The 71,384-nt window shown below is 37.0% G+C and overlaps 6 protein-coding genes and 1 non-coding gene across 12 annotated transcripts; 1 reads left to right on the top strand and 6 right to left on the bottom strand.

The window, feature by feature from the left end:
* Positions 1-5,791: 5,791 nt before the first annotated feature.
* On the bottom strand, positions 5,792-5,899 carry LOC112780671 (small nucleolar RNA R71). Its single transcript, XR_003191492.1, has one exon. It is a non-coding gene; the product is annotated as a small nucleolar RNA R71 (small nucleolar RNA).
* Positions 5,900-30,889: 24,990 nt separating this feature from the next.
* Positions 30,890-34,589, top strand: LOC112775652 (uncharacterized). Its single transcript, XM_025819440.3, has 4 exons — positions 30,890-31,422; positions 31,570-32,766; positions 33,443-33,680; positions 34,097-34,589. The coding sequence occupies exons 1-4, from the start codon at positions 31,359-31,361 to the stop codon at positions 34,302-34,304; spliced, it is 1,707 nt and encodes a 568-aa protein (XP_025675225.1). The 5' UTR covers positions 30,890-31,358; the 3' UTR covers positions 34,305-34,589.
* An 8,565-nt stretch (positions 34,590-43,154) lies between these two features.
* On the bottom strand, positions 43,155-43,676 carry LOC140182224 (uncharacterized). Its single transcript, XM_072228364.1, has one exon. The coding sequence runs from the start codon at positions 43,674-43,676 to the stop codon at positions 43,155-43,157; it is 522 nt and encodes a 173-aa protein (XP_072084465.1).
* Positions 43,677-55,873: 12,197 nt separating this feature from the next.
* Positions 55,874-56,729, bottom strand: LOC140182223 (uncharacterized). Its single transcript, XM_072228363.1, has 2 exons — positions 56,637-56,729; positions 55,874-56,290 (listed from the first exon to the last, which is right to left on the bottom strand). The coding sequence occupies exons 1-2, from the start codon at positions 56,727-56,729 to the stop codon at positions 55,874-55,876; spliced, it is 510 nt and encodes a 169-aa protein (XP_072084464.1).
* A 30-nt stretch (positions 56,730-56,759) lies between these two features.
* On the bottom strand, positions 56,760-58,365 carry LOC112778189 (uncharacterized). The gene is made up of 2 exons (XM_025822541.1): positions 57,766-58,365; positions 56,760-57,509 (listed from the first exon to the last, which is right to left on the bottom strand). The coding sequence occupies exons 1-2, from the start codon at positions 58,363-58,365 to the stop codon at positions 56,760-56,762; spliced, it is 1,350 nt and encodes a 449-aa protein (XP_025678326.1).
* A 557-nt stretch (positions 58,366-58,922) lies between these two features.
* Positions 58,923-60,266, bottom strand: LOC112778188 (uncharacterized). Its single transcript, XM_025822540.1, has one exon. It carries the CDS (start codon positions 60,264-60,266, stop codon positions 58,923-58,925), a length of 1,344 nt encoding a protein of 447 aa, XP_025678325.1.
* A 4,060-nt stretch (positions 60,267-64,326) lies between these two features.
* Positions 64,327-69,997, bottom strand: LOC112776995 (nuclear envelope-associated protein 2). 6 transcript variants are annotated; one of them, XM_025821279.3, is made up of 6 exons: positions 69,728-69,997; positions 68,673-68,919; positions 68,346-68,453; positions 66,188-66,649; positions 65,827-65,928; positions 64,327-64,873 (listed from the first exon to the last, which is right to left on the bottom strand). In XM_025821279.3, the coding sequence occupies exons 2-6, from the start codon at positions 68,880-68,882 to the stop codon at positions 64,694-64,696; spliced, it is 1,062 nt and encodes a 353-aa protein (XP_025677064.1). In that variant the 5' UTR covers positions 68,883-68,919; positions 69,728-69,997; the 3' UTR covers positions 64,327-64,693. The 6 variants fall into 6 exon arrangements, with proteins under 6 accessions (XP_025677064.1, XP_025677065.1, XP_072082918.1 ...); XM_025821280.3 differs by having other exon boundaries at positions 68,673-68,922; positions 69,728-69,963; XM_072226817.1 differs by lacking the exon at positions 69,728-69,997 and adding an exon at positions 69,041-69,432 and having other exon boundaries at positions 68,673-68,922.
* Between the last annotated feature and the right edge of the window lie 1,387 nt (positions 69,998-71,384).

Raw genomic sequence — 71,384 nt, 5'->3', positions numbered from 1 at the left:
CTGGGACTCGGAATGGAATGATGGATCCATGATATATTGAAAAAAATTATTTTTGAAAACCACTGAATCATTGTTTTATACTGAGATTGTTGAGACGCTATGCGCCTGGCAGGGACGGTTTGGTTGGATCCCACCTGTCGAGGTAGCGGCAATATCCTGCTCGCATCCCTTTGGATTTTGGTTCGTCCCGCTTGCGTTGAGATGTGAGGTCCGTGGCAATATCCTGCTCGCATCCCTTCGAATCACTAGAGTGTGCAGGCACAAAATCCTAGACGGTGTTCCGAGCACCATATCTCGGGGGTTCCCATTATGATTCCGAAGGGCGACATCTCCATGGAGATGTGTTGGGTTGGTAGTTGAACCGACAATGTGATATCACAGCCTATAGGACAGTTATTCATAATGTGCATCTTCTATCTGTTTTCTTGCTTTGCCGACTTGTATTGCTTGCCTAATTGTATAACATGCCTAATTTTCTGATTGAATTACTTGACATATATACCTATACTTGTGTTTTACTTGCATTGTATTAATTGTGTATTCTACTGGGATTGAGGAGGTTTGGAAGGCGGTGGCGATGGGATCGCATAGAGGATAGGTTGGCGAAGGCTGTGGGACAGCGGAGAACTGTTAGATTAGAAAATCCCCTAAGTTAGATTACCCTTTTGTCATTATGGTTTTAAGTTATGCTTTAATATTTTAGTTATGCTTTAAGATGAATCTCGTGATGGATATGAAGTTCTAGGATTGCCTCTGGCATCCCGGAGTCTTATATCTTACATCACTGGGCACTGTTACCATACTGAAAACTTTCGGTTCTCATACCATATTCTGTTGTTATTTTTCATATGCAGGTTGCCACCCACCTCGGTGAGTTGCTTTGGTGGTGACAGAGCGGAGGATCTCTATCTTGTTATGGAGTCTTTTGAGTATAAGCTTTAGGATCTCTATCTATATATTTATGTATAAGCTTTAGGATTGTCGTAACCTCTGATTAACCTTTGCTTTATGGCTAGAGGTAAGACTTAGGGTAATTAGGGTAATTAGGGTGTTACATTATTGTTTGGTTTTTGATTTATTAAGAAAAGATTTATGTTTGGGTTTGATTTATTAAGGAAAAACTTTATGTTTTGAATGTGATTTGTTTAGAAAAGATTATGTATTGAATATTTACTCATTAAAGAAGACTTTATGTTTTGTGTTTGATTAAAGAACTACATTTTAAGGAATTATGATTCAAGGAGTTTATTAATTTTAAAGAACGAGTTTGATTGTCGTCCTCCCTAAAGTCTCGAGACTCTGCCGTGATATTTACTTAATAAATGATTCTTTTTAGTCTTTTGAAAGAGGTTTAAATCTGAAATGGTTTTGAAGTTGGTGTTGGTTTTAAATAAAAATGATTTGAGTTCGGTTTGTTAAGAAGAAGAAAGAAAGGGAAAAGAGAACACGACACATGTGATTTATGAAATGATTAAAAGGTCACGAGAGGGTGACGAAAAATAAGTGGTTGATGAGCGGATAATTTATACGCTTTTTGACATTGTTTTTAGTATGCTTTTAGTAGGATCTAGTTACTTTTAGGGATGTTTTCATTAGTTTTTATGTTAAATTTACATTTCTGGACTTTACTATGAGTTTGTGTGTTTTTCTGTGATTTCAGATATTTTCTGGCTGAAATTGAGGGACTTGAGCGAAAATCAGATTCAGAGGTTGAAGAAGGACTGCTGATGCTGTTGGATTCTGACCTCCCTGCACTCAAAGTGGATTCTCTGGAGCTACAGAACTCGAAATGGCGCGCTTCCAATTGTGTTGGAAAGTAGACTTCCAGGGCTTTCCAGAAATATATAATAGTCCATACTTTGGCCAATAATAGACGACGTAATCTGGCGTTCAACGCTAGCTTTCTGCCCAAATCTGGCGTCTAGCGCCAGAAAAGGATCCAAAACTAGAGTTGAATGCCAGAAATGGATCAAAACATGGCGTTCAACTCCACAAATGGCCTCTGCACGTGTAACACTCAAAGCTCAGCCCAAGCACACACCAAGTGGGCCCCGGAAGTGGATTTATACATCAATTACTTACTCATGTAAACCCTAGTAGCTAGTTTACTATAAATAGGACCTTTTACTATTGTATTAGACATCTTTGGGTTATCTTTTGATCTATTGATCACGTTTTGGGGGCTGGCCATCTCGGCCATGCCTGGACCTTTCACTTATGTATTTTCACGGTAGAGTTTCTACACTCCATAGATTAAGGTGTGGAGCTCTGCTGTTCCTCAAAGATTAATGCAAAGTACTACTGTTTTCTATTCAATTCATCTTATTTCGCTTCTAAGATATTCATTCGTACTTCAATCTGAATGTGATGAACATGACAATCATCATCATTCCCTATGAACGCGTGCCTGACAACCACATCCGTTCTACCTTCGACTGAATGAGTATCTCTTAGATCTCTTAATCAGAATCTTCGTGGCGTAAGCTAGAATGATGGCGGCATTCAAGAGAATCCGGAAAGTCTAAACCTTGTCTGTGGTATTCCGAGTAGGATTCAATGAATGAATGACTGTGACGAGCTCCAAACTCGCGATTGCAGGGCGTTAGTGACAGACGCAAAAGGATAGTAAATCCTATTCCAGCATGATCGAGAACCGACAGATGAATAGCCGTGCCGTGACAGGGTGCGTTGACCATTTTCACTGAGAGGATAAGATGAAGCCATTGACAAGGGTGATGCCTCCAGACGATTAGCCGTGCCGTGACAGGGCATTGGATCATTTTCCCGAGAGATGACCGAAAGTAGCCATTGACAGTGGTGATGTATCACATAAAGCCAGCCATGGAAAGGAGTAAGACTGATTGGATGAAGATAGCAGGAAAGCAGAGGTTCAGAGGAACGAAAGCATCTCCATTCGCTTATCTGAAATTCTCACCAATGAATTACATAAGTATTTCTATCCCTATTCTATTATATTATTATTCGAAAACACCATTATCAATTTATATCTGCCTAACTGAGATTTGCAAGGTGACCATAGCTTGCTTCATACCAACAATCTCCGTGGGATTCGACCCTTACTCACGTAAGGTATTACTTGGACGACCCAGTGCACTTGCTGGTTAGTTACACGGAGTTGTGAACCATGGTCTTGGCATCATGTTTTTGGCGCCATTACCAGGGAAAGAAAGAGCAATGAATTTTACATAATTAAAGTGTAATCACGATTTCGCGTACCAAGTTTTTGGCGCCGTTGCCGAGAAAAGAAAGAGCAATGAATTTTACATAATTAAAGTGTAATCACGATTCCGCGTACCAAGTTTTTGGCGCCGTTGCCGGGGATTGTTCGAGTATGGACAACTGACGGTTCATCCTGTTGCTCAGATTAGGTAATTTTCTTTTTGTTTTGTTTTCAAAAATTTTTCAAAAAAAAAATCTTTCAAAAATTTTTCTTTTGTTTTCGAAAAAAAAAATAAAAATATTTTCAAAAATTTATTCAAAATTTTTAAGAATGAATTCTAGTGTTTCATGAAGCATGTGAAGCCTGGCTGGCTGTAAAGCCATGTCTAAATTCTTTTGGACTGAGGTTTCCAACCATCAGCTGTTACACGACTGAAGGGTATGTCAGGCATGTCATGTCTGAATTACATGCTGAAGCTTGGCTGGTCATTGGCCATGTCTAGTGTTTTGGACTGGAGCTTTCATTGAAAGCTTGGCTGGCTAGTGAGCCATGTCTAATTCCTGGACTGAAGCTTTAGACTAACATGGCAAGATTCCTGGAATTCATATTAAAAATTTTGGAATCCTTATTTTTTCTTTTACAAATAATTTTCGAAAAAAAATCCAAAAAAAATTAGAAAATCATAAAAATCAAAAATATTTTTTGTGTTTCTTGTTTGAGTCTTGAGTCATGTTATAAGTTTGGTGTCACTTGCATATGCATCGTGCATTTTTCGAAAATTTCATGCATTCATAGTGTTCTTCATGATTTTCAAGTTGTTCTTGGTAAGTCTTCTTGTTTGATCTTGATGATTTTTTGTTTTGTGTCTTTTATTATTTTTCATATGCATTTTTGAATTCTTAGTGTCTAAGCATTAAAGAATTCTAAGTTTGGTGTCTTGCATGTTTTCCTTGCATAAAAAAATTTTTCAAAAATATGTTCTTGGTGTTCATCATGATCTTCATAGTGTTCTTGGTGTTCATCTTGACATTCATAGCATTCTTGCATGCATCACATGTTTTGATCTAAAAATTTCATGCATTGCATCTTTTTAGTGTTTTTCTCTCTCATCATAAAAATTAAAAAAATAAAAAAAAATATCTTTCCCTTTTTCTCTCATCAAATTCGAAAATTTGTATTGACTTTTTCAAAAATTTTTAAATCAAATTGTTTCTCATGAGTCAAATCAAATTTTCAATTTGAAAATCTTATCTTTTTCAAAATCTTTTTCAAAAATCAAATCTTTTTCAAAATTCTTAGTTATTTTCGAAAATTCCAAAAATATTTTTCAAAAATATTTTTCTTATTTTTATACCAAATTTTCGAAAATAACAATAACAATTAATGTTTTGATTCAAAAATTTCAAGTTTGTTACTTGCTTGTTAAGAAAGATTCAAACTTTGAGTTCTAGAATCATATCTTGTGATTTCTTATGAATCAAGTCATTAATTGTGATTTTAAAAAAATCAAATCTTTTTCAAAAACTAATTTCTATCATATCTTTTCAAAAATATCTTCTCATCTTATCTTTTTCAAAAATCTAATTTCAAAATATCTTCTCTAACTTCCTAACTTCTTATCTTTTCAAAATTGATTTTCAAATTTGTTTCAACTAACTAACTAACTTTTTGTTTGTTTCTTAACTTTTTCAAAACTACCTAACTAACTCTCTCTCTCTCTCATTTTCGAAAATATCTCCCCCCTTTTTCAAAATTTCTTTTTAATTTATTAATTATTTTAATTTTTAAATCTTAATTTTCGAAGATTACTAACATTTTTCAAAAACTATTTTCAAAAATCACTAACTCTTTTTCAAAAATTATTTTCGAAAGTTCCTTCTCTCTCATCTTATTCTATTTATTTATTCATCTACTAACATCTCATCTCACATCTCAACCCTCCTCACAGTTGTGTTTCTTCCATTATATTACATTCTTTGTCTCCCCCTCTTCTTCTACTCACACAGGGATCCCTTTACCGTGGTATAAAGGATCTCTATTATTATTATTATTTTTCTGTGCCCTCTTCTTTGTCATATGAGCAGGAGAAAGGACAAGAATATTCTTGTTGAAGCAGATCCAGAACCTGAAAGGACTCTGAAGAAAAAATTAAGAGAAGCTAAAATACAACAATCCAGAGATAACCTTTCAGAAATTTTCGAACAGGAAGAGGAGATGGTAGCCGAAAATAATAATAATGTAAGGAAGATGCTTGGTGACTTTACTGCACCTAATTCCAATTTACATGGAAGAAGCATCTCCATTCCTGCCATTGGAGCAAACAACTTTGAGCTGAAACCTCAATTAGTTTCTCTGATGCAGCAGAACTGCAAGTTTCATGGACTTCCATCTGAAGATCCTTTTCAGTTCTTAACTAAATTCTTGCAGATATGTGATACTGTTAAGACTAATGGAGTAGATCCTGAAGTATACAGGCTCATGCTTTTCCCTTTTGCTGTAAGAGACAGAGCTAGATTATGGTTGGATTCTCAACCCAAAGACAGCCTGAACTCTTGGGATAAGCTGGTCACGGCTTTCTTAGCCAAGTACTTTCCTCCTCAAAAGCTGAGCAAGCTTAGAGCTGATGTTCAAACCTTCAGACAGAAAGAAGGTGAATCCCTCTATGAAGCTTGGGAAAGATACAAACAGTTGACCAAAAAGTGTCCTTCTGACATGCTTTCAGAATGGACCATCCTGGATATATTCTATGATGGTTTATCTGAGCTATCAAAGATGTCACTGGACACTTCTACAGGTGGATCCATTCACCTAAAGAAAATGCCTGCAGAAGCTCAAGAACTCATTGACATGGTTGCTAATAACCAGTTCATGTACATTTCTGAAAGGAATCTTGTGAGTAATGGGACGCCTATGAAGAAGGGAGTTCTTGAAGTTGATACTCTGAATGCCATATTGGCTCAGAATAAAATATTGACTCAGCAAGTCAATATGATCTCTCAGAGTCTGCATGGAATGCAAGCTGCATCCAACAGTACTCAAGAGGCTTCTCTTGAAGAAGAAGCTTATGATCCTCAGAACCCTGCAATAGCAGAGGTGAATTACTTAGGTGAACCTTATGGAAATACCTATAACTCATCATGGAGAAATCATCCAAATTTCTCATGGAAGGATCAAAAGCCTCAACAAGGCTTTAATAATGGTGGAAGAAACAAGTTTAGCAACAGCAAGCCTTTTCCATCATCCACTCAGCAACAGACAGAGAACTCTGAACAAAATACTTCTAATCTGGCAAACTTAGTCTCTGATCTGTCTAAGGCCACTGTAAGTTTCATGAATAAAACAAGATCTTCCATTAGAAATTTGGAAGCATAAGTGGGCCAGCTGAGTAAAAGGATCACTGAAATCCCTCCCAGTACTCTCCCAAGCAATACAGAAGAGAACCCAAAAAGGAGAGTGCAAGGCCATTGACATAAGCACCATGGCCGAACCTACAAGGGGAGTGGAGGACGTGAATCCCAAGGAGGAAGACCTCCTGGGACGTCCAGTGATCAATAAGGAGCTTCCCTCTGAGGAACAAAAGGACTCTGAGGCTCATCTAGAGACCATAGAGATTCCATTGAACCTCCTTATGCCCTTCATGAGCTCTGATGAGTATTCCTCTTCTGAAGAAAATGAGGATGTTACTGAAGAGCAAACTGCCAAGTTTCTTGGTGCAATCATGAAGCTGAATGCCAAATTATTTGGCATTGATACTTGGGAAGTTGAACCTCCCTTGTTCATCAATGAACTAAGCGATCTGGATCAACTGACATTGCCTCAGAAGAGACAGGATCCTGGAAAGTTCATAATACCCTGTACCATAGGCACCATGATCTTTAAGGCTCTATGTGACCTTGGTTCAGGAATAAACCTCATGCCCCTCTCTGTAATAGAGAAACTGAGAATCTATGGGGTGCAAGCTGCTAAAATCTCATTAGAGATGGCAGACAGTTCAAGAAAACAGGCTTATGGACAAGTAGAGGACGTGTTAGTAAATGTTGAAGGCCTTTACATCCCTGCTGATTTCATAGTCCTGGATACTGGAAAGGAAGAGGATGAATCCATCATCCTAGGAAGACCTTTCCTGGCCACAGCAAGAGCTGTGATTGATGTTGACAGAGGTAAAATAGTCCTTCAATGGAATGAGAACTCCCTTGTGTTTAAAACTCAAGGATCTCCCTCTGCAACTATGGAGAGGAAGCAGAAAAAGCTTTTCTCAAAGCAGAGTCAACCAGAGCCCTCACAGTCAAGCTCTAAGTTTGGTGTTGGGAGGCCACAACCAAACTCTAAGTTTGGTGTTGAACTCCCATATTCAAACTCAAAGTTTGGTGTTGGAGAGTCTCAACAAAGCTCTGCACATCTGTAAGGCTCCATGAGAGCCCACTATCAAGCTATTGACATTAAAGAAGCGCTTGTTGGGAGGCAACCCAATTTTTATTTATCTAACTATATTTTTCTTAGTTATATGTCTTTGTAGGTTCATGATCATGTGGAGTCACAAAATAAAGATAAAAATTGAAAACGGAATCAAAAACAGCAGAAGAAAAATCACACCCTGGAGGAGCATCTGTCTGGCGTTCAGCGCCAGAACAGAGCATGGTTCTGGCGCTGAACGCCCAAAATAGGCAGCTTCTGGGCACGGAACGCCAGAACAGGCATGGTTCTAGCGTTCAACGCCAGAAATGGCACACAAATGGGCGTTGAACGCCCAAAATGGCCACCAACCTGGCGCTGAACGCCCAGAGTTGTGTGCAAAGGCATTTTTACATGCCTAATGGGTGCAGGGATGTAAATCCTTGAACACCTCAGGATCTGTAGACCCCACAGGATCCACTCAGGATCTGTGGACCCCACAGGATCCCCACATACCTCCACTCACTTCTTCTCACCACTTTCTTTCACACAACCCCATAAACACTCTTCCCAAAAAAAAAAAAAACCCTCCACCAATCACCTCAAACTCTCTTCCCCATCACCTCTTCACCACTCACATCCATCCACTCTTTCCCATAAACCTACCTCATAAACTCCACCTACCTTCAAAAATTCAAAACCAATTTCCCACCCAAACCCACCCATATGGCCGAAATCTTCCCCCCCTTCCCTATATAAAGCCCTCCATTCTTCATCAAATTCACACAACACACCCCTCTACACCCTTCTTGGCCGAAACACTCCCCACTCTCCCTCTCCTCCATTTCTTCTTCTTCTTCATCTATTCTTTCTTTTATTGCTCGAGGGCGAGCAAAATTCTAAGTTTGGTGTGGTAAAAGCATAAGCTTTTTGTTTTTCCATTACCATTGATGGCACCTAAGACCGGAGAATCCTCTAGAAAGGGGAAAGCGAAGACAAAAGCTTCCACATCCGAGTCATGGGAGATGGAAAAGTTCATCTCTAAAGCCCATCAAGACCACTTCTATGATGTTGTGGCCAAGAAGAAGGTGATCCCCGAGGTCCCTTTCAAACTCAAAAGAAATGAGTATCTGGAGATCCGACATGAAATTCAAAGAAGAGGTTGGGAAGTTCTAACAAATTCCATCCAACAAGTCGGCATCCTAATGGTTCAAGAGTTCTATGCCAATGCATGGATCACCAAGAACCATGATCAAAGTAAGAACCCGGATCCAAAGAACTATGTTACAATGGTTCGGGGGAAATACTTAGATTTTAGTCCGGAGAATGTGAGGTTGGCGTTTAACTTGCCCATGATGCAAGGAGATGAACGCCCCTACACTAGAAGGGTCAACTTTAATCAAAGGTTGGACCAAGTCCTTATGGACATATGTGTAGAAGGAGCTCAATGGAAGGTTGACTCCAAAGGCAAGCCGGTTCAACTAAGAAGATTGGACCTCAAGCCTGTAGCTAGAGGATGGTTGGAGTTTATTCAATGCTCAATCATTCCCACTAGCAACCGGTCTGAAGTTACTATAGACCGGGCCATCATGATCCATAGCATCATGATTGGAGAAGAGGTGGAAGTTCATGAGATTATACCTCAAGAACTCTACAAGGTGGCTGACAAGTCCTCCACCATGGCAAGGTTAGCCTTTCCTCACCTCATTTGCCACCTATGCAATTCGGCTGGGATTGACATAGAAGGAGATATCCTCATCAAAGAGGACAAGCCCATCACTAAGAAAAAGATGGAGCAAGCAAGAGAGCCCACTCATGGAGCTCAAGAGGCGTATGAAGCTCATCACCATGAGATCCCGGAGATGCCTCAAATGCACTTTCCTCCACAAAACTATTGGGAGCAAATCAACACCTCCCTAGGAGAATTGAGTTCCAATATGGGACAACTAAGGGTGGAACATCAAGAGCACTCCATCATGCTTCATGAAATAAGAGAAGATCAAAAAGCAACGAGGGAGGAGCAACAAAGACAAGGAAGAGACATAGAAGAGCTCAAGGACATCATTGGTTCCTCAAGAAGGAAACGCCACCATCACTAAGGTGGATTCATTCCTTGTTCTTATTTCTTCTGTTTTTTCGTTTTCTATGTTATATGCCTATCTATGTTTGTGTCTTCATTACATGATCATTAGTAGTAGTAATTATGTCTTAAAGTTATGAATGTCCTATGAATCCATCACCTCTCTTAAATGAAAAATGTTTTAATTCAAAAGAACAAGAAGTACATGAGTTTCGAATTTATCCTTGAACTTAGTTTAATTATATTGATGTGGTGACAATACTTCTTGTTTTCTGAATGAATGCTTCAACAGTGCATATGTCTTTTGAAGTTGTTGTTTAAGAATGTTAAATATGTTGGCTCTTGAAAGAATGATGACTAGGAGACATGTTATTTGATAATCTGAAAAATCATAAAAATGATTCTTGAAGCAAGAAAAAGCAGCAAAGAACAAAGCTTGCAGAAAAAAAAATAGGCGAAAAAAATATAGAAAAAAAAGAAGAAAAAGCAAACAGAAAAAGCCAATAACCCTTAAAACCAAAAGGCAAGGGCAAATAAAAAGGATCCCAAGGCTTTGAGCATCAGTGGATAGGAGGGCCTAATTGAATAAAATCCTGGTCTAAGCGGCTAAACCAAGCTGTCCCTAACCATGTGCTTGTGGCGTGTAGGTGTCAAGTGAAAACTTGAGACTGAACGGTTAAAGTCAAGGTTCTAAGCAAAAAAGAGTGTGCTTAAGAACCCTGGACACCTCTAATTGGGGACTTTAGCAAAGCTGAGTCACAATCTGAAAAGGTTCACCCAATTATGTGTCTGTGGCATTTATGTATCTGGTGGTAATACTGGAAAACAAAGTGCTTAGGCCCACGGCCAAGACTCATAAAGAAGCTGTGTTCAAGAATCATCATACTGAACTAGGAGAATCAATAACACTATCTGAACTCTGAGTTCCTATAGATGCCAATCATTCTGAACCTCAATGGATAAAGTGAGATGCCAAAACTATTCAAGAGGCAAAAAGCTATAAGTCCCGCTCATTTGATTGAAGCTATGTTTCATTGATAGTATGGAATTTATAGTATATTCTCTTCTTTTTATCCTAATTGATTTTCAGTTGCTTGGGGACAAACAACAATTTAAGTTTGGTGTTGTGATGAGTGGATAATTTATACGCTTTTTGACATTGTTTTTAGTATGTTTTTAGTAGGATCTAGTTACTTTTAGGGATGTTTTCATTAGTTTTTATGTTAAATTCACATTTCTGGACTTTACTATGAGTTTGTGTGTTTTTCTGTGATTTCAGGTATTTTCTGGCTGAAATTGAGGGACTTGAGCAAAAATCAGATTCAGAGGTTGAAGAAGGACTGCTGATGCTGTTGGATTCTGACCTCTCTGCACTCAAAGTGGATTTTCTGGAGTTACAGAACTCGAAATGGCACGCTTCCAATTGCGTTGGAAAGTAGACTTCTAGAGCTTTCCAGCAATATATAATAGTCCATACTTTGGCCAAGAATAGACGACGTAAACTGGCGTTCAACGCCAGCTTTCTGCCCAAATCTAGCGTCTAGCGCCAGAAAAGGATCCAAAACCAGAGTTGAACACCAGAAATTGATCAAAACATGGCGTTCAACTCCACAAATGGCCTCTTCACGTGTAACACTCAAAGCTCAGCCCAAGCACACACCAAGTGGGCCCCGGAATTGGATTTATGCATCAATTACTTACTCATGTAAACCCTAGTAGCTAGTTTATTATAAATAGGACCTTTTACTATTGTATTAGACATCTTTGGATTATCTTTTGATCTATTGATCACGTTTTGGGGGCTGGCCATCTCGGCCATGCCTGGACCTTTCACTTATGTATTTTCACGGTAGAGTTTCTACACTCCATAGATTAAGGTGTGGAGCTCTGCTGTTCCTCAAAGATTAATGCAAAGTACTACTGTTTTCTATTCAATTCATCTTATTTCGCTTCTAAGATATTCATTCGTACTTCAATCTGAATGTGATGAACGTGACAATCATCATCATTCCCTATGAACGCGTGCCTGACAACCACTTCCGTTCTACCTTCGACTGAATGAGTATCTCTTAGATCTCTTAATCAGAATCTTCGTGGCGTAAGCTAGAATGATGGCGGCATTCAAGAGAATCCGGAAAGTCTAAACCTTGTCTGTGGTATTCCGAGTAGGATTCAATGAATGAATGACTGTGACGAGCTCCAAACTCGCGATTGCAGGGCGTTAGTGACAGACGCAAAAGGATAGTAAATCCTATTCCAGCATGATCGAGAACCGACAGATGAATAGCCGTGCCGTGACAGGGTGCGTTGACCATTTTCACTGAGAGGATAAGATGAAGCCATTGACAAGGGTGATGCCTCCAGACGATTAGCCGTGCCGTGACAGGGCATTGGATCATTTTCCCGAGAGATGACCGAAAGTAGCCATTGACAGTGGTGATGTATCACATAAAGCCAGCCATGGAAAGGAGTAAGACTGATTGGATGAAGATAGCAGGAAAGCAGAGGTTCAGAGGAACGAAAGCATCTCCATTCGCTTATCTGAAATTCTCACCAATGAATTACATAAGTATTTCTATCCCTATTCTATTATATTATTATTCGAAAACACCATTATCAATTTATATCTGCCTAACTGAGATTTGCAAGGTGACCATAGCTTGCTTCATACCAACAATCTCCGTGGGATTCGACCCTTACTCACGTAAGGTATTACTTGGACGACCCAGTGCACTTGCTGGTTAGTTACACGGAGTTGTGAACCATGGTCTTGGCATCATGTTTTTGGCGCCATTACCAGGGAAAGAAAGAGCAATGAATTTTACATAATTAAAGTGTAATCACGATTCCGCGTACCAGTGGTTAAGGTGCTAATGTGAAATTGTTAAGCTGTGGGCTTTATGTGTGAATAATTATGCGGGGTTGTCCGTGTATATGGAATGGCTTCCAGGAGAAAAGGGCACATGCTTTAGCTGGAGAATTAGCGTCTGCAAGTACTTGCAGAGGTCATGTTTGGCATACTTCAGCTGGAGAATCAGTGCCTGCAAAGGTTTGGGACCTTGCAAAGGTTATGCCGCTGGAATGCCTTATCTGACTTGCGAGTTGGATTACGTCGGGTGCGGGTCAAAACCGACAAATGAGCTCATTACCTAGGTTAGGGATAGACATGCATCATGTTGCATTTGTGTGCTTAAGTGTTTTAGTTTGCTTGTTTGATAAATTCTGTTTAACTGGTAATTGTTCTGTGTATGTGTTTGCCTTGAATTTGATTGTGTTTGTGATTGATTATGTTGAGATTGAGTTTCGATGGTGAATTATTTTGATTTGGGTCAGAGGCCAAGATTTGGTTATGTTTGGGATGGAGGTCATGATTGACTGGATTAGAGATAAGTTTTGATTAAAATGTTATTTTACTTGGAATTTTTGTAAGAGAAATATGAATTTTAGATTTGAATAATAAATTGATAATCACTATGTTTTGAAAATAGTTTTAATTACAATATCTTCTTATGACAATTCTTAAAAATTCTCTATTGAGAACCCTTTCGAGGATGATGTTCTCACTCCTCTACAGACTTTCTTTTCAGGAAACGGACGAAGACGCTTATGAAGAGTTTTTTGAGTTTAACTTATGCGATATGGATGTATTAGTTTAGTTATTATTATTTTTTCCTTGCCGTTAATATTATAATTTTTGTAAGAGGGATAGGAGTTGTATGATTTGTATGTATCTAATATGTATAAGTTACTTGAATAAGAAGTTTTGTTTATGTATATGCTTGTTTATTTTATTGTAAAAGTATTTTTCCGGTTTTTCAAATAAAATAGCAACAAGATTTCGAGTCAAAGGGTCATATTTTATTATTAAGTACATGAAGTCGTCGTAATACCTCTTGCTATCAGAATGGCGCAATTGGAAGCGTGACATTCAGATAGTGAGGGTGTTACAGTAGCATCCATGTTGAGTTCCCAAAGTTTGACGATTCTAATATTTTTCATTGATTATTTCGTGCGGAGCAATTTTTTGAGTTCTACCAAATCCCTGAAGATCAGAAGGTAAACTTGGTAGCTATACATTTTGATAAAGAGGTAGTCCCCTGGTTCCAAATGATGCACAAGACATACCTATTTCATTTTTGGCAATTATTGGCTAGAGCTATTGAATCACAGTTCGGTCCCTCACCATTTGATTCTCCAAGGTCTAATTTACTCAAACTCACTCAAGTTGGATATGTTCATCAACATTATATAGAATTTTCCGCTTTAACACATCGTTCTTACGGTTTGAGCCCTGATGCTATTTTGGATTGTTTTATTGGTGGATTAAAACCGGAAATTTGAAGAGAGGTGATAGCACAAGCCCTGGATAATTTGATTCATGCCAATTTCCTCGCCAAATTGTATGAAGATAAAGTTGAGACCAAACCAAGAAATATCAATTGGTCAAACAAAAATTATACACAATCTTGATACGCAACTCCCACCCACTCAATCAAACACTACTCCTCTCACAAACCTCCCTCCTTTATTAAATTCACCAATTGCTAAGACACCCGTCAATTAAAGAAATTTTTCCATTAAGAAGATATCCCTAGCAAAAGTACAAAGGCGTAGGGAGAATGGACTTTGTTTCACATGTGATGAGAAATATAGCTTCAGCCATAAATGCCCTTATAAACAACTTTTACTCTTGCAAATTGAGGATGAAGTTAATGAAGAAGTGCGACTGGCAGACACTATTACAACTGAAGCTGCTGCTTTACCTGTTGATTCTTTAACAAAAAATGTTAAACATCCTGAAGCATACAAACCTTACCTCTCTGTGAATGCATTACATGGGAGTATAGGAAAGTAAACTATGAAATTTGAAGGAAGAGTAAATGGCATGAAGATACATATACTACTTGATAGTGGGAGTATAAATTGCTTTATGCCCCCCACGAATTGCACAATTTCTTAAGTTACCAAATTGGCATCAACCTACATACTAAGTGATGGTGGATAATGGCCATACCATAGCTACAGAGGGCTTCATAGCTAATGTGCTAGTGAAAATTCAGGGGAATGATCTTAATATTCATGTATTCTTACTACTTGTGGCTTCATTTGATTTTATGTTAGGTGTCTCCTAGCTCAAGCAATTACGAACACATGCAGCAAACTATGTTCATGTATTATTTCATTATTATGACTAAGGAAAGTTGATTACTTTAAGAGGGTTGCAAACCTTCAAATCAATAACTACACAATTACACCATTATTATGACAAATACAATTGAAGAAATGTATACATTGGAAGATACTCCAATTATTGAGGACCCAAAATTTCTAAATTTTTTAGAGGAGATGGAACCAGAGATGCAATCATTGTTGCAATCTTATAACTCTGTCTTTACTAAGCCAACCAGATTTTCCCCGAAGAGAGCATTCAATCACCGCATCCCATTGATTAATGGTTCAAAACCTGTCAAGTCTAGACCATACAGACAATCACATAGTCAAAAAACACAGAAAGAGATGATGGTAAAAGAAATGCTGCAAGAAGGGATTATACAGCCTAGTAATAGTCCTTTTGCATCACCAATTATTTTGGTGAAGAAAAAGGACGGTACATGACGATTTTGTATAGATTACAGAGCTCTAAATGCAATCATAGTGAAAGATAAATTTCCTATGTCAACAGTTGATGAATTCCTTGATGAACTCCATAGCTCTAAATTCTTTTCAAAGTTGGATTTAAGATCTGGGTACCATCAGATTTTAGTGCAACCAGAAGATAGACACAAAACAGCTTCCAAGACTCACCAAGGGCTATATGAATGGCTGGTAATGACATTTGGGTTAACAAACGTGCCAACAACCTTTTAAGCACTAATGAACTCAGTCTTTGAACAGGTTATGCGGAAATTTGTGTTAGTTTTTTTTTTTATGATATATTAGTTTATAGCCCAACATGGACAACTCACTTAGGCAACTTAAAAATTGTGTTACAATTACTTAAAGAAAACCAATTGTTTACCAAATTGTCGAAATTCTCTTTTGGTATGGAGAGTATTGATTACCTTGGACACATCATATTTGGTAATTGCGTAGCCGTACATTGGAATAAAGTTCAAGCAGTGATGGAATGGCCAATTCCTAACAATTTGAAGCAGTTGTGAGCCTTCCTGGGACTTACAAGATATTATAGAAGATTCATTCAGCAGTATATATCTTTGGCAGCTCCTTTGACAGATTTATTGAAGAAAGACAATTTTAATTAGTCCAATGCAGCAAAAAAAGCTTTTGACAGGTTAAAAAAAATATTGTCCCAATGGCCAGTGCTAGCATTACCAGATTTTTTACAGCTTTTTCTGTTGGAAACTGATACTTCTGGACTTGGTATAGGGGTTGTTCTAAGTCAAGCGGGTCACACAATTGCATATTTTTCAAAGAAACTATCTCCTCACATGCAGAAACAAGGTGCTTGTGCTCGAGAATTATTTGCAGTTACAGAGGCACTAGCAAAATTTAGACATTACCTGATGGGGGCATAAATTCACAATTAAAATAGATCAACAAAGCTTGAAGTATTTATTAGACCAATCACTCCAAACGTCGAAACAACAAGCTTGGTTACATAAATTCTTGGGCTATGATTTCAAAATAGAGTATAAAGTAGGAAAGGACAATATTCATGTAGATGCATTGTCTCGAACTTGTTATATGGCATGGAGCCAACCAACGTGCCAGTTCCTTGAGGAGATTAAGAAGGCTCAAGCTACAGAACAACAATTACAAGAAATTATTATGGAAAATGAAGATGCAAGGGACATGTCAGTGAGAGGAGGTATGGTATACAAGGGTGATAGATTGGTAGTTCCTACAAAACTTGAATTGATTCATCAAATTTTATATGAATTTTATTCATCTCTGATTGGGGGTCACGTGGGTATTACGAGAATAGCAGCTCGAATTGCTAGCAGCTTTTATTGAGATCATATGATGCAAGATATTAAGAAATTTATAACAAATTGTCATATTTTTCAAAAGGCTAAGTCACTAAACACCTCTCCTGTCGGTTTATTACAACCATTGCCAATACCAGAGAGGGTGTGGAAAGATATAAGTGTGGACTTTATCACAGGTCTACCGAATCCTTTAGGCTATACAGTAATTCTTATGGTAGTTGATAGACTATCAAAGTATGCTCACTTCATCCTTATGAGAGAGGATTTTAATGCGAAATAAGTGGTTGAATTATTCTTCAATCAGGTGGTGAAGTTATATGGCATACCCCAAACGATAGTTTCTGATAGAGACAAAATTTTTACCACCAATCTATGACAGCAATTATTCAAGTTACAAGGGACAACCTTATCAATGTCTTCTGCATATCACCCACAATCTGATGACCAAATGAATGTTGTTAACAAAATTTTAGAGATGTTCCTCAGATGTTAACACATATGAGAGCCCAAACCACTGGTCCAAAGATCTTGCTTGGGCTGATTGTGGTATAATTTTGCTTACCAAACAAGTGCAGATATGTTACCGTTTGAAGCAGTTTATGGATGAAAAGTTCCGACTATTACCAAATATGCTATGGAGGCAATTGATCCGCCACAAGTACAAGAGATGCTATTAGATAGAGACCACATTCTGTAACAATTGAAAATAAACTTGGAAAAAGCTCAAAATAAAATAAAAATGTTAGTAGATAAATAGAGAACCGATAAGGAATTTGTAGAAGGAGAGAGTTTATCTTAGTTAAGTTTCAACCTTATAAACAACACTCGGTGCAGTTGAGAAAAATAAAAAATTGAGCCTAAGGTATCTTGAACCATTTCAAATTTTTAAAAGGTTTGGCAAAATTTCTTACAAAGTAGAACTACCACCAGGATCTAAGATACATCTAGTTTTTCATGTTTTCATGTTGAAGAAATTTCAGAAGACCCTTCAGTCCAATATATTTTCTTACCAATTCTCTCTACAACACAAGGACCGTTATTGCAGCCAATTGCTATATTAGATAAGAGAATTGTTAGAAATGGTTCAAATGAGGTTATACAATTACTAATTCAATGGGAAGGCATATTTGAATCTGAAGCCACATGGGAGAACTATGATTTGCTGGCAACTCACTATCCTCAACTCAACCTTGAGGACAAGGTTATTTTCAAAGAGTGGAGTAATGTTGTGATACCAAGGGCTATTGGAGTCATTTCACCCATAGACATAGGTGAAGAAAAAGAGAAATGGGCTGAAAATTCAGACTATGTAGCAAAAAGTGATGCAAATGAAAAAAGTGAAAAGGGCTACGACAAAAGAGGGCGAGTTTTCAATTGAGGAATTATATGATTGAAACCTATAAGATAAAGAAAAGCACATATTGACATTATGATTGGTATGATTCTTAACTTCTAATTTTGGGAATGCTTCTTCTTCCTCCCTTATAGTAATAACACCAATTTCTTTGTCAATTGCAGGTGTAGCTTGAAAGTCGATGGTGCTTTTGCTTCTTACTTGTTTTTTTCTTTCTATTTGGTTATAAACTCTTGGTTATACCTATCTCTATTCTTGTGAGTATTTTTTGAATTTATGTATTCTTGTTGCTGATTTTTTTTTTTCTTAATACTCAACCAATATTTGTTAAAATACTGGTTTATCAGACTTTATTCTTGTGAATTGATACTATTTAAAAAATTTTTTATAATTATTCAGCTAGTGGGTGCTATAGTTAAATTTTATTGTATGTGATAAACCGAAAATGTATAACTTAAAAATGAATGAATCAATAAATAAACTAGCCATTTTTTTAAAATGAACCCAACCAATTTTTTAAAAATAAATTTAAATTGTTAATGACCAGAAAACTATAACAATAAAACCACTTCACATATTACATTCTCATTACTCAACCGTACTACTTCATCCAAAGTATTTTCACTCCACTTTATCATAATTTCCACGTACTAATTATGTGAAAAAAGAGTCTAGTATGTACTAGATAACAATAGTATAGGAAAAGGAAATATTGGTCCTAAAATGAGTGTATATAAGTGACAAGTCATGCTACAAATCATTTTCAAAACAAGGAAGCAATAGAAAACGAAAGGCAAGGCACAATTATATGATGTTCTTGGAAACAAGAGACATGCAAAGCTATAGAGAAAAAGAAATGCCTGCTGGCAATTTGGAATTATTGGTGGATCTCATCTCCAACAACTGATCTCAGTTCCTTATATAATGTTTCCGGGTCCACCATCTTTGGATGGGTTGCATCGCATCGTTTAATTAGTTGTTTAAACATTCATAGCTTTCGCCCTATTTGGTAGGCTACTAGTTTTTTCTTACGCCAATTTTGTTGTCTACTTAAGCACTTTTTAAGTAAATTGATGATAAATGAAGAAAAAATAAATAAGTTTGTTTTTTTCTAGAGATATTCTCCAATTTTATGATTTAAGGACTAATTCAGAGTAGATTTAATGAATTTTATTTAAAGATTTGTTATTAATTAATAGATTGTAATATACACAAATCGAAATTCTAATTTTGACACTTAATTAAGTAGGCGAGTAAATTAATTATTTTACTAATCCAAATTTATTACCATAAAGTTCTTTTTTTTTTTAAATGATATTTGTCCTTCTTTTTACCTTTATTGTATATATTTTTTAATAATCTAAAAAATAAATATTTTATCAATCACTTTATATTCATACTAAAGTGAAAGGTGCACATAAGGGCGATCCATATAGTATTATTCATTCGGGTTATGTTAGGATTTATGATGCTAACTCAAAAATTAATCAAAGAAAGGATAAACTGATCTTATATTGATAAATAAACTCTCTCACTCTCTCTCTCTCTCTCTGTATATATATATATATATGTTGGTTGATTAGAAAGGAAACTAACATCTTATACTACATAGAAGAGATCAGAAGAACAAACTTATAAAAGAGTAGTGTTAATACTTGCTGGACTGGAATGGTTTGTAGTTGCCAATGTTTACACTATATATGGAGGTTTGCAAACAACTTGAATTTCCTAAAATAAAACCATAGGAGAAGAATAAATCTGGATTCATTCGCAAAAAGTTTTATCAATTAAATTAATTTTTTAAAAATTATAAAATTAATCATGTTTGTTCTTTTATCACTTCATGAATAATTTTTGTCAACAATTAATGATATAGAATATTAGATTATTTTGGAATTAGAAGAACAAATTTTTCAGAAACAAAAAATTTAAAGAATGACATATTTTTCAGAAATTAATTTAACCATTAACTTATTTTTATATTATTATCATTTTCTTTAACCACTAAATTATAAATTTTTTTGTTTATTATGGTATAATTTTCTTATTTTAATTGATAAATTATATTTATACTTAAAAAATTAAATAAAAAGCTTCACGTGACTGTTGGGCATGTTAGCTAAGTAGCTATAGCATATGCACAGCATATACTATGATGAACAATTCAAAGCGGTCGTTAGGTTATTAGAATTTTATCAATCAACTACTAATTTCTAATCAATTATCATGTGAGAAATCAAATCACACGATGGATTGTTCACAATGTGGCTTGAATGGTCCAAACTGCCCCACTATGGAAGCTTCATGGTTTATATATATATTAATTAACAATGCAATGATCTATTAATCAAACTTTAAATTTAATTTATTAATTATAATATTTTTTAATAGATTCAAATATTAAATTTGTAAGGAAATAGAAGGCATTATGTAATTTCTTTCTCTACCAATTAAGGTTATCATATTTTTTCTCTCTTTATTCAAAACAACGATTACTTTTATTACTTTCATTTGTTTATGTTTTTTTTTCAACTTATTGTATCTTTTGTTATGTTCATTATCAAAAATAAAATAATCACACACTAAAATTATTTAAAACATATTTTGAAACATGGTTTTTATGTTGAATATGTTTATAATTTATTTCATGTGTAATTATATTATTTTATATGTGTTATAGATATTTGATGCAATATCTTAAATGTGTTCTCATGATTCATCCAAAATTAAAAAAACAAACAAATATAATGCTTTTAAAATACATTCAAAATTCATTCTTTGTTCACACAAATTTTACATAAAAATGTCTAGAAACACAAATACATTCACAATTAAATGAACAACATATAAATACATCTAAAGTTAAATATTAACACATCTAAATTATATTAATATTACAAGTTTCAGATCAAATAGAGTAGTGAAAAAAAAATTTATCAACATAAACACATCCCAAAAAATCCAATATTATGCATAGATTAAAAAGATGAAACATTTTATTGAACAGAAAAAAGAGATAAAAGACCAAAAATTCTAATAACATGGAGAATTTGAATGAGGTAACAAATCCTAAATCAAATAGAGCAATGCAAAAGAAAATTATCAATACAAATACATCCAAAAAAGTACCCGAAACACATCTAAAATTATACATAGATTAAAAAGATAGAATCTTTTATAAAAAAAAAAAAAAAACAAAGGAATGGGAGTTAAAGAACTCTACTAATCCAAAAATTACGAAGGAGGTGATGCTTTACAGACGAGAAGCCGCAGTAAAGAGACACCGAGGAGGCGGGAAAGAAGAAGAGTGCATTGTTGAGACGCGTTTTCGGCACAGAAAAAACGGAAAAGAGGAAGACCGTGTTGATAAAAAGCTAATGGAAGATGCAGCAAAGATGAGAAGCGTGCTGATAGAGGATCGGAGCGCAGCACAGAGAAGGAGCACACGCAAAGTAGGAGCGTGGTGACGGAGGAGGAGCATGGCGACGGAGACTCGTTTCAGGCGATGCAGCTGCTAGGTTTTTACAGGGTTGAAATATGTTTTGGGATATTTAGGGGTTTGTTTTAGGATGTGTTAGGCTGTGTTTGGTTCTAAGAATAGGACAAGACAAGATAAGACACTGAGAACAAAATACAAATAACAGAGACATAAAAATTAACGTTTTTTATTTTGTTTGGTGATAAACTAGAATAAATTATGTAAGTCTAATTTATTCTCATTTTTTTCATTAAAAAAATTTGGAAAAAAAATATAATAATAAAAATATAATTATAAAAAATTAACAAAAAATAATAAAAGAAAAAAATAAGTTATCTCTTGTTAGTGTCTTTATGTCATTCCTGTTAGAATTGATACAAAACACATTAATTCAGTGTCTTTGGACATAATATCTCAATCCATATCTCATCTGTCAAACACGATTTTGTGTCTCTGTGCTCCTGTCTCAGTGTTCCGTGCCTATAAACAAACGTAGCCTTAGTGTTTAGGAAGATTAATAAAACTGATTTGGAGATTTAAAATTGCATTTTTAAATTTTAATTTTACTTAAATTAATTTTTGAATTTGTATTTTAAATTAAAAAATATTAAATCTATTTAAAAGTGTTTGTTTTAATTTTTTTCAAAATTAATGTAATAAAAAACTGACAAAAACTAGTTTAAAGATGGAATACCTATAGTTGAGTTGATATATATTGGGCTATGAAGTACAAAAATTTTGTTAAGTTACCGTGTTAGTATGTCAGATATATTTCAAACACATTTCAGACACGATGCACATAGACTCTCGTTCGATACGCGTGTCTCCCGTTGGTGCACGAAATTGTGATCTCCAGGCTCGAACAAATCCTGGTAATGGCTCCAAAGCTTGGTGCTCTGATCTTAATTCATGATTGTCACAACTTCGATACAACTAACCAGCAAGTGCACTGGGTCGTCCAAGTAATACCTTACGTGAGTAAGGGTCGAATCCCACGGAGATTGTTGGTATGAAGCAAGCTATGGTCACCTTGTAAATCTCAGTCAGGCAGATATAAAGTGATAATGGTGTTTTCGAATATTATATAATAAAATAGGGATAGAGATACTTATGTAATTCATTGGTAGGAGTTTCAGATAAGCGAATGGAGATGCTTTTCGTTCCTCTGAACCTCTGCTTTCCTGCTATCTTCATCCAATCAGTCTTACTCCTTTCCATGGCTGGCTTTATGTGATACATCACCACTGTCAACGGCTACTTTCGGTCATCTCACGGGAAAATGATCAATGCCCTGTCACGGCACGGCTAATCGTCTGGAGGCATCACCCTTGTCAATGGCTTCATCTTATCCTCTCAGTGAATAATATGCTCACGCACCCTGTTACGACACGGCTATTCATCTGTCGGTTCTCGATCATGCTGGAATAGGATTTACTATCCTTTTGCGTCTGTCACTAACGCCCTGCAATCGCGAGTTAGGAGCTCGTCACAGTCATCCAATCATTGAATCCTACTCGGAATACCACAGACAAGGTTTAGACTTTCCGGATTCTCTTGAATGCCGCCATCATTCTAGCTTACGCCACAAAGATTCTGGTTAGGAGATCTAAGAGATACTCATTCTAGCTTAATTCATGTAGAACAGAAGTGTTTGTCAGGCACGCGTTCATAAGGGAGAAGGATGATGAGCGTCACACATAATCATCACCTTCATCACGTTCTTGGGTGCGAATGGATATCTTAGAAGCGAAATAAGAAGAATTGAATAGAAAACAGTAGTACTTTGCATTAATCTTTGAGGAACAGCAGAGCTCCACACCTTAATCTATGGAGTGTAGAAACTCTACCGTTGAAAATACATAAGTGAAGGTTCAGGCATGGCCGTGTGGCCAGCCCCCTCTGATCTAAGAACCAGACGTCCAAAGATTCCTAATACAATAGTAAGAGGTCCTATTTATAATAAACTAGTCACTAGGGTTTACATGAGTAAGTAATTGATGCATAAATCCACTTCCGGGGCCCACTTAGTGTGTGTTTGGGCTGTAGCACGTGCAGAGGCCATTTGTGGAGTTGAACGCCAGTTTGGGCGTTCAACTCTGGTTCTGGATCCTTTTCTGGCGCTGGACGCCAGATTTGGGCAGAAGGCTGGCGTAGAACGCCAGTTTGCGTCGTCAATTCTTGGCCAAAGTATGGACTATTATATATTGCTGGAAAGCCCTGGATGTCTACTTTCCAACGCAATTGGAAGCGCGCCATTTCGAGTTCTGTAGCTCCAGAAAATCCACTTTGAGTGCAGGGAGGTCAGAATCCAACAGCATCAGCAGTCCTTTTTCAACCTCTGAATCTGATTTCTGCTCAAGTCCCTCAATTTCAGCCAGAAAATACCTGAAATCACAGAAAAACACACAAACTCATAGTAAAGTCCAGAAATGTGAATTTAACATAAAAACTAAGGAAAACATCCCTAAAAATAACTAGATCCTACTAAAAACATACTAAAAATAATGCCAAAAAGCGTATAAATTATCCGCTCATCACCCGTATTCATACATGTCCTGTCTAAAAAAACAAAAAAAAATGTCCGGATACGGTCCAGACACGACCAAAAATGAATTTGAAAATTTTAGTGACTTTAGTTTTACAAAAGATACATTATAAAAAGTATAAACTCTAACTTTTTTCCTTCCACCCCAGACCCCTTCTCTAGCTCCACATCCACTCACCCCCTCCTTACTCTCGGTCTGCTGCCACCTCCGGTCGTCACAACCGTGGATGTTCATCGTCCTTCTCCACACTCACTCATTCTCAATCTCAGCATATCCTCTTCACTGCCACTGTTGCATTGCTCGCTGTCGTTCGTCACCTTTCTAGTCGCCACTTCCGCCGTGCTCATCATTGCTGCTCCCATGGTCGCTGCTGTGCTCGTCGCCTCTTCGGTCGCCACTTCCACTGTGCTTGTCGTTGTTGCTCCAGTGTTCGTTGCCGTGTTCGCCGTCTCTCCGGTCGCCACTTCTGCCATGCTCATCGTCGTTGCTCTCGTGTTCTCGTACTCTTCTGCCTCCTCCATTTCAAGTAATGGAGAATGTTTATTTTTTCATTAATTAATTTTTGGTTATGTATTTCAAGTAATGGAGAATGTAACCTAACCCTTTACATTTATAATTTATAATTTTTATTTATAAGTAAAGATAACTAAATTATTACTAATTTCTTTTCAATCACTAATTATATAAGTATTATAGCCATCAATGATTGAGAGAAGACTCTACACGAGTTTCTTCTTATCAAGTTATTGAAATCACTAATGAGTTAAATACTTGAAGAGGTATTTTTCTGATGAATAAGAGAGAAAAAAAAGTAAACATTAAATTTGCAAGTTTTTTTTTATGATAGAAGTGTCTTTGATGATTATGACTCTTTGAATGATAGAGGCATAGTTGATGCAAAATCTTGGTGGCTAATTCATGGTGATAAAGCAAAACTTCTTCAACCAATTATTTTTAGGCTACTAGAACAACCATCATCTTCTTGTTGTGAAAGGAATTAGAGCACTTATTTCTTTATTCATTTTCTAAAAAGAAACAAGTTAAAGCCTAAACATGCAGAAAATTTAGTATTTGTACATACTAATCTTCGTTTTCTTTCAAGAAAAATTCTACGATACAATAAAGAAGAGCTATGATGTAAGATATTGCCAGAGATAATTTTCACCAATTGATAGAGAAAATGGTGTCCTTAAAGTTGTCCACCTTTTTCTTGATGAACCGGAGTTGAAAAGAGTAACTTTTTTTATGGCGAAGATATCAACCATATATGATAGAGAAATAGTATGACTTTAGATAACTTTTTTTTGTATACATATAATATATAAAACTCTTACTAACTCTATTTAAACATAAGAGTTTTATAATTTTATCTTTTGAATACCTATATATTTTTAAAAAATATATATCATATGATTGTTTTTGAAACGATAATGTTAGGGAAATAAAAAAACAATCAAAATTTGTTTTATTTAGTATTTATTAATTGTCGCAACAATTAATAAATGTTAAATAAAATAAATTATGGTTATTTTTGATTAATTTTTTTTAGTTATTAAATATTTATATTCTATGTTTATCATATCTTGTATCTATGTCAGTGTTTATGGTTCATAAATATTGGGTATAACTTGTTCAGGTGTCTTACCAAAGTTCCACAAACAACTAAGCGTGTTACCTGCCTCAGATTAAGCAAAAGCGGTGTTTAAAGCAGCATTAAACAAATTAATGTACCAGCAATATATACGGTTGGTGGTATTTACATCAAATCTATTATTCAATTATTATCAACATCATATATACCGGTTATTTATTTACATCAAATTTATTACTCTATTAAAAGGTATACAAATTTATTAGTGAACTAATTACTAAATAATGTTTTCGGTACATTCGTAGTTTAAACTAAAGTTTAAATAATAATTGATTAAAAAAAGAAAAAGATGATTTTGTATAGTTAACTACAATAACTATTTTTTAATTAACTGTGTTTAAATATTAGTTCACGAAAAAGAAAAAAAATTCAACTCCTAAGCAATTACAATGCATGTTCGATTCCATAAATGAACTAAATTATATTGGAGGACAAAAATGTTGGAAGAACAAAGAGTTAGAGAGAGTAAGAGGAGTTATTTATTTATTTTTTTAAAAAGTATTTATTTTTAAATAATAATTTATTTAAAAAAATATTATGTGTACATAAAAAATTAGCTGTTAAATTATTTATGTATTTATGTATATGTTATTTAACTCATTTTTAATGTATTCTTTATATTTCAATATATATTCTTACGAATAATTACTTTTTATGTACACGTAACAACTATTATTATAACTTATGGATTTGATTAAATTGTTGTTTTGGAAGAGGTTGTGGATCAGACAATAAGTAATGTTACTGGACAAGTAAAAAAGAACGGAAGAATCTGAAGAAGAGATCGATATACTTGCCCCCATTATCTACATAAAGCTAGTCCGAATCAAGATTCGTGGAAGAGGCAATGAGTAAATTGTTGGAGTCTGGGGTAATGTGGTGATTTGCTCCTAAATCGAGAACTAAGAAGCTTCACTAACTGATGATGGTGTAGAAATATAAGCTCTTGGGTGATGAAAGATTGAAAATGGGAATAGTGGTTGGGAATTTCATATGGAATATGAAGCTGATTAGAAGAATTAGCCAAATTTGGTTGAAAAATGTATCAAATCAATGATAATAGTTCCAAACCACTTGGCCAGAACAACTACATAGTTGACATTAGGGTCTTTGATTCGTGAATCCAAACCTGCCACCTCCTTGAAAGCCTCTTCCACTTCTACCTCTTCTTGCTCCTCCTCCTCTGTTAAAGTTGAAGGGTTGAGTGAAGTTGGCCACCGGCATAGCTATTCTAAGATCCTTATATCTATCAAGCATATTTTCAAATGCCAACAAGAAAGATTGAGCCTCTACAACCTTAAAGGAACCCAATCTTGACATTATCGAAGTGCTATAGACTGTATACTCTTCTAGGAGACCATCAAGAATAGCTTGAATGTGGTCATTCTCATGAACTTGATAGCCAACTGCAAATAGAGAATCTACTATATAATTTTTGAATTTGAGCAAGATAATCAGATACGGTGCCCGTCTTCTTTATTGAATTGAGCTGTGATTTGAGGCTCTAAACGCGTGCTGAGAATGCGGCGGTGAAGTAATCATCAATCTTTTCCCAAACCAGATGAAATCTGGTGAGATGTATGACCTTGCTTTTGAAGTTAGTTGTCATGGATGCCACGATCCAAGTAGTGACGGTTAGGTCTGGGAGATGCCATTTCTTAAAGTCCTCCGATTCGGTAACGATTTTCTTTGCCTCATCTGTAACCAAGGTTCTGAAAATCGAACCGGTCATCGAATCGCTCTAGTTACTGGTTCACTGGTTCATAGGTTCAACCGTGGTTAAACCGAAAAAATCGTTTTATAATAAAATAATAAATAAAATATAAATAAACACACTAAAATATAATTACAGTATAATATAAACTTTAAAATATCATCCAAATTAAAAATATTACATAAACCAGAATGTTAATCTGATTCAAATACAAACTCAAAAGTCAAATAACAAAAATAACCAACCAAACATAAAATGCCAACATCCAAATTTATCATCAATCATAAAAATCCGCCATAACTTGCTGCAGATTTGCTTCGTTGATATCATCAACTACTTGGACCAGACAAATCAAGTGGTGCAGCATAACATGTACTACTACCACCACCACCACTTTCATCTAAATCAGCATTAATATCATCTATAAATATCCAATGATTTAATTTTTATTGTGCAAATACGACTACTCCTACTCTACCAGCAACAACATATAACTTGTGAGCAAAGGAAAAAAAGAGATGAAAGTATTTATTATCTCTGAAGTCCTTCTCAAAACCGTTTATTATTAGTACTAGACTTATCAACCAATCCCCTTTGATCTTACTACTCTTCATTCCCTGTATTGTAAGCAAACCCACCACCATCATTATTATCATCATGTAATACATCATCGCTCGCTTCCAAATCAAGTTTCTTTCTAGTACCTCTATATATAAATTAATCCTTTACTTATCTAAATTAATCCCTTACTTATCCAGACATACATTTTAAGAAAGATGTTAGTATACATTTTACCGCATTTAGTAAAAAAATATGAAACGAAATTGGACTATGAAAAGTAAGAAAAATTCTTTCATGAGTAAGGAAGTGGAGAGGAATACTAACATTTAATTTGATTGATCAATAATTAATAATGATGAGGAAGTCTCAAGTATGTGGAAAAGACAATGATGAGAACAAGAACAACAATAGTAAGAGTAAGCTAAGGAAGGGATTATGGTCACCAGAAGAAGATGAGAAGCTCATGAAGTACATGATGAACAATGGACAAGGTTGTTGGAGTGAAGTGGCTAGGAATGCTGGGTTGTAAAGGTGTGGCAATTATTAATCAATTATATAACCATTAGTCAAAATTATTCAACAGCAAGGTTTAGCAATTAGCACCCAATAACTAATCAATGCTTCAACAATTAATCATGCTTCAAGCCTTCAACAGCAAGATTTAGAACAATTAATCAATTCTTCAACGTTTATTATTACAAAGAACAAAAATTATACCTAGGGTTAGAAGCTGAAAGCCTGAAAAAATGCAGAGCTGGCGGGGACGGTGGCTGGCAAGAGGCAAGACAGTGGCTGATGGGTGGAAGGGGGAAACAGACCTGGTGCCGGCGGGAAGACACTGCGCGACGGAAAGCGGCACTGGCCCGAGCTCACTGCGCGACGGAAAGTGGCTGCGCGAACAGAGGTGACTGACGTTAGCTTCACGGACTGCGCGGCGGCGGCGGTTGCTGATAGAAGTTGCGCCAGAAGCTCCAACTGCTGCACTACTGCACTGCTGCTTCGCGTTCTACACTTCTGCTTCTGCGTGCTGGAGAGGAGAGGCCGAGAGGGGTGCTTACAAATGTTAGGAATTAGGGTTCACAAGTCACAAACAAGCTTCAACGCACCATTTTTGAATTTTCATTTTTGACCCATTTCAAAAATTGGCCGGTTCACGGTTCGGTTCGACCGACCGGTTCCCGGCCGGTTCAGCTGTCTAACGTCGGTTTTCGAATTTGGCAGTTTTTGCTTCTAACCGAATCGCGTTTGGCATCAGTTCGCGGTTCGATCGGTTCGACTGGCCGATTCAAACCGATTTTCAGAACCTTGTATGTAACAAATTGAGAAGGAATCTTCGCTGGGTTTAAGTGTTCTTCCAAATCGAGACTCTGGATGGTGAGTAACGCGAGATACCTCCTGGTTAAATAGTCGTCTTCATTCAATTTGTCAGCTATGACAGTGAGGAGTTTTTTAGTGGTGGAATCATTGAGTTCGATTTCCATGATGAAACGAAAAAAAAAAAATAAGAACCTAAACTTTTGAAACCATAATAGAATATTGAGTAGCAAGATTGAATAGGTAGCATAATAAGAGCGTGGAAATGAATAGTCCAAAAAAAGAGAGAAGAAAATGAACTAGATAAATTGAATATTAAAAAATGATATTACACTCTATTTTCTAAAGAGCATATATATATATATATATATATATATATATATATATATATATATATATATATAAAAGTCAGGCCTAATTATGTTAGAAAGACTCCTCTACCCTCTAACTAATCATAATAGAATAGAAAATAGATTCACTAACTTAGCTATACTCTAACAAACACCCCTAAGTAAGAGAGCAAGACTGTTTAAAAGGAAAAAAATTATTCTCAAATTTGCTTTCAACTCTTTTTTTTTTTGTTTCTGTCATTTTTCACAATGTTTTTTTATGTCGAAATTGAACATATATAAGGCCAACAAAATAGCAATTCAATACAAACGGACCGGAACCAATATAAGGCTTCAATGCGGTAGCTCTATCCCTTTATAACCCAAAGAAAATCTGTGGTACCTTGGATTGGGCTGACAAAAACAAAACCCAAAAAAAAAATAAAAATAAAAAAATAGAAAATAGAGAAGAACATTCTGCATCAGACCAAAATGAAAAATAATCTGAAGAATATGCACAAAAGCATCAAGCATGTGAACTTAGTTACACTTAAGAATTTTTAACAGAAAAATAAATCAAGTTATTAGAATTAAGAAGTAATCCTTTTTGCATATACAATGCATCAGCCTTATCAGTTGTGAGTTGTGACTGTGCAGTCACACACACAGTTAACTGTTTCTCCCTAAACTAATTCAAACATGCTTTCGGCTGGAAACCAAGTCGGATATTACTTTAGAATTTTGCTTGAGTTGAAATTTGAAAAAGGAAAGAATGCCCTGCCGAATAAGACTACTGTTTTCCATGTGACTTGTCTCACCCATGTTGTCTATATCTAAATATTTTACGTTCATAAAGCCTCCTCATCTTTGCCTAATTAAATTAAGTATTAAAAAAGAAAGGAAAAAAGTCGGGTATGTGACTAGCTTACCTCATTGCTATGGGAGCACAAACTGAACCAAAATATACTTTTTTGTCCTACTCAGCTTAATAGACCCTTTCTCAATTTACCCATTTTTTGGATAACATTGCAATGAAAAAATTACAAAGAAAACCTCATTTAAACCTCCACACTCACTCTCTAAGTCATATTCCAAGTAGAAGAATAAGACGACCTAGAGAAAACAAATAAAAAAATGTTAAGGCTCACTAAATTTTGTGATTTGTAATTATTAATTAATCATCATTGATATTTTTTAATGGTATAAAATTTTATCCAATAATATAAAATTACTCATTTTTTTTTTGCTGATTAAATGTTAATTTTTAATAAAAGTGCTTCTAAACTTTCTCTTTATAATAATAACAATAATAAGAAAAAAGGTGTGCATGAGACGGCCATTCAGCGGTAATTTCTCCTTCTCAAACCCATCTAATTTCTCTGCTTACTAAAGCAACAACACCACATAAATACATGTGCAATCAAACTTGAGGCCATGTGTAATGAGCGTCCCATTATTTTGCCATGCACATGAATCAAAGGGACCTTTGGCAAAGATATAGAACCCAAAAAGCAAAAAAGCATGGTTGATTCTCTATACTGTCTATCATACACAATAACAATTAGCATTAGATTTTTTATCATTTCCAACCCAATCCTTAGTCATAAAGCAAAATCAAACACATCTTTTTTCTTTTTATCATTACAACTCGGACTCTCTCTTTTTTGACACTTTTTTTCCCACTATCCTCTCACCTTTATCTTCAACACTCCCCCGCCTCTCTCGGCTTTTATTCTTTCTATGCTTTGCTATGTCTTTAAAGCACTTCCTCTGCATGAATCACACTGAAATTTCAACACACTCTCCTAATGGCTAAGGAAACTTCTCTGTGCTTCTTGTTTCTCTCATTTTTCATTACCTCATCGTGTTCTGGTAAGTAGAGTTGAATTCTGAAAGAAAATAAAAAAAAAGTGGTAATAATGATTCTATTCAACTTGTTTATCTTTATTTTTGTGGTGAGAATTGATGTTCTTCAGATTCTTGATCTTCTTGTTTCACCCTTCTATTTTGTTTGTGCAGGAGATTTAGTGGGATTTTCAATCAACGTGCCACAATCGCGTAATCGAATCTTAGTCACAGATCATAGGATCTTGAACTCTCCAACAATCTCCGATTTCTCGATTGATTTCTACCTCAATAAAAGCCTAACTCAAAACTTCATCACTTCAAAACCCTGTTCACTAGTTCCATGGCTAAATTCCCACGTACTGAACTTACTTCCACAACAAAACATCAAAAGCATCAGTTTTTCTTGTGGAAGTGAGTGCTTCACCAAGAATCAGATACCTTCACTGGTATCTTCTCTTAGATCAGTTCATTCAGTTCTAACTAACAAAGTAAAACTCTCTGTAGCGTTTCCTTTGTCATTGTTAGAAAATTTGAAGAGTGCATCGCATGAGAGAGATCTAAGTAACATCCTTTCATTTATAAAGGAAACAAAATCTTATGTGATGATAGAGGACAACATGAACAAATATTTGGATGTTAAGTTTATTCTAGAACGTGCCACGACTGCTGCTTCTACTTTTGGTTGGGAAGACGTTCCTCTGATTCTATCAATCAAGAGTAAAGTAATCCCGATTTCGGCAAAACTATCAATGTCAAACCACATGGAATCAAGAAGCAACAAGATCATGGAAAGAATAGTTGCATTGTATGCACAAGAAGTAGACACAACAGAGGAGGAGGATCTGTTTCCGGAATCCAACAAAAGAAGAACTCTAGATGAAACAACAAACTCAGTAATCACACCACCAGATACACCAACCATAATCACAGTTCCTTCAACGAACCCTGTCACAATTTCACCAACAACAACCAATCCATCCACAATGCCAGTAACAATTCCTTCTTCAACACCGGTTCCTTTAACAACAAATAATCCACCGCCAGCACCGGTAACCAATCCTGGAACATCTTTTGCGCAGCCGCCTCCCACTGCACCTGCCCTGCCGCCTCCGGCCACACAGGGTGGTGGACAGAGCTGGTGTGTGGCGAAGAATGGGGCGGCGGAAACAGCGCTGCAAGCAGCATTGGACTATGCTTGTGGAATGGGGGGTGCTGATTGTTCTCAGATACAGCAAGGTGGGAGTTGTTATAGTCCAGTTACTCTGCAGAATCATGCTTCTTTTGCTTTCAATAGTTACTATCAGAAGCATCCTGGATCAACAAGCTGTGACTTTGGAGGAACTGCTACCTTAGTTAACACCAATCCAAGTAAGATCTTAGTAGTTTAGTAGCTTATGTATGTTTTCTTTTAGATTTTTTTATTCCTATCATGATTCAAGTGCTAAAAGTACCAGTGAAAATTTTAATTCTTAGGTAACAAACTAGAGAAAATTAAAATGATTTACGTGAGTAATTATAAGGAACAAAGTAGAATTAACCCAGAAGAAACCATAACGCGTGCAATATAGAAGGATTAAGATTCAAATCCCTGAAATGAATTACACGTGAAAATTATGTGGCTGACAAAATTACTAATTCTGTGGTAGATTTGTCTAACAGATCAAATCTTTTTGGGTACCTCAGTAAAATTTTTGTTTATGTATTACTAATTTGGTCAGTAACATTATTTTTTTAGGATAATTTTAATACAAGTATGTGTCTAATAATATTTATTATTACATTTGTCAATAAAAATATTTTTATACTAAAATCTGAATGTTAAACTCTAAATGTTAAATCATATTAGTATTTTACCCTTTAAGCATTTGTTAGTTAACCAAAAACGGATCTATAATTTTTGAACTGTGATCAATTTGAATTTCTATACTCAAGATACATATAGTGAGACCTTTTTGTTTTCTTTTCTCTTGTTAATGTTTTATATGATGATTTACAACATTTGTGAGCGTTTTTGTTAATGGGTTCTTCTGCATATTGTGATTAGGCTCCGGGTCTTGCATTTTCCCATCATCGTCGTCATCATTAAATTCACAATCACCAACAACACCTATGCAATCACCCCCAACAACAACAACAACTACACCACCAATGACAACAACTCCACCAAGCACCACAACTTATCCACCATCAACTCCAAAATCACCACCTACACCTTCAACTCTTACAGCGCCACCAACAACACCGTCTTCGTCGTCATCTACTACAGGATCCGGCACATCCGGGTAAGTGAACTTCAATGACAAAATATACGAGGGTAAATATTTAAATTAGTTCTAAGAAAATTCCATATATAATATTTTGGTCTCAACAAATTTTTATTCGCTAAAAGTTCTCTAGATTTTTCTCGGATAAATTGATTTTTTTTTTTTTGTTTTCGGTAAATTCTTAAAAAGTTTTATTATAAAATAATTAAATGTAAAATATACTACTATAAAAAATTATTTTTTCTTTAAAACGATGAAGAAATCTGTCTCAACGAAATTAAATTAGTTAATTTTTGAGAACTTTTCAAAAATAAAAATTTGTTAGGAACAAAAACTGTCCGATTTAAGATTCGTTGAGGATCAATTTTGGTGTTTACTCTATACATGAAGATTGCCGATTGTGGTTTTTATATGGCATGAAATTTCTTTTGCAGCTATGGTACCCCACCTTCAGTGTTGAACTCAAGCAGCCCAACAACATCAACATCAGGTATAATGCCAGGTTTTGGGTCCCAAACTACTCCTCCTGAAGCAAGCACCACCACCACGTCATCATCGTCCTCCTCACTATTACCCATTGTTGGATACATGGTTCAGCTTTTGATATCATTTGTCACTGCAACACTCATTTTGCTCCCTTAATTTTAAGAGAAAGAATGAAACAAACAAGTTTACCATGCGGATCATAGTATTATTGAGTTTGTACTTTGTACAGGTATCTTATATTATATAGGTGCAGAATGAGAGTTTGTAGAGTACCATAGTTAGAAGAGGATTGCATTTCTTCTATGTTGGTATTGTACATATATTTTGAGAGCTTTGGTAGTTTAATTTATGGACTCTTATGATGGAGCATGAACTTTAGTGTATGTAAATCGATTAGACTTGATTTGGAAATTGATTTGCTGGGGTTGTTGTTCGCTAAAATAGTTCAATTCATTATATTATGCAGAGAATCCATTTTGATTTATGTGGTTTTGTGAAGAATTAGGTGAAAGTAAAAGTAGTGTATTTATTGGTTTCACTTTGACATGTGAGGCAGTAACAAATACAAAGCCAAACTAAAAGCATAGTCATCAATCTTATACTCTCAAAAGAAAGAAATGGTGGCGGTGGGTGTCTCCCTTGAGTTGTTGAGTTACCATGGATTGCTAGAAATCATTGCACACGAGTCCAAGAAATGCAATTATATGAAAGGGTTTAAATCGGTTGTACTTGCAGATTTGGTTGCAATTTTGATTGTTAGGACTGTATATACTACAACCATCATAATGCAATGTGATCGTTGTCGCGCTAAATTTTTATGTTTAACAATTTTTTTTAAAAAAAAAATAAAGAAGTTTTAACATAACGAAGTGGAACACACCACATGGAAAAACAAAAGTGTTGAGTTCGAAAAAGATTTTATTATTTATTGTGATAATAAATATTTGGTTGATTGATTGAAGATGAATTTTGTTTCAAGAGTTACCTAAAACGTTAATTTGGGGTTGGATGTGAGGTCCAAATCCCTTTGTGTGGCAGCGTCCGACTTATTGATGCCAAGGTGCTGTCTGTCTGAGTTTCTCGTGAGGAAGTGGGGGGTGGTACTTGCAAGAGACTCTAATATTTAAGTTAGTAAGGGTTTTAGTCAAGTTTTTAGTAGACTAGAACGTGAGTTATACCTGGAGGTTCAAGTGTATTTATAGTAGAGTAGATAACTACTTTTGTTGGAGTAGTTCTATCTTTTCAGATAGATAAGCGTTCCCTTTATCACGAGGGTTTGTTGGGATCTACCTTCTAGATGAGGTAGAGCCAGTTAGAGAGGCTTATGGAGGCAGTCACTTGTTTAGTCAAGTAGAACTGGACCTTTATGGTTTTGCCCAACCTCTTTAAAGAGGTCGGGTTTGTAGTAAGGTCCACCTTTAAAGGTGGGCCTTTTATTCTTGTTGGGCCTGGCTTCTATCTGTTGAGCCAGGGTATGAACAGTGCCCATACTTGAGTACATTTCTTCTTAGAGGTCGGGCTCAAGCATTTCGGCTTCTGTTGTAGATGTCGGGTAATACTACCTCGGTTTGGCCGACGTGTTCAAAAAGTTGAACGTTGGTGGAGTTTAATGACGCACGAGAAATGTGTGGCAGTTGTTCCTGAGTTCTGCGCCTGTTTAATGAGGAAAAGGGGATCGTTGCTTGGTTCTTTGCCTCTTCTGAAAGGCTTTTTAAGGGTTTAAGTATTTTTTTTTCATCCTTAAGGTCTAAGATCAAAATTAAAATCGTCCTCGACCTTTTTTTGTTATTAAAATCATCCTCAACGTTACAAAACGTTATAAAATCGTCCTTTTCTACTTTAATTTTATTTTTTTACCAAATTACCTTAATAATTAATAAAAATAATATTAAAAAATAAAAACAAAACCCTCCTCCCCCTACCCCACCCCGTATCTCTTCACTTTGTTCCCTCCCCCATCCCCTTCCTCCTACCCCTCTCTTCGAAACTCCCAACCCCAATTCCAATCCCAATTCTTCTTCTCTCCCTTTCCGCCGCCCTACTATCTCCGCCCCCACCTCCTTCTCCACCTTCTTCTCCCTCTCCATCACCAACCTCAATCCTTCCTCCATTGGCGTTGGCCTCACCTTCCTCAGCCACCCATGACGACCACTTTCTCGGTGATCCCGGCCCCTCCTTATCCCTCAACGACAACCATGTCGGCATCAACCTCAACGACATCATTTCAGCTCTGGCCACCGATTTGGGTCTCTTACTCCAGTGATTTCAGCTCTGGTCACCGCCATCACGTCATTCTCCATCACCGTCGTTCCTATCCTCAACCACAGCTGTGACAACGCCAGCAGCAGTAGCTTCCCACACGTCGTTCCTCCTCTTTCCCTCAACTGCGACGACAACGGATGGCAGCAACACCACCCCTCTTTTGAGTTCTCTGTTTCTATCTTCGTTCTTCCTTTCTTTTTATTTTTTTTAATTTTAAAGAACATAAATATCATTTCTTTCTTTTTAATTTTTTTAATTTCTATTATTGCTGATTTTGGATCTGAAATTGTGATTGATGATTATTGAATTATGGTTTAATCTAAAATTTTTGTTGATTTATTTTATGAATATTGCTGTTGATTTATTTTGGGGCTGTTGTTGTTGCTGAAAGAAAAGTGTTGGGAGTAATGAGTGGGTTATGGTGTTGGTGATGGTTATGGTGATGGCAGTGAGGAAAGGGAAAGGTAGGAGATGCGAAGTGATGATGATGATGTGAAGTTAATAGTGAGGGTGTGGAGATTTTTTTTGTTTAAGGGTAAAATTGTCCAAAAAATATCGTTTATGGACAAAAGAACGATTTTATAACGTTTTGTAACGTTGAGGATGATTTTAATAACAAAAAAAGGTCGGGGACGATTTTCATTTTGGCCTCAGACCTTAGGGACAAAAAAAGTACTTAACCCGGCTTTTTAACTTTTCTTCTTTCTTTTTACTGTTTCCAAAAAAGAAACTACTATCTTCCTTTAACAAGAAACTTTGTCACGCTTGTTTTGATTACTTCTTCCCCTTCCAATATTACTTTTCTTGGTGTTTGAAGGTTCTCATCTTTGCGAGGAGGATCGTCCGTGCATTTGCTATTTTTTTTAGACGTGATCTCTCCCTACGTTCTTCTCTGAGGTTGGTTTCGTCTCCTCCTTTTTGTTCTCTCATTTCTATTTTGTTTAGTTTTCCTTTCTGAGCTTTCTCCTTTTGTAGCCTTATTTCCTTTTCTTGTTAAGGAAAGTTTTTGCTTTTGCACTGTTTTAAGTGAATAGATGTTTCTTTGTTGAAAATTTTTTTTTAAAAAGGGTTTCTTTTTCTGAAAGGGTTTTCTTTTGTGTATGGTTGCAGCTGTAATTCTACTGATTTGTGTGCTGTGTTGCCCAAAATGGTGTTGCTTTGATGCGAAGAATTTGTATGGGAGAAACGCCATTTGACTGTTTAAAATGAGCCTTTTTAAAAGAAGTAGCTCTTTTTTATTTTATCTGGTTGTCCAACCTCTTTTGTACGAGTTCCGACTTATTGTAGTAACGGTCTTCTTTACTTTTCGCTTGTAAGTGTAGCATTTATGTCTCGCAAGGTTATCTTGAACATGTCAACTAAGGTTCCCCCTGTTCTTTGGGTTTGGGCAGATAGTACTATTTTGGCTTGTGTCCCAGTAACTGATAAAGAGTACTGTGATGAATTTCGTAGGCACCATAGTATTTGTGAGAGTAGGGAGGATGAGAGGAGCTATGTTTTATAACTGCCCGATCTTGAAGAGAGAGTGTGTTTTCCCCCTATAGTGGAGTTTGAACAGTCTTTCTTTTACGCCTATGATTGCTTTTTCACTAGGCTAGGTGTTCGACTTCCTTTTACCAACTTTGAGATGGAGGTTTTGCGTTCGTCTAACCTTGTCCCTTCTAAACTACACCTGAACTCTTGGGCTTTCATGAAAATGTTTTAGCTCCTATGTCGGGAGTTGGACGTGTAGCCTAACTTGAACGTTTTCTTTTACCTCTTTGTTGCAACCAAACCGTACAGCTCTACCAAGAAGTCGGGATGAATATCCTTCCGAGCTGTTCAAGGCCGGAAGGCTTTTTCCATTTTCAGGACTCCTTTCACAACTTCAAGAATCACTTTTTTAAGGGCAAAGGGGCCGTGGATGCCCGACCTTTCTTTCTTCCTGAAAATCGAGGACCCTTATTTCCGTTGTACTAGGAGGACACCCTCAATATTGTTAAGCGGGATCTGTCCGATTTAGATGACTTAGAAAGGGGGATTGTAAATTTTATTTTGGGTACTTGGGGACAAGATCTCCATTTGGACACGAAGAGATATCTGGGAGATTCTAGCCTTCTGAAGCCGGATCTTGGTAGTTCTTCTTCCCTTGCTTGTTGAATTCTTCTTGTTTTTTAAATGTGAATTCTGACTTTGTTCTGTGTTGCTTTGCAGAAAGTATAGCCCTGAAGTCAACTATGAAGTATCTGCAAAACATCAAGAAGTCCCTTGTTGCAAAAAACCTTCAGCAGCAAAAAGAGGTTCAAGTCGGGTCTCAAAAGGAGGTCGGAGGAGGATCATCTGTCCAACCTTCTCCGAGGAAGAAGTCGGGCCCTGCCGTTCAAAAGGTGATCATCCCCACTCCCCTATCCAGGCTTGTGTCTTCCGAGCTCTCTCTTAAATCCCCTACTTCTTCTGAGCCTCCGTTCAAGAAACAGAAAGTAGATGATGAGAAAAGCATTTATTCGAACAGCTTTGATGCCTTGACCTGCGGTGAGAGGAATGTGCTCCCTTATCATCATCTGAGCACAAATGATGTCGCTATCCAGAACCACCTTCAACACTTAGCCCGGGGAGGTCTTCGGACATTTGGGGTATGTACGACCCTGGCTAAAGAGTTGAGGGGCTCCCCTATCCAGGCAACGACGTGTGCCTTGGTGGCTGGTCGGGCGGATGTGGAAAGACTTAACGAGCTGAAGAAGGATCTAGAGAAGGAGCAGGAGACTTTAAGATCGGTTCTTGAGAGAGCTCGGGAGAGGGCCACTAGGTCGGAAGCTGCGGCTGCCTTGGCTAAAAAGAAGGCCAAGAAATACCAGGAGATTTATACTCGCATGTTTGGGGAGAGGCTGGGATTGGAGGAGGAGGTGAAGGAACTAAAGGTGGAGCTTGAGGAGTCTCGGGAGTTAGCAGCTTTAGGGATGGATAAAATGTTCCACAACTTAGAGTCTCAGGTCAGGGTCTTAGCTCCTGACATTGACCTTTCTCTCTTTAATGTGAATAATGTTATGGATGGGAATATAGTCCCTACGCCTGACTCTAATGATGAGGAGGAGGTTCCCGTGGACCCAAAGACATCGAGTCCTCAGGTCGGTCCGACGTCCCTTTCGGGAGTTCAGCCTGAAGCAGCTACTATGGAGACTTCTTCGTCGGCTCCTGAGATCGTTCCGGCCGTGCCAGTTTCCATGCTTCCTCCTTCTCCTCCAGCCAAGGGAAAAGATGCTATGACTGGCTAAAATCTTAATCCCTTCATGGGTGAGAAGTCTTGAGCCTTACTGCTGTTGATATTTGTTTGATAGTCCGACCTATGGACTCATGGCATTTTGCCTTATATAATAGTTGGTAGTTTTTTGGAACACTTTATTGTGTATTGCTTAGTTGTCGTTTTGCAACTTTTTGTTAGATAATGTTTAAAACTTTATGAAAGTATCCTTTTGAAGAATACTTGTGGTAAGGCATGATTTAACCTTTGGTTTATTAATTTCCTTACATATTCCCGACTTTATATAATAGGGCTTGTCTTAAGTTATTTTTACAACTCTATTTTTTATCTTACCTGTCTGAGGTCGCTTCATACGAGTTTTTTTATATAACTTCTTACATTATATTGTACCTCGTCGCTTCATCTTACCAACCACTTTAGGTCGGGTAACGATTTTTGCAATTTGTCGAGTTTAAGTTAATGCGTTTGGAAACAGAAAACTTTTAAAACTAGGAATCTTTTATTAGTGTCTGAGAAATTCCTTTACAAAGCTTTTTGCTAAAGGCTTGGGTGCCCCTAGCCCTTATACTGGTGCCTCATTAAAAAACCCTTTTCTTTTTGGGAAAAAGAGTGCACTTGTGTACAAGGCTTCTAGCTATAATATCTTTTTAGGTTACAAGCATGCCAAGACCTCGGGAGCTCCCACCCTTGGAGGTCGGACACCTTATAGGAACCTTTACCTAGGATCTCTACTATCTTGTAGGGCCCTTTTCCATTCGCGGCTAGTTTAGCTTCACCTGACTTTTGTGTTCCGATGTCGTTCCGGATCAGGACGAGGTCGTTGATGGTGAAGTTCCTCTTGATCACCTTTTTATTGTACCTTAGAGCCATCCTTTGCTTCAGGACTTCTTCCTTAATCCGAGCTCTTTCTCGGACTTCATATAGGAGATCGAGCTCTTCTCTTTGAGTCTGGACGTTAGCTCTTTCGTTGTAAAATAAAACTCTAGGTGATTCTTTAGCTATTTCTATGGGGATCACTACTTCCATTCCATATGCAAGTCGGAAGGGTAATTCTCCTGTCGTGGAATGTGGAGTGGTCCGATAAGCCCACAAAACTTTAGGAAGCTTGTCCGCCCAAGCTCCCTTTGTGTCTCATAATCGGCACTTTAACCCGGCCAATATGACTTTGTTGCCAGCTTCAGCTTGTCCATTGGCCTGGGGGTGCTCCACGGATGTGAATTGGTGTTTTATTTTCAAGTCGAACACCAAGTTTTTGAAGGTTGAGTCGGTAAATTGAGCTCCATTATCTGTGGTGATGGAGTGGGGAACCCCAAACCTTGTGACAATGTTCTTATATAAAATTTTCTGATTTTTTTGAGCAGTGATGGTTGCCAAGGGCTCTGCCTCAATCCATTTAGTAAAGTAGTCAATCCCTACTATGAGGTATTTGACTTGGCCTGGTGCTTAGGGGAATGGTATGAGCAGATCAAGCCCCCATTTTGCGAATAGCCATGGCGTGGTGAAGCTGATGAGCTCCTCAGGAAGTGCCACGTGAAAATTAGCATGTTTCTGGCAAGGTCGGCACGTCTTGACGAACTCAGCTGCTTCCCTCTGCAAGGTCAGCCAATAAAAGCCATCTCGGATCACTTTGCTTAGCTAGTGACCGAGCTCCTAGGTGGTTTCCACATATGCCACTATGTACGTCCTCTAAGACCTCCTTTGTATTAGATGTCGGGACGCATTTTAAGAGGGGTGTTGAGATGCCTCTTTTCTATAGGATATTATGGACCAGTGTATAGTTTTGTGCCTCTTTTACGAGCCTTTTGGCCTTCTTTTCATCCTTGGAGAGCATGTCGAATTTGAGTTAGTTGATGATAGGGGGTCATCCACCCTACATGTTGATTGTGTACAGTCAGTACTTTCTTTTCCTTTGATATAGATGGTGTCTGTAGAGTCTCTTAGATGAGACTTTTATTGTTGCCCCCTGGTTTGGTGCTGGCTAACTTTGTTAGAGCATCAGCTCGGGCATTATTTTCCCGAGTTATATGTCAAACCTCACTTTTAAAAATATGCACCAGTTGTTCTCGTGTTTCATCCAAGTACTTCTTCATAGTGGGATCTTTAGCTTGGTAGGTGCCGTTAATTTGTGAAGTTATTACTTGCAAATCACTAAACACTACCACCTTTTCTGCCTCCACCTCTTTATGCGGGTTGTTGTACAGCGGGACAGGGTCGGGTAGAGCAAAAACCCGTCCCGTTGCCACCCCTACAGCCAACCTTCCATTTAATTGTTGGACCTTTTTAACATAGGTCGGACTCTTCATATTAAGTATAGCTTGGCATTTATCGGGATTTTCTTCTATGCCCCTTTGAGTCAGCATAAACCCTAAGAATTTCCCAACTTCTACTGCAAAGGTGCACTTTGAGGGATTTAACCTCATTTCATGCTTCTATATAGTGGAGAATACTTCTGAGAGGTCGGGCAATAACATTCTGTCCTCTTTGGTCTTAACGAATATGTCATCCATATATCCTTTCATGAGTTTTCCTATGTGAGAGAAAAATACCTTATTCATCAATCGTTGGTAGGTAGCTCCTGCATTCTTTAATCCAAAGTGCATTACTATGTAGCAATAGTTAGCCTTGGGAGTTATGAATGAGGTTTTTTCTTGGTCCGGCTTATACATCGGGATTTGATTGTATCCCGAGTAGGCATCCATAAAAGATAAGTATCTGTAGCTTGATGCTGAGTCGACCAGAGCGTCTATGCTGGGGAGTGGATAAAGGTCCTTAGGGCAGGCTTTGTTAAGGTCAGTATAATCGATACGCATTCTCCACTTTTCATTTTATTTTTCACCAACATGACGTTAGCTAACCACAATAGATATTTCACCTCCCTTATGAACCCTGCCTCCGGCAAGGCTAGTGCTTGTTCTTCTACAACCTGTGCTCGCTCTAGTCTGAGATTTCTTTGCTTTTGCTGAACAGGTCGGGATCCTGGATATACTGCAAGCCTATGGCACATCAGACAGGGATCTATACCGGGCATGTCAGAGGCTTTCCAGGAAAAGAGATCGGAGTTTTCTCTCAACAATTCAACGAGCTATTTCTTTAGGCTTTCTTCTAGGTTCTCCCCTATACGGGTTGTTTTCTCAGGGTGATCTCTGATTTGTATCTCTTCTATCTTGCCTTCTGGTTGGGGGTCGTAGTTCTTCTTGAGTTCGGACTCCCCCTAATTCGATTGTGTCAACTTCTTTGCCTTCTGAGCTACCTTTCAAACTAAGGCTCTCATTATAGCATTTTATTGCTAGCCTTTGATCTCCTTTAATGGTGGCAATTCCTTCAACTGTGGAAAATTTCATGCAAAGATGTGGGGTGAAAACGACGGCTGCAAGTCAATTCAAGGTTGTCCGACCTATTAGGGCATTGTAGGCTGAATTTTCATTGACTACTATGAAGTTGACACCTAGTGTCCTCGACCTGGCACTTTTTTTGAATATGGTGTATAATGAGATGTAACCCAAAGGTCAGATCGGGGTATCTCCCAGTCCAAAAAGGCTATCTGGGTATGCCCTTAAATCCTTTTCCTCTAACCCGAGCTTGTCAAAGGTGGGTTTGAACAGAATATCTGCCGAGCTGTCTTGATCTACCAAGGTTCGATGAAGGTTAGCATTTGCTAGGATTATAGTTATCACCACTGGGTCATTGTGCCCAGGTATTATTCCTTGAGCATCTTCTTTAGTGAAGGAAATAGTAGGCAGGTCGGACGCTTTATTGTCTTCCCCGACTTGATATACTTCCTTGAATTGCCTTTTTCGTGAGGATTTTGATATTCCTCCTCCTGCAAATCCGCCATTTATCATGTGTATATGTCGCTCTGGGGTGTGAGGAAGGCGTTCCGGTCGGCCTTCTCTAGCCAACTTTTTTATGACATTCTTTATGTTGTAGCATTCATTAGTGGAATGCCCGTACAACTTGTGGTACTCACAATATTCTATCTGACTTCCAGCTTTCTTGTGCCTAATCGGACGAGGAGATGGGAACAACATTGACCAGGAAAACTCTTAGGGGGGTGTAGTTATGATACTTTCGAGGCTTTTCCGTACTTTGCTCTTCTTTCTTCTTGGGTTCCTTTTCTTTGTCCCGACTTTGATAGTAAGGCAAATTGACTCGTGGGGGAGGTTCTCTAAGGTGGGAGTTTTCTTCCATGTTGATATATTTCTCTGTCCTTTCTTGTACTTCATTCAGAGAAGATGGGTGTCACTTAGATATGGACTGGGAGAATGGTCCTTCTTTTAGGCTATTGACTAAACCCATTATCACTGCTTTAGTTGGTAGGTTCTGAATCTCCAAGAAAGCCTTGTTGAATCTCTCTATATAGTCATGGAGACTTTCTTCGGCCTCTTACTTTACTTCTAGCAAGCTCGGGGCGTGCTATGTTTTGTCTTTTTGAATGGACAATCTGGTCAGGAACTTTCTGGCTAGATCATCAAAACTAGTGACTGACCTGGGGGGTATGCCATCAAACTATTTCATTGCAGCCTTTGTTAAAGTAGTCAGGAAGGCTTTGCAACGAGTTGCATCAAAAGCGTCAGCCAAGTACATTCTGCTTCTGAAGTTGCTGAGGTGGTGGCTCGGGTTGGACGTTCCATCATAGAGGTCTATGTCGGGCGATTTGAAGTTCCTGGGAACTTTAGCCCTCATGATTTCTTCTGTAAACGGATCTTGTCCCACTAAGGGGGCTTTCGTCATTATCCGCCCGATTTTTCCTTCTTTGTATATCAGTTTCTAATTTTTGCAGCTTGTCTTCTAATTCCTTTCGTCGCCTTACTTTTTTTCGAAACTCCCGTTCTACTTTCCGTTGTCATTCAGCTTCGTGTTCAAGCTGTTGCAACCGATCCCCTTGGCCATGGACGAGATCCAAGATCTCAGTCGCCTGAGGTTGCCCTTATGCCTCAGGGCGGTAGACCTCGTACTGGATTCTCCTTGTTTGAAGGTTTCCCGAGGTCCCCTCCCCGTGGGGGCCATGGTGTGGTGGCAGAGGCAAGAGAAAGATGGCTTGGTCTTCTGGGTGATTTTCTGGTTTAGACTCAAATGTCGTATTGCCGTCTATACGCTCGTTATCCACCATTTGTTAGGGGATGAATCCCAGGTTTCCCGGCAATGGTACCAATGTTTTGAGGGTTACCTAAAACGTTGATTTGGGCCTGGACGTGAGGTCCAGATCCCTTTGTGTGGCAACATCCGACTTATTGATGCCAAGGTACCGCCTGTTCGAGCTCCTCATGAGGAGGTGGGGGTGGTACATGTAAGAGATTTCGATGCTTAAGTTAGCAAGGGCTTTTGGCGGATTTTTAGTAGACTAGAACGTGAGTTATACCTTGGGGTACTAGTGTATTTATAGTAAAGTAGATAATTGAACGAACGGATTTTCTGCTAGTAAAGAACTCACAAAAGTAATCACGTTTTAAGTATAGTTTCTAAACCAGCAAAAAAATCCTTTCGTACAAAAATTTGTTTGTCACTAAAGTAAATCCAATAAAATTTATAACCGGAGTATTTAAATCTCGGGTCATCTCTCAAGGAATTGCAGAGAAGTGTATTTATTATTGGTTATGGAAGATTATCTTTTTGGGTTTTTGAATAAGGAACAAGAAAATAAAATTGCAAGAAATTAAATTAATAACTAATAAAGCTCTTAGCAAGGTATGAGAACTGGAAATCCTATCCTAGTTATCCTTATCAGTTGTGATGAGAATTGTTTATTGCTCCCACTTAGTTAACCTTTACTAAATAAAAGAAAGTCAAGTGGACTAATCAATGAGATTCCTCAAGTCCTAGTTGATGACATGCCAACATGTCATGTTTTTCTATGCTTTTTCCTTTGGTTTCAATAGGTTTTATGCACTTTCTTGAGTCATAAGCAAGCCAATTGGGTAGATTTTCATGCTTCCTTTGATTTAATCAACCATGTATGAATTAATGCAATTTCATGAGGTTTTATGCTATATTTGTTGCATATTATGAAAGAATGAATACCTCATGATTTTGAGCATAGCTTTGATAAGTTTGGTTGATTAATTATAGGTGAAGAAAGCTTGGAGAAAGGGTGAAGCAAGAAGGAAGGGCTAGGAGTAAAGAGAGGACAATGGAATAAGTGAAATTGAACCATGAAGCAAAAAGTTGGACCTAAAGTTAGCCTCAAAGTTAGACCCCTAACGTGAGGGCTAACGTTAGGCATGAAGATTACTCCCTGGGCACCCCACGTTTGCGCCAGCGTTAGCCCCCTAACTTGGAGGCTAACGTTGGCATAAGAAACTCCTCCCTGGCCACCCAACGTTTGCGCCAACGTTAGCCCCCTAACTTGGTGGCTAACGTTGGCACATGAAATTCACAAGGGGAGGAGCAAAAGTTTGCGCCAACGTTAGCCCCCTAACTTTGAGGCTAACGTTGGCGCCACACACCACAACAGCTTGAAGGGGTATACTTCCAACAAGAATAACTTGAGCTACAGAGCTCCAAATGAGGTGATTCAAGAAGCATTGGAAAGTAGGAATCAAGAGCTTTCCAAGCATATATGGCACTGCATGGTGGACACTAAAATTGAGGGAGAAAACTACCCCGCAATGTGCATAAACGAACATGGTGGCAACCTGCAGTGAGGCCAACTGACCTCTGCACCTTCAATGGAGTATAACTCAAGCTGTAGAGCTCCAAATAATGTGCTCCCAACGGCATTGGAAAGTAGACATCCAGGAATTTCCAAAAATGTATAATAGTATGGGGTGGACAATACGTTTGAGCCTCCAGAACTGGCGTTTTCGCCAACGTTTGAGGCAAATGTTACCTCAAACGCTGCACACCAAAGCCAGCGACCATGCCCTCTTCAAATGATCATAACTTGAGTTGTAGATGTCCAATTAAAGTGATTCCAAGTGGGTTAGAAAGCTGACATTCAGAGCTTTCCAACCATATATGATAGTCTATATTGGGCATAAAATTGGCAACATGACAAGAGGACAAAGTTGGCGCCATAAATGTGCATAAGGGAGGCCAACGTTAGGGTCAAAGTTAGACCCCTAACGTTGGCACCAACGTTCATACCAGCAAGTTTTGTGGGCTGCTATGAAAAGTTGGAGCCAAAGTTAGACCCCTAACTTTAGCTCCAACTTTTGGTCCAACTTTTGCAAACTCAACCCGGTTCAATTCGGTTCCTCTTCAAACTCCAAGAGCAATCAACCAAGGCCTTTATCAACCCAATTCCATCAAGAGCAAGGGCCCAAATGATCATCGCTCAAAGGCACAAGAAATAGATAAAATAGAAATTTCATTTAATTGTAATTTGTTTTTAATTTCATTTTCATTTCCATTTTGTAAAGCCTATATAAGGCATCATTTTCATATTTGTGGGGAGGCTGGCTCCACTAGGGAGCACTAGAATTTGAGAGCTCTCTCTTTAATTTTCTTTGTTTTGAATCTTGGGTGGAGAATTGAAGGTGTTCTGTTTCATTCTCCCTCTGAGATTTCTCTTTTTTTTTCTTGCTGCTTTTAATTCACTGCACTTCAAAATTTCAATTCTGTTTTGATTCCCAGCATCCAATTTCCTTTATTCTTCCTGCAATTTAAATTTCCAGTTGCGTGATCTATTGCTCTTTTTAATTTCCAACACCCCAGCCCCTTTACTTTTCATGCAATTTACTTTTCTTGCAATTTAAGTTTCAGCTATTTTACTTTCTTGTTCTTTAACTTACTTGCAATTTTACTTTCTGCATCTTTAAGATTCATTGCAATTTACTTTCTGTTGGCTACATTTCACACAATTCACTAAATGTCAGCTTGACTAAACTAATCACCCACTAAAATTGCTTGATCCATCAATCCCTGTGGGATCAACCTCACTCCCGTGAGTTTTATTACTTGATGCGACCCGGTGCACTTGCCGGTTAGATTCGTGTGTTTTGGGAAAAATTTATTTTTCACCAAAATACTCATCAAGTTTTTGGCGCCGTTGCCGGGGATTGATTAGATCAACAATGATTATGTGGGTGAGAAGTTTAGATCAAGCATTTTCTTTATTTTTGTTTTCTGTTTCAAAGTGAAACCAAGGTGTTTGAGTTTTCGCCTCACTAAGAAATTCTCATCTCTGATATGAGTAATTTCAATTTTCATTGGTTGTGTGTTTTACAAAACTCAAATGGAATTCAACTCATCTTATGATCAAACAAATTCTATGGGATATCACCCACCATCACCAATTTCTAATGATGGATGGGAATATCACCAAGAAACTTCAAATTCTGGGCTCTCCAATTCATGGAGCCATGCTTCAGAACCACAAGATGAGAAAGAAAATCATATTGGACATTTCCCACCACCACAAAATGATTCATATCATTATCCTCATGGAAGATGGAAGCATCGCCAAAGAATGGAAAAGCATCCACCCTCACGTCCCAATTTCTCATTTGAAAGTTCTTCATCACTTGATTATGCCTCAACACAAAGTTTCCTCCAAAATCCATACCAGTCATCCCATCGATCACACAACTCATTCCACACCCCTCAACACAACTTCACCACAACACATTTACTTCACCAAAATTACTCTCGACCTTCATCTCTTGAATTAAAAGATGAGGAATACCTTGAAGGCATTGAATTAACAGATGAGGAATACCGTGAAGGCATTGAAATACAGAGAAAACTAGTGGAATTTTACACAAAATCCCCATCTTGGGAAGAAACCATCCTCGAGCAGATAAATGGGTCCTTAGAGCAAACAAGGGGAAACTTAGAACCATCAACCAGTGAGGATGAAGACAAATTTGTGGGTGAGGAAGTGAAAAAGCAAGATAAGGAGGCCACTGCATCAAGTGAACTTTCAATGAAGAATGAGGTGGTTGAACCTGAAACTGCACTTGAGATGACAAGAGAACATGAAGACTCACAACTCTCACAAACCTCCCTGGACCAAAACGCCTCAACATTTGAATCCATGATTGAAAGGTATGACGAGGAGATGAAGAAATGTTGGGAAGATCGACAAACCTCCCCCATGATAGAGCGATTGAAACAAATGTTGGGTGTAAAAGAGGAAGTGGAGGAGCATGAAAGTGAAGAAGTCATTCCAAACTCAAGTGAGGCAAAGAAGTACATGAAGGAAGAATTCACAGAACCACCATTGCAAGAGACTCTTGATGAAGACAAAACTCCAACAATCACACAACCACCAAAACATGGATTCAAAGAAGTGAAGGCAATTAACAAAAGCACCAAGAAGAGGATTGTGACCAAACTTCCAAGGACAACATTCAAGAGGAGGTCAACCACAAGCAATCCAACCCCTGGACCAATAGCAAGCAAGCTCAATCAAGCCATGTACAAAAGAAAGCTTGCTGAGGAGAGACCAAGACAGGGGGTAATAGCTGAATCTTCTCCTCCTTTGAAGTTATTTCTCTTAACAAATTGGAAGAAGAGGAAGAAAGTAAAGAACAGGTAGACAGTAGGTACATTTCTTTTCCTTGCTTTGTTTGAATTTCAATAAATTGGCATATGGTTACATTCTAAGTTTGGTGTTGCCCTGCAACAAACTGTTTTCCATCTTCATGGATGATTGCATCAATTTTACATGAAAGTGACACACCAAGATTCTAAGTTTGGTGTGCCACCTATTTTTCTATGCAAATCAATCCAGCAACATCACTTGTCTGCATAATCATATTGCCTTTTACAGTGTTATTTTTCTTCTTAGTTGGATAATTTTTGTTTTCCCTTTGTTTCATTTATTTACTTGTTTTTAATGCTTTCCTTCATTAACTGTTTTTGTTAATACATCACCAAGACATCCTTATTCATAACAGACTCTTCATTTGGTGATTGTATTTAACATATAACAGTTTCTTTTGTTTAGTTTTAGTTCAAATAAATTGACATAGGATTGCATTCTAAGTTTGGTGTTGCTATGCAACACAGTTTGCTTCAAATCTTTACTGGATACTTGCATTGATTCCAAGTGAAAGTGTCACATTAAGTTTGGTGTGCCACTTATTCTTTATGCAAAGTATTATGCTCACCTTCTTAAGCTTGCAATCACAATGTCTCGGTCTCTTGTGCCTTGATTATTATCTTTAATTTTGCTTGCTTGAAACACATGTACTACTAACATTTCTTGTGTAAGACATTCATGATCCATCTTAGCCCCATAGCCACGGTTTTAATAGTTGCTTGAGGATGAGCAAGCATTATGAGTTTGGTATGGAAGGAGGAGAATGGGAGGAAAATGACAACAATAGAGAAGATGAACTACAAGGTTGTAAAGTTCTTTTTCCTCTCATTTGTTTCAAGCACTATAAACTGCATGATTGTCTTTACCTTCTCTGTATGCATGTGTGTATGAAAAGGCATAGTGATTTCTAAATTGCAACATGGTGCTATGTCATTATGATTACCAACTTGAGTTTTGTGAATTCAAAAGCAACAAAGTATCATGATCATAAACAAACAAGGCATTAAAGAAGATTTTAGCATGTGCATAAAAGTATTGGTAAGCTAGTATGTTTGATTGTTGCTTAATTGCATTGGATTTTATTTAATTGAAGTTTTCATCTAGGACATTTTGTGAAATCTTTTGAAAATCATGAAAACCTTGAAAGAAAAAGCAAAAAAGAGCAAGAAAAGAAAAAGGGAAAGAATGAGAAAGCTGAAGGCTCTGAGTACCAATGGCAATTTATTTGTTAAGTGCTTGTGGTGTTTATGTATCAAGCCAAATGCTTGAAAACAAAACACTTAGAAGTCAAGGTTAGGCTCAAAGTGCAAAAGCACTCCCTCAAAGCTCAAGGCTCTGAGCATCAATGATTAGAGAGTCAAGGAAAGAAAAGAAAAATAAGCTTAATGAAGTCCTCTAATCAAATGCTTGTGGTGCTTATGTATCAAGTGGTAATACTTGAAAACAAAGCATTTAGAAGTCGTAGCTTTGTTATCAACTCATGGGACAAAGCACCCAAAAGGAGAAGCTAATAAGAAAATCAAAAGCTTGTTTCAAGGAAGAAATATAAGAAAAAGATTTCATAAATTGAGCTAGATGGAAGCATCAATCATTTACATTTCTTTTGTGATTGTAGCATGCTTAGAAAACTAGTTTACCATGAACATTGAGTTGCTATTCTTCTTGCCTTGGATTGTCAATTTCTATTGCATGATTCTTTTCTTGCTTGGGGACAAGCAAGGTTTAAGTTTGGTGTTGTGATGACATGCCAACATGTCATGTTTTTCTATGCTTTTTCCTTTGGTTTCAATAGGTTTTATGCACTTTCTTGAGCCATAAGCAAGCCAATTGGGTAGATTTTCATGCTTCCTTTGATTTAATCAACCATGTATGAATTAATGCAATTTCATGAGGTTTTATGCTATATTTGTTGCATATTATGAAAGAATGAATACCTCATGATTTTGAGCATAGCTTTGATAAGTTTGGTTGATTAATTATAGGTGAAGAAAGCTTGGAGAAAGGGTGAAGCAAGAAGGAAGGGCTAGGAGTAAAGAGGACAATGGAATAAGTGAAATTGAACCATGAAGCAAAAAGTTGGACCTAAAGTTAGCCTCAAAATTAGACCCCTAACGTGAGGGCTAACGTTAGGCATGAAGATTACTCCCTGGGCACCCCACGTTTGCGCCAGCGTTAGCCCCCTAACTTGGAGGCTAACGTTGGCATAAGAAACTCCTCCCTGGCCACCCAACGTTTGCGCCAACGTTAGCCCCCTAACTTGGTGGCTAACGTTGGCACATGAAATTCACAAGGCGAGGAGCAAAAGTTTGCGCCAACGTTAGCCCCCTAACTTTGAGGCTAACGTTGGCGCCACACACCACAACAGCTTGAAGGGGTATACTTCCAACAAGAATAACTTGAGCTACAGAGCTCCAAATGAGGTGATTCAAGAAGCATTGGAAAGTAGGAATCAAGAGCTTTCCAAGAATATATGGCACTGCATGGTGGACACTAAAATTGAGGGAGAAAACTGCCCCGCAATGTGCATAAACGAACATGGTGGCAACCTGCAGTGAGGCCAACTGACCTCTGCACCTTCAACGGAGTATAACTCGAGCTGTAGAGCTCCAAATAATGTGCTCCCAACGGCATTGGAAAGTAGACATCCAGGGCTTTCCAACAATGTATAATAGTATGGGGTGGACAATACGTTTGAGCCTCCAGAACTGGCGTTTTCGCCAACGTTTGAGGCAAACGTTACCTCAAACGCTGCACACCAAAGCCAGCGACCATGCCCTCTTCAAATGATCATAACTTGAGTTGTAGATGTCCAATTAAAGTGATTCCAAGTGGGTTAGAAAGCTGACATTCAGAGCTTTCCAACCATATATGATAGTCTATATTGGGCATAAAATTGGCAACATGACAAGAGGACAAAGTTGGCGCCATAAATGTGCATAAGGGAGGCCAACGTTAGGGTCAAAGTTAGACCCCTAACGTTGGCACCAACGTTCATACCAGCAAGTTTTGTGGGCTGCTATGAAAAGTTGGAGCCAAAGTTAGACCCCTAACTTTAGCTCCAACTTTTGGTCCAACTTTTGCAAACTCAACCCGGTTCAATTCGGTTCCTCTTCAAACTCCAAGAGCAATCAACCAAGGCCTTTATCAACCCAATTCCATCAAGAGCAAGGGCCCAAATGATCATCACTCAAAGGCACAAGAAATAGATAAAATAGGAATTTCATTTAATTGTAATTTGTTTTTAGTTTCATTTTCATTTCCATTTTGTAAAGCCTATATAAGGCATCATTTTCATATTTGTGGGGAGGCTGGCTCCACTAGGGAGCACTAGAATTTGAGAGCTCTCTCTTTAATTTTCTTTGTTTTGAATCTTGGGTGGAGAATTGAAGGTGTTCTGTTTCATTCTCCCTCTGAGATTTCTCTTTGTTTTTCTTGCTGCTTTTAATTCACTGCACTTCAAAATTTCAATTCTGTTTTGATTCCCAGCATCCAATTTCCTTTATTCTTCCTGCAATTTAAATTTCCAGTTGCGTGATCTATTGCTCTTTTTAATTTCCAACACCCCAGCCCCTTTACTTTTCATGCAATTTACTTTTTTTGCAATTTAAGTTTCAGCTATTTTACTTTCTTGTTCTTTAACTTACTTGCAATTTTACTTTCTGCATCTTTAAGATTCATTGCAATTTACTTTCTGTTGGCTACATTTCACACAATTCACTAAATGTCAGCTTGACTAAACTAATCACCCACTAAAATTGCTTGATCCATCAATCCCTGTGGGATCGACCTCACTCCCGTGAGTTTTATTACTTGATGCGACCCGGTGCACTTGCCGGTTAGATTCGTGTGTTTTGGGAAAAATTTATTTTTCACCAAAATACTCATCACTAGTCAACTCCTATGAAAAGACTAGATTTAGAAGGATCCAAATCAATCAGCAAATTCCAATTAACAAGCAACAAAGGAGTTTGATAACTCAAGTGTCACCAATTACTCAACCAAAGCTAAGAATGTAAAAAGCTAGATTAAAATCATAAATATGAAATACCTCAATTTGTATTAAATATAAAATCAAATCTAACATTGGAAGGTTCATAAACCAAATTGGATAAGAAAAGAATCAACAAGAAAAATAGAATAAACTAGTAAGCTAGAACAAATAAAGTAGAAGAGAAATTAAATTAAAGGAACGTTGAACCTGGAATGGAGAAGAAGTAAACCTAATCTAAGAGAAATCCTAAATCATAAAACCTAAGAGAGAAGAGAGAGCCTCTCTCTCTAGAAAACTATATCTAAACCCTAAAAATTGTGAATATTGAATGTATGATGAATGAATGAATGGATTCCCCCACTTTGTAGCCTCTAATATGTGTTTTCTAGGCCGAAAACTGGGTCAAAAATAGCCCAGAAATTGCCCCCAGCGATTTCTGATACGTCCAGCACGTGGCACTGTCACGCATACACGTCGTCCACACGTACACGTCGTCCACGCGTACGCATGGATTGAATTTTCGCCAGGTCACGCGTGCGCGTGATCTACACGTGCGCGTCACCTAACATCCTGGCAACTATGTCAAATTATGTATCGTTGTGAAGCCCCGGATGTTAGCTTTCTAACGCAATTAGAACCGCTTCATTTGGACCTCTGTAGATCAAGTTATGGTCAGTTAAGTACGAAGAGGTCAGGCTGGACAGCTTAGCAATTTCTTCAACTTCTTGTATTCCTTCCACTTTTGCATGCTTTCTTTCCATCCTCTAAGCCATTCCTGCCTTATAAATCCTGAAATCACTTAACACACATATCACGGCATCGAATGGTATAAAGGAAAATTAATTTTTGGTAATTTAAAGGCTTGGGAAGCAAGTTTCCAATTATAAAACAAAATTAGGAAGGAAAATATAAAACCATGCAATTTATATGAACAAGTGTGCAAAGGGGTTAGGAAAGGGTTGTGGGTTTGTCTTAGTAGTTTTCCCGGTCGTTCCGTCTTCTTGCTTTATAAATCTTCCTTCAAAAACTTTAAATCTTTGTTTGTTAAGGTCCGGTCGTTCGAGGCCGAGTATCCGTTTTATCTGGATGATGAGCTCATAGAAAGGTTTCCCTTGTACTGGTGTTCCGAGCCATGTCAGATCTTAGAGGCTACCGAGCGAAGTGAGGATGAGGATTGCCTTCTAGAGTTTCTGATTGAGTGTTTTGCTGATGGGGTGTGTTTATCGATCCCCGACCTTCTTCGTCTGCATGATGTAGGTGATAGTGAGGGTTTGAAAGCTTACATAGGTAACGATGGCTACTGTACTGTCTATTGTGTATTTATTTTTTTTATTTGACTGTTCTTCCTTTTGCAGGTGGGCAAGCTCCTCTTCTTGATCCCTCTCGATTCCAATCTTTTTTTAAGAAGAAAAAGGAGAAGGATGCTGGGGTTTCTGGGGTTCTCAAGGCTGGTGGTGGCGAGGTGGCTCAATCCACTGCCCATCCCGTGTTGTCACATAAGAGAAAGAGAGATGAAATGGATCAGTCTCTGAAGGTTATTTTCGAATGTGATAAGGATATTGCGGGAGGTGCTAGGTCTGCATTTGATCGGAAAAGGCAACTTCATGGGTTCATACCAGGGACGAGCACTCATTCTCTGTGGAGTGACCAGTTTCCCATAGCTGAGCTCTCTGATAGGGTTTCTCAATACCCTGGTGATATGCTCATGACTTATCGTATTGGGATGGAGGGAATGGGAAAGTTTATTCAGGTTGGCCTCTGTGTTTATTTATTCTATTTCTTTTTTCCTTCTAGTGTTACTGCCGTTGTTTATGTGTTCTCGTGTTGCCATTGATAGATTGTTTCTTCACGCTTGATGTGCGTTGGTCATACTACCGAATTGATCGGAGCTGAGCAGCAGGCAAGTGCGGGGAGAGCTGTCGAGCTGGAGAAGTTGTTGAAAGATAAAGATACTGTAATGGAGAAGGCTTTAAAGGAGAAGGACGAGGCGATTGCGGCTGTGACATTGAAGCTGAATTCATCTGAGGATGAGGTTAATCGTCTCAGGGATCAGATTCGGCTCCTCCAGTCCAACATCAAAGATAGTGACTTGGCTAAAGGTCAGCTGACTTCCCGAGTTCATGAATTGGAGGAGTTGGGTATGGAAATGTTTGCTTCTGGTTTTGATCGAGCTGTTAGTCAGATTTCCGCTTTGGCACCTGATTTTGATTGTGCTCGGATGGACGTGACAAAGGTCGTTATTGATGGGAAGTTGGTGGTGGATGGCACAGTGGAGGACCATGACGAGAACGTCCCTCCTCCTTGAGTTGTTTTTTGTTTATGTGTTTGGACATGTTTTGTTTGTAATGATGACTTATTTTGTTTTTGTTTGGCCGAGTTATGGTCGGTTTGACGTTTTGTGAACACTTGGTTCTTGTTTTGAATTTAGTTATGCGTTGATCGTGGTTAGGTCACCTTGATGATATAGTTATTTTGATAAAATGGTGTATTAAACAGTAGTGTAAGATAGGTGAACAAATAATTGGTTACATTTGTTTGATTTGGGCGTCCGGCCTCATTAAAACCCTCCTTAGGTAAAAATCCATTTTGGGATAAAAAACCCCTAAGGGGGAAAAAGAGTACCTTCATTCGCAAAATTTACAATTTTATGATCTATACAACTTTAGTGAAGAGATGTTCCAATTCCCTGAAATTGGATTGCCTTGTAATGTTTGTAGCTGGTAAGCCCCCATTCCGAGCACTCTGGATACTCAGAATGGTCCCTCCCAGTTTGCGGCGAACTTTCCATGTGAAGGAGGTCGTCTGGCTTCTTCTATTCGTCTGAGGACTAAGTCACCCTCCTCGAATGTCCTTGGCACCACTTTTTTATTGTGCCTTCTTTCTGCCAATTGTTTCTGAGCTCTTTGTTTAATGGCGGCGATTTCTCGGTTCTTTTCTGTGAGATCAAGCTCGGCATTTCTTGCATTTATATTGTGTTGTTCGTCATATAGGTCGGCTCTTAGCGTGGGGACTCCGACCTCTACCGGGATTAAAGCTTCCGACCCGTAGACTAGCTTGAAGGGTGTTTCGCCCGTTGTTGTTTGTATTGTGGTGTTGTAACTCCATAATACTTCTGGTATTAGCTCCGCCCATTCTCCTTTTGCATTAGAGAGCTTTTTCTTTATTGCCTACAATATAACTCGGTTAGCACCTTCGGCCTGCCCATTGGTTTGTGGGTGTTCGACCGAGCTAAAATGGTGCTGTATATTAAAATTTTTTAGAAATGAGCCGAGCTTATTATCTGTAAATTGTCTACTATTGTCTGATATTATTTCTTTTGGTATTCCAAATCGGCATATGATATTTTTCCATTTGAAAGATCGTACCTTTTCGGCTGTTATTTTTGCTAGTGGTTGTGCTTCTATCCATTTTGAGAAATAGTCTATTGATATTAAAAGAAATTTTACCTGACCTGGAGCTATTGGGAATGGGCCGAGAATGTCGAGCCCCCCATCTGTGGAAGGGCCAACTTACCTCCATGCTGTGCAATGCTTCGGCCGGTCTTGTAGAGATGGCTGCATGCTTTTGACATTTGTCACATGTCTTGACTTTTGTTATGCAATCCATTTTCATTCGGACGATCTTTGCGGTGAGAGCCTAACCTCTGATGTGGTTGCCACAAACTCCCTCATGGACTTCGTCCATCACCTCTTGTGACTCATCTTTGTTTAGGCATTTTAGCAATGGTTGTGAGAAACCGCGCTTGTATAGTTCTCCAGCTATGTTTGTGTAGAGGCTTGCTTTTCGTCTGAAGTGTTGCGGGTTGAGCTCATCTCTGGGAATGATACCTGCATTGATGTACTCAAGGAAAGGTGTTCTCCAGTCTCGGAGGTGGTTAATGCTTGTTATAGATAATAGTTCAATGCTGGGTTTTTTAAGTGTTAGTTGTGATAATGCCGATGTTTGTGTGTCCGCCCTAGTGGCGGCAAGTTTGGATAATATGTCTGCTCTAACATTCTTTTCTCTATGTACATGCAGAATAATAAATGAGTTGAACTTTGAAATGAGATCCTTTGCTATGAGCCAGTATCGCTCTAGCAAAGGATCTTTTACCTGAAATTCTCCTCGGATTTGTTGCACCACTAAGAGGGAATCACAATGTGCTGTCAGGCTTTTTGCTTGGAGATTTAGGGCGAGCTTGAGTCCCGCTATAAGGGCCTCATATTCGGCTTGATTGTTGCTTGCCGGAAAGTGAAACTGGAGGGATTGCTCGGCCACCACTTTGTCTCCTTCTTTCAGGATTATCCCAGCTCCGCTTCCTCCTCGGCTGGACGCCCCGTCGACGTGTAATTCCCAAAATTTGTTGTGCTCGTCCTGGGTTAGTTCTGAGACAAAGTCTGCGAGGATCTGTGCTTTTAATACCAATCTTGGTTGAAATTGGATATCAAATTCTGAGAGCTCGATAGACCATTTGGTCAGACGTCTGGCCAGTTCTGGTTTTGTTAGTATTTTGTCTTAGTGGTTGGTTTGTCCTTACTATTATTGTGTGACTTTGGAAATAGTGCCTTAGTCTTCTTGCCGTTATCACAAGTGCTAAAGCTAGCTGTTCTATCCTCGGATACTTTTATTCCGTTGATTGCATGACTCTACTGATGAAGTATACCGGTTGTTGTATTTTTCCTGTCTCAATGACCAGAGCCGAGCTTATAGAATAATTAGAAACAGATAGGTATAAGTATAAAGGTTTACCAACTTCTGGTCTTTGCAGCACGGGTGGTGATGATAGAATGGTTTTGAGTTCGGTGAACGCTTTCTCGCACTCTTCTGTCCATTGAAACTTCTTATTCTTTGATATTGTTTGGAAGAAATGATATGATCGGCTTGATGCTGCTGGCAAGAACCGAGATAGTGCCGCTACCTTTCCTGCTAATTGTTGTACTTGTTTTACTATTTTAGGGCTCGCCATGTTAAGTATTGCCTCACATTTCTCAGGGTTTGCTTCAATTCCTCGTGAGGTCAGCATGAATCCAAGGAATTTTCCTCCTTGTACCCCGAAGGCACATTTCTCTGGGTTGAGTCTCATGTTATATACTCGGATTTGTTCGAATACCTCCCTGAGGTCATCGCAGTGTGATTTTTCCTGTGTAGTTTTGGCGACCATATTGTCCACATAGATTTCTATGTTCCGACCTATTTGATGGCGGAACACTTTGTCCATCAGTCGTTGGTAGGTTGCACCTGCATTCTTTAGGCCAAATGGCATTACTCTATAACAAAAATTTCTATGCTCGGTTATAAATGCTGTTTTGCTTTGGTCTTCTGGATGCATGAGGATCTAGTTGTAGCCAGAGTATGCATCCATGAAGCTCAAGCTTTTGAAACCTGATGCATTGTCTACGAGTTTATCAATGCAAGGTAAAGGATAAGCGTCTTTAGGGCATGCCTTATTTAAATCTGTAAAGTCGACACACATGTGCCATTTACCTGAGTTTTTTCTTACCATTACCACGTTCGAGAGCCATATGGTGAATCTGATTTCTCTGATGAATTTAGCTTTAAGAAGTTTTCCTGTTTCTTTTAGGGCTGCCTTTGACTTTTCAGCCCCGAGATTCCTTTTCTTTTGAGCTATGGGTCGGCTGGTTCTGTCTGTGGTGAGCTTGTGGCAGATGATGTTTGGGTCTATACCTGGCATGTCTACTGGGGTCCAGGCAAATAAGTCAGTGTTGTCTTGTAGTACTTTTATGAGCTCCGATCTTTCTTTTCCTTGTAGTGCTTGACCGATGTATGTGACATGCTCCGGTTTCGACGTCAGCGGGACCTTCATGAGCTCGTCCGCTGGCTGAGGTCTTTCTTGGTGTCTTCTCTGGGGTCAAGCTCTGCTAGGGACAATACCTCGTTTGTGCTATGAATTGCTTTGACCTCTTGTTGGAACTCCTGTCTTGTGACCGACCTTTTCAGGCTTGCGTTATAGCACTGCCGAGCTTGTTGGCGATCTGAGTGGAGTGTAGCTATTTTGCCGTCCTGTGCCTGAAATTTAACACATAGATGAAAAGTGGATACTACTGCCCTGAACATGTTTAGAGCAGGTCTTCTGAGAATGATATTGTAAGGGCTTGGGCAGTCAACTACTAGATATTGCATATCAATGGTTCGTGACAATGAGCACTCTCCCATTATTGTTTTTAACCATATGTATCCTTTAATTGGGACCCTTTCTCCGGAGAATCCTACCAGTTCTCCAGATGAAGGTTGCATGAGTTTTTCAGATAATTTTATTTTTAGGAAAATAGAGTAAAAAAGAACATCTGCACTGCTAGCTGGGTCCAAAAGGACTTTTCTTACCAGTAATTTGCCTGTTTGGATGGAAATTACCACTGGGTCGTCCAGGTTTGGTGCCGCCGAGCATATATCTTCCTGGCTGAAAGTGATATTGAGGTCGGGTGCACTTTTGTTGTTTTGTGGTGTTGTTCCTTCGATTGCCAACATTGCGCAGTAGCTTCGTTTTCGCGCCGAAGTTGTCTCACCTCCCCCGGCGAATCCTCCGGATATACAGTTTATGATGCTTTTGGGTGGAGCGTTGTTCGACCATTTGTTGTCCTCTTTGTGACCTGGAGCTTGATGACGCTCTTCTCGGTCCTTATTACCTTCTTTGTGTTTTCTCCCTTCGATGTATTTGTCGAGGAGGCCTTGCCAAGCCAGTCTTTCTAGTAGATCTTTAGCTATCACGCACTCATCAGTTGTATGTCCATACTTCTGATGCAAAGCGCAGTATTTGCTTTTGTCGACAAAGCTCTGATCTTGGTAGTTTCCTGCCCTTGCTGGTGGTTTTATAATCTTAGCGCTGAGGATTTCTTTAATTATCTTTTCCCTCTTTGTGTTGAATTTGGTGTAGTTGTCAAATTTTGGAGTCAGTCTGAAAGGTTTTCTGGAGTCTTTGATATTTGCCGACCTTGTGGCTCTGTCATCCTCTCTCTTTGGTTGTTTTCTCTCTGTTCTTTTGGCTTCGCGGAGCTCTTCAATCTCCATCTGTCCTGCTGCCCTTTCTCGAAATTCTTCCAGTGTCTTTGGCTTAGTTACCACGATTGTTTCTCTGAATTTTCTAGGTTGGAGTCTGGCTTTCAGGGCATGCTGGTGGACGGCGGGATCCAGGTCGGGCATCTCCATTGTTGCTTCTGCAAATCTGGTCAGATAGTCTTTCAAGCTTTCCTGGGGACCTTGGCGGATGGTGCCGAGGTAGTCCGATCCGTGTACATATATCCGTGCTGCAGCAAAGTAGTCTATGAAGGACTTTGCCAATTCCTCAAAAGAAGAGATTGATCCTGCAGGTAATTTTGAAAATCAAAGTAGAGCAGCGCCATCAAGGTAAGTAGGGAAAGCTCTGCAAAGAACAGGTTCGTTATTAGGGCCATTAAAGAACATCATAGATTGAAATTTCTTAATATGAGCCCGGGGGTCACCAATCCCCTTATACGGCTCGAGTGAGGAAGGTAGTGTGAAATATTTTGGCATCTGATAATTGGTGATCTCCTCGGAGAATGGGTTGTCCAAGGTCAGTTTCTCCTTTGGTGGGTCGACACTTAGTAGGTCTACGTTGCCTTTTCCTTTGGAACCATTCTCTTCACGTTTACTAGCGTTGTTTTGGGTGGATAGTTTAGCAAGTCTTTTGACTTCTGCTTGCAGCTCGGCCATCTGGGCTATGAGTTCGGCCTGAGTAAGTTGGTGAACTCCATTATCGGTCATGTTCGAAGGTTGGGGAACCCTGCGTAGAAAAGAAATACAAAGTGCGATATAGAAAAATAGTGGGGTTAAATTAACTTTTCCGGCCCCACGGTGGGCGCCAAATGTTCCGTTCAGCTTCGGCCGAGGTATATGTCTTCAAGCGAGGCTATCTGCTTTAGGGAAGAGCTATAAGTCGCCTCGAGGGTGTGCTCGGAATTAACCTCGGCACTTGCGAAACACGGCGGCGGGAGCACCTGCAAAAAGCACTCCGACGCTCAAGTTAGAAGAGTATTCGAAATGAAATGAATAAGTGAAAGTGAGAGTATATCGTGACCTGAGCCTTTGTGAGTTTGCTTAGTTCTATTTTATAGACGAGTAGGGGGGTTTTTCCGATATTCTTGGTGAGTTTGTTTGTTAGTAACGGGCTGAAGATAGGATCTGACATGTGTGTGACGTGATCAAGTTACGTTTGCCAAGATATTTGGTCGGTTAGCTGAGAAGGATAGCTGTCAAGTTTTTAGGGGTACACATCAATAACTAATAAAGCTCTTAGCAAGGTATGAGAACTGGAAATCCTATCCTAGTTATCCTTATCAGTTGTGATGAGAATTGTTTATTGCTCCCACTTAGTTAACTCTTACTAAATAAAAGAAAGTCAAGTGGACTAATCAATGAGATTCCTCAAGTCCTAGTCAACTCCTATGGAAAGACTAGCTTTAGAAGGATCCAAATCAATCAGCAAATTCCAATTAACAAGCAACAAAGGAGTTTGATAACTCAAGTGTCACCAATTACTCAACCAAAGCTAAGAATGTAAAAAGCTATATTAAAATCATAAATATGAAATACCTCAATTTGCATTAAATATAAAATCAAATCTAACATTGGAAGGTTCATAAACCAAATTGGATAAGAAAAGAATCAACAAGAAAAATAGAATAAACTAGTAAGCTAGAACAAATAAAGTAGAAGAGAAATTAAATTAAAGGAACATTGAACCTAGAATGGAGAAGAAGTAAACCTAGCCTAAGAGAAATCCTAAATCCTAAAACCTAAGAGAGAGGAGAGAGCCTCTCTCTCTAGAAAACTACATCTAAACCCTAAAAATTGTGAATATTGAATGTATGATGAATGAATGAATGGATTCCCCCACTTTGTAGCCTCTAATCTGTATTTTATGGGCCGAAAACTGGGTCAAAAATAGCTCAGAAATTGCCCCCAGCGATTTCTGATACGTCCAGCACGCGGCACTGTCACGCGTATGCGTCGTCCATGCGTACGCGTGGATTGAATTTTCTCCAGGCCACGCGTGCGCGTGATCCACGCGTGCACGTCGCCTAACAGCTTGGAAACTATGGCAAATTATATATCGTTGAGAAGCCCCGGATGTTAGCTTTCCAACGCAACTAGAACCGCCTCATTTTGACTCAAGTTATGGTCAGTTAATTACGAAGAGGTCAGGCTGGACAGCTTAGCAATTTCTTCAACTTCTTGTATTCCTTCCACTTTTGCATGCTTCCTTCCATCCTCTAAGCCATTCCTGCCTTATAAATCATGAAATCACTTAACACACATATCACGGCATCGAATGGTATAAAGGAAAATTAAATTTTGGTAATTTAAAGGCTTGGGAAGCAAGTTTCCAATTATAGAACAAAATTAGGAAGGAAAATGTAAAACCATGCAATTTATATGAACAAGTGTGCAAAGACTTGATAAAAACCACTCAATTGAGCACAAGATAAACCATAAAATAGTGGTTTATTAATAACCATCTTTGTTGGAGTAGTTCTATCTTTTCGGATAGATAAGTGTTCCCTTTATCTTGGGGGTTTGTTAGGATCTATCTTCTAGATGAGGTAAAGCCAGTTAGAGAGGCTTACGGAGGCAGGCACTTGTTTAGTCAAGTAGAACTGGACCTTTATGTTTTTGTCCGACTTCTTTAAAGAGGTTGGGTTTGTAGTAAGGTCCACCTTTAAAGGTGGCCCTTTCATCCTTGTTGGGCCTGGCTTTTATCTATTGGACTAGGATATGAACAGATTTCAATTTATGATTTGATTGAATGTGCTATAAAATTTTAGTACCATTAATGGTGTTAATGCTAATTTGATTATATTTAAAAAGAATTAACCATCAAAAGAAAGATAAGAGAATATGAAAAGATTTGATGTTGCCAAACAAAAAAGAAAAGTATTATCAAAATTATGATAATAGTTTGATAGCAACAGCTAGTGAAGTCTCGGATTTGGCTATAAAAAGAAGATGAGCCTTTAGAAAAACTCAAAGAGAAAATTCAGAAATCATACACTGTATGTGAGAGCGTCATTTTTCTTCATATGGCCTCAATTTGATATATTCAATTTTTTGTTTTGAGTCTTCGTAGCATACAAAAAAAAGTTTATGATTCTGTGAAAGACTATATTTAAAAAGTCTATGATTCAAAAGATATGAGTAAAGAAGAAAAACTAAAATAGTTTCAGATTAAGTTTGTCTTGAATTTTTGTTTGGTCTTGGCGATTTGGTTTGGTCTTAGCATTTGTTTGTGAAGTATAGAATTGTTGCTTCGTTTATCTTGGTGTCGAATCGATTCGGTTCGTTTGTCTTTATCTTGGTCTTAGCATTGATGATTATAGTCTTGAAATCGATATAGTGAAATTTCACCATTATTGTGGTGGAGACTGGACGTAGACCTCATTGCACTTCGAAGTTAGACCAGGATACATATTGGTGTCATTCTCTGTACTCTTCTTCTTTATTCTTCAGCAGTTGCAAGAGACTAAACAGAAAAATCTCTTGTTAGCTCAGTAATGTGCTTCAATTTAAAAAGAGTGTCTTAATTCTGATTCTCTTTTCTCAACAAAGTCTATAAAACCTTTAAAAAGAAATAAAAAAAATCAAAGATACATCTTGAATTCCTTTGCATTGCTATCAACAACTAAAAAAACCACCATTATTCTATTTTTTGTAACTATCTTTTTGTAACTTTTAAATTTTAATAGACCTCATAATAATTTCTCCTACACCTACTTGATGATTTGCTTTGAAAGATTTTTTATTCCTTTTCAATCAAATATTCTAAATCACGAGCACTTTTTACGACTTTTGTTTTTCATTAACACATTCAACTTTTAAATGTTGCTTTATAATGTCCGAGATGATCTAACTACAACTGACATCAAAAATCCAAACACACTGCAACTGCGAAGAAAACTCAAACAATAAACAAGTATATAGTTTTAACATCCTTACTACATATATCACATCCATATTATCATTGTGTTCAATAATATCTAATATATTTAATTTATCTTTAAAATTAGCTCTATTGATCAATAGTAACCAAGTAAAAAATTCAACTCCGTATTGGCATTCCCTCCTCATGTGACTCCGTTATATTTAGGATGCATAAAAGTGTACAGAATAAAGCTAAAAAATAAAATTATTAAATATTACTCAGATATAAGAGAATAAAGATATAAATAAACCAAAGAAAAACCCACGGGGATAAATTTCTGAACCAGCAGATATCATTGGAGTAGAAAATACAATTTAGTAAACAAAATGAATGTAGTAACTAGTAACTAATCCAAAAGAAATATTTACGGGACAACCATTAGCTTAGAGATAATTTCTAGTAAGCAAAATTATACGAGATAAATTGGCTAAGCTTAAACATATAATAAGCGCAGCCATTATGTTGGGGTTTTATAAAATACAGAAGCTAAAGCTAGATTATCTCTAAAACTGCATTTGTACGGCTTCTACAGCTAGTCTTAACTATTCTCTACAATACTTAAATCAACTAAAGGTTCTAGATTCCTAATATATACAAGAGAGATGGGACAAAAGGGGAGAGGGGGCACAGAAACGGTTCACCGCTTTGAAAATACTACCAAGACCAGCATGGACATAGAGACTACTAATTTGAATCCAGATGTGTCCCAGAAATTCTGTTGATGATGATGCTTTTCTGCATCCTCGGGTGCTCTGTGTTGTTTTGCTGCTAATTGATCTCTCAGTTCTTTAATTGCTTTGTCCCTCCTTTCTCCCATCTGTACAATGAAATACTCTCACCGTTACATTTGTGTAAATATCTAACTTGTTTAAAATCTCAAAGAAATAATTAAAAAACACTTTTCTTTATAAATGGCAGAGGCCTTATGAATATGAAAAAAGGTTTGTGCATTTGATCGAAGTTTTTTTTGTGAAACATTTGAATAATTATTTATAAGATAGATCCAAAAAATTAAGGCAATTTTTTTTTAATTATTTTCTTTAAAGGTTATTTTATTATTCACAAAAAAAATCATAAAAAATTTCTAAAATCATAAAATTTTAAAAAGAGTTTTTTTTTTTTAAATTTGCATGCAAAAGATCGAGTCAAAATTTAATTTCCAAAGTTTTTTGAGAATATATATTCAATATCTAAAGTTTTTTTAAATTTTCATAATAATAGATAAAATGAAATAGTGGGAGTATGTGATTTTGAGTATGACATTCGGTCTAGTAAAAATTTTTTACGCATTTCATTTTGTGTTTGATAAATAAAAAAAATCATGTATTTATGCTTGTAGTTTCTAAAAATTAAGGGTGCTTTTTAAAACACCTAAAAAAGAATTTTTCAAAGTTGATTTGTACTTATTAAAATTAAAAAGTCTAATATAATTTCAAATATTAATAAATATCTAAATTTATTCTTATATTTCAAAGTTGATTTGTACTTATTACAATTGTTGTTACTTGCACTTATTAAAAGTCATTTTTAATTTGATTTATCAAACACAGACATTACAACTTTTAAAAAGTTATCTTTCAAAAACTATTTTGATAAACTAAGATTTTACCAAATCAAGCCATAATAAACTGATGACATAAACATCACCATGCGTCTAAGTTAAGAGAGTAAAGCGCAGGATGCTAGATTGGCAATTAATGAAAAAACTCTAGGCATCCATGAAATTCACGAAAAATATTTGACAGTGTGACAGAGACAGCTTAGGTTTACCCTTTGAAGTTTTCGTGTCTGAGAACGAGCTTCCTGCAGACAAAACTCCAGCTTCAAGACCCTCTTCTTCAGCTCCTGATCAACGCGCCGCTGTTTCTCCAACTGTTTTCAAACATATCAATAATGCCTTTAAATACAATAACCAAGGACCTCAAAATGCAAGCACTAAATAAATGAAAATGAGACTTCTCCTTTCCCTCTTATGTTTTATCTGTCAACTGTCGATGCGTCTTTGGATCAATTGTACCTCAATAGAGTTTAATCTATTGTACCTCAATAGAGTTTAATCCAAAATGTACCGACAGCTGATAGTTGAAAGATAAAAGAGAAAGGAAAGAGCAATTAAATAAACTTCCTTTACCTGTGACTCTAATTCCTTAGTCTTGATTTTCCAATGAGCAGACATAATCTTAATGTCATCCTTAAGTCTTGCTATTTCCTCATCCTTAACAACCAGAAGCTTATTCATCTTTTCGACATTCTTAGGAGAAACTTCATCCAATAATTTCCGCAGTTCACAGTCCTTGTCCTCTCCCGCTTTCGCAAGAGCCTCCATAATATCGCGCTCAATTCTCATGACTTCATCCTTCAATTGCTTCTGTGAAGATTCCCTTGCCTGAAGATCCTTCTGTAGGTTGTCAAGTTGCTCACCAAGCCTAGTTACTCGATCCTCGTGCTCTCTCAGCGAAGTGTTTTTCTCATCAAGTTCCTTTAGAAGTTCTAGACATTGGAGCTGTGCTGATTGGGCCGATGCGGCACTCGCATCCGCAGTTGCTCTTGTCGCTACAAGCTGTGTTCCAAGATCATCCAAGTCCTTCAGATACTGGATCAAAAAATATAAAACGGTGATTTATAAATGATACTAGCTCATGTAACTTCCCAGATAATTAGTATGTTGAAACAAAATATTCATTTTTCTTTTCTATGACTAAAGGTCTAAAGTTCGATCTTTGTTGATCCAAAAGAAAAGAATTTTTGTATTAAGTAAACTACAAGAAAGAAAAAAAAAACTATGCAAAATTGAGACAAACCCAAAAGAGACTCGTGCGTGGAAAAATGTATTAGAAATATCTCCTCCTATAAACTACTAATACTCCTATACACCACTAATACAAAACCATTCAACTTCTACAATAAAATTTGTTGACATTATTGCCAATGAATTATAACTCAAATGACATTGTCTCCCCATATTCACCTAAGATGTCGTGGGTTCGAGTCTCCATATCTTTGGTAAAAAAAAAAATTGGTGACATTATTCCTTTGCTCAGATCAGGGAAGTTATTATGCAAAGTATACAAACATAATTTTCATTCCACATTACAGTTTCCTTAATTTCATGCAAAGTTTCTAGCACACTGTAAATTACTAGATGCATTATATCTCACTTTAATATATCACCAAAGGGAGATAAAATAGTATATTAGGTAACATCACTACACCACTCAAAGCAAAGCGCTGGACACTTTTTTTTTTTCAATAATTCATCAATCTCCCAACACCCAACGTAGTGGATTTATGGAAATGGAAATATTATTAAATTATCATAGTATCCAGAAAAGACTCAACAGGGTCTCAAACGGAATAACTAAAGCATAAAACAATCATGTTACTTGTATATCAAAAATCAATCAACCAAATCAGATATCTGTATGTAATATACATTAGAATACAAAAATACACATTAAAAATAAATTAAACAACACATATATCTATACAGAAATACATAATGGTTGATTTGGTGGCTGAATTTGCATTGGTTTTAACAAACAATTTTCTTGATGAACTAAAAAAAAAGGGAATAAGTGACTTCGGTTGTAAGGGCTTAAGGGATTTAGAAACTATAATTCTGGAAGCATTTATGTGGAAGTATGGTACAAACATATAGGGACAAGTTCTAATTTTTCATTTTGTGGAACTACTTCTTCTTCGCTTATTTGGCTATTAATAGATGTATGTTAAATTTAATTACTAGAGGCATACAATTGTAATATGCTCCATAACTACCACTTCAACCCTTCAAAGTGTAGTTTGGAGAAAAATGGTCCTTCAAAAGTAGAGAACTATTATCCATGCTATAGAAAACAGTGGTTCTGTTTTAACAAATCCAATTAAAACTAGAATCAATTTTGTTAACAAACAAATGTTTTTAGAATTTAATTTTGATATACGGTTAGTGTAAAACAGTTTTACAAGTACATCCAACTGCGTAACATCACGTCAACAAAAATAACTACCTCGCGTGAATGGTCATCTAAAAGAATGGATATGATTAGACAACTGTCTAAACATTTTACACTGTTAATATGCGTCAAAATTAAACTCTGTTTTTAAAGCTAAAATGGGCATTTACTCAAAATTAGAATAAAACATTATGATCTTTTGGGTATCACAAGAGAATTATTACTCTTTAATGAATAATTTTGTCGGCAAATTAATCTTTCCATAGTCAAAATGATTTCAATCTTATATATCATAATAGTCTGAACATAAAAAGTTAAAAAGAGGCCGATTGATACCTTTTCAGCAGAAGAGGCTGAAGCCTGAAGCTGCTCGTTCCTTTCTTCCAATTTCTTTTGCAATCTTCCAATTTCAAACTCCATGCGCTTGGCTTTAGTCTCTGCTTCCTGCATGATTAAAGAAAAATTCCATTAAAAAAAAACATGACCCCACAACTCAAAAAGTAGAAATGATTGATATCAAAATTTGAAAAATTTTCTCCAAGTATGGCCAAAAAGTAAACCCAATTTATTGGGGTTTTTTTTTTTTAATTGTAACAAAAAGGACACAGAAGGTAGCAACTAAAAATTTGAAAATAAAAGAATCTTAAGTTCATAACCTTGTACCTTTCTTGTTAAGGTTTCTTTGGCATAAGATTGTTCCTGTGAAGCAAGACGGTTCCGAACATCCTTCAACTCTGCAGCCAAAGACACCACGTTGCGCTTGAAACTCTGCTTCTTTTCATTCAAATCCTTCAATAGTGGATCAATATCTCTTGCTAATGCTACAGTACTCGTCACTGAACAAGATGATGATGGTTTCTCAGATGCTGACATGACCAGTTTTTTTGAGGTTCTTCAACTATGCACGTCTCTGCTATAACAATAATAATAATAATAACAATAACATGTTACATATGTGGTGTAATGAAATCGTGTTTTGTATTGTTTATGAACAAAAATAAGATTTTATGGACCAAAGATCAGAAGTTTACTTTACTGGTCCATGGTATGAAAACATTTACTATGCCTAATTCGCTCTGCCATGTGAAATGAACATGGTAGTTGGTACAATTAATATATAATCAACAAAACAAAATGGAAATAGCAAATTTATTAAAATAAAATCATAATAACAATAGAAAACACAAAGGGGCTTAGAAAGTACTGGAACCAAATTCGAATTGGTCTAGTAATAAAATAGAATAGAATATACCAATTAGATACTGGTAACAAAGATTAAAAAGAAAAAGGGCTTCAACTTAATTTTCCGATTCACGAAAAGGTTGCTACTGTATTCGAATTTCAAAGTTCTCTTTTCTACAACTAGATACTAGATATTCGTTTATGTCAAAAAAAAAAAAAGACTCCAACAAAAATTGGTCATATATTTTAATTTACGGCATGAATTGGTGTAGACATCAACCTCCACGATAATTGAGAGGAGAGAGAAACAGAGAAAGAATTGCCGTGACCCTCCGAGGGGTCTTATCTGTCATTGTCCAATTAAATAATAATAAATAATGATAATAATGAGGGTCAAATGAGGGACATGATCGAAATTAATGGATTCTGGTCTTTCGCAGTTTCAAAATTAATTCGAATAAAAAATAAGTAAATTCAATTAACTATCATCAACTTAAGAGAGAGATTTAAAGAAGCGGAGTTAGGATGATACGTACCAGTGGTGGAGCCTTCAGCCAAAGCTGAAACTGAAACTGAAGCTTTGGCTCGGTGTTTTTGTGTGAAATCCAAAGGAAGAAGAAAAGTTATGAGATGGAAAGAGATGGAATGGGAAGTGAGTAAATGGAATCTAAAACGCAGATGCCGCAATCTCAGCAATTGTTTTTTATTATTAGGGACTAAATTATTTTTTTAAAGAGAAAAAAAAAAAAAAAAACAATGGTTTTGTTGTCTTATCTGTAAGTGAGTAAAGTATTGGCTATTACTTGGCTGGGTTTACGCGACTTGTCTTAGTTAAGCATCGACTTAGCTTCGGGAGTGCATAGCTTCGGAATTTCTCCTTTGTGTTGGCCATTTTTATTTTTCTTTATGGTTTTTATTACCCTAATTTTTTTATATTAATTATCTATTTTATTCATTGAAAATTAGATAGAAATTTATGTGTAGTTGACTTCGTATAAAGTTAATAGTTAAGAACCATTAAATAATAATTTAGTCGAATATATCAAATTATCTAATAATTTTTTACTATCAACTTTACATAAAAATAACTTTATATGAGTTTTTACCTAAAAATTTATGCCTCTAAATATACTTTTGTTTAATTAAATTAATATTTAATGAATAAATAATGTTTTATATATGAGATGATAGTATTAAATTAAGTGTTATTCTTACTTTGATTCAAAATAATTATCTAATTTTTATATATACATAAATTAAAAAAATAAATATAAATATCTTAATTTTATAGCAAAAAAAGTGTTAATTATTTTAAAAATATACAATTAGACGTATTGATTATTATATTTTTATATTTATTCACTCTTTCCGCTTACTCTTTTTTATATTTAACGATATTATTAATAAAAAGGTGTTAATGTATTTTTGTTCAATTTTTTAAAATAGACAATTATTATGTATGATATTAGTTTTTAGAATAAATAGCTATTTTATCTAGAAAGATAGAATAATACAGAACGGAGTTTGCATTACAATTTTGACTAGTGCAGATGTCATTATTTTTATTTTTATTATATATAAAATAGGTAGGAAAGCTATTAATCATTTAATTAATCAAGCAATAATAAATAAGAGTACGACACGGAAACATCATTTTAATTGAACGATATAATGAAAATATAAAAAAAAAAATTGGATTATATAAAAATAAATATTTATTTAAAAATACGATTAATATTAATTAATTTTTAATGATAATATTATTAAACTAATAAAATATAATAAATGAAAATTAAAAACAAGAAAAAAAATGAATATAAAAAAATATAATTAATAAGTATACTTTTTGTACATTCACTAAGTTACATTGTAATATTTTTAATATGAAATTGTTTTTGGTAAAAGGTAAAGTTAGTAATAACTCAAATGGCATAGTTTTTCTATACTCAATTAAGAGGTTGTAGGTTCGAGTCTCATATCTTTAGTAAAAAATAAAAATTACAAGTAATTTTTTAAAAAATATACATTACATATAATATCTTTTTTATATATTTTTATTATAAAATGAATAATTTTTATTTTTTTATTAAAAATAGAAAAACTTAAATTCACAATTTTTTAAATGAATATAAAAAAATTATGCCATTTAAACTATAATAATAACAATCATCTTTACCATTTATTTAAAAACAA

This window comes from Arachis hypogaea, chromosome 19 (assembly GCF_003086295.3).
Source record: "Arachis hypogaea cultivar Tifrunner chromosome 19, arahy.Tifrunner.gnm2.J5K5, whole genome shotgun sequence".
NCBI classification, from domain to species: Eukaryota; Viridiplantae; Streptophyta; class Magnoliopsida; order Fabales; family Fabaceae; genus Arachis; species Arachis hypogaea.
This window is presented reverse-complemented; position numbering and strand designations above follow the sequence as displayed.

Bases quoted from the DNA above. Each gene is read 5' to 3' on its own strand.
- LOC112775652 (XM_025819440.3), top strand. From the start codon at position 31,359: ATGGCTAAGGAAACTTCTCTGTGCTTCTTGTTTCTCTCATTTTTCATT. The intron at 32,767-33,442 runs GTAAGATCTTAG...TATTGTGATTAG, and splicing joins CTTAGTTAACACCAATCCAA to GCTCCGGGTCTTGCATTTTC. The intron at 33,681-34,096 runs GTAAGTGAACTT...TTTCTTTTGCAG, and splicing joins ACAGGATCCGGCACATCCGG to CTATGGTACCCCACCTTCAG.
- LOC140182224 (XM_072228364.1), bottom strand. From the start codon at position 43,676: ATGTTGTTCCCATCTCCTCGTCCGATTAGGCACAAGAAAGCTGGAAGT.
- LOC112776995 (XM_025821279.3), bottom strand. From the start codon at position 68,882: ATGTCAGCATCTGAGAAACCATCATCATCTTGTTCAGTGACGAGTACT. The intron at 66,650-68,345 runs GTATCAATCGGC...TTTTTGATCCAG, and splicing joins CAGCCTCTTCTGCTGAAAAG to TATCTGAAGGACTTGGATGA. The intron at 64,874-65,826 runs GTAAACCTAAGC...TTCATTGTACAG, and splicing joins AGACACGAAAACTTCAAAGG to ATGGGAGAAAGGAGGGACAA.
- LOC112778188 (XM_025822540.1), bottom strand. From the start codon at position 60,266: ATGGAGATGCCCGACCTGGATCCCGCCGTCCACCAGCATGCCCTGAAA.
- LOC112778189 (XM_025822541.1), bottom strand. From the start codon at position 58,365: ATGCCATTTGGCCTAAAGAATGCAGGTGCAACCTACCAACGACTGATG. The intron at 57,510-57,765 runs GTATACTTCATC...TTAAAAGCACAG, and splicing joins CAGGAAAAATACAACAACCG to ATCCTCGCAGACTTTGTCTC.
- LOC140182223 (XM_072228363.1), bottom strand. From the start codon at position 56,729: ATGGATTGCATAACAAAAGTCAAGACATGTGACAAATGTCAAAAGCAT. The intron at 56,291-56,636 runs GTAAGTTGGCCC...GTTATATTGTAG, and splicing joins AAGCATTGCACAGCATGGAG to GCAATAAAGAAAAAGCTCTC.